The sequence below is a fragment of the Cervus elaphus genome, chromosome 13 (assembly GCF_910594005.1).
Source record: "Cervus elaphus chromosome 13, mCerEla1.1, whole genome shotgun sequence".
NCBI classification, from domain to species: domain Eukaryota; kingdom Metazoa; phylum Chordata; class Mammalia; order Artiodactyla; family Cervidae; genus Cervus; species Cervus elaphus.
Window position 1 is genome coordinate 24,688,927 of NC_057827.1, and position 50,463 is coordinate 24,739,389.

The following is a 50,463-nucleotide window of genomic DNA, read 5'->3' on the forward strand; positions in this document are numbered from 1 at the left end:
CAAAACTGAGATAAAGACGGTCCTTATCTCCCTGTTGGGAACCAAATGAGATAATGCGCATAAACGCTTAGCCGAGTGCCAGGCTCGGAGACTAGAGTCCCCGCTGACTCTTCTACCCGGGGGGCCAGCTCTCCCCCAGAGACCCTAGATGGTGGGTCTGGTCCCTTCCCCAGCAGGGACCCCAGAAGGTCAAGTGCCAGCCGAAGCCACTGAGCCCTGGGGACCGGAAGGGCTGGTCCAGAGGGGCTGGGCTGGGCTGGGGGGAGCCTCCTGGTTGGTGGAGGGACCCACAACCAAGGCTGGCCCCGCCCCTTGGCCCCACCCCACCCTTTGACGTGCGGAAGGCAATGGAGCGCAGAGGAGCCTTCCTGGACCCAGGCCCTCTGGCGCGAGCTTCTCACAAGAGGCTAGGAGGGAAAGGGCCAATGGGGCCTTGAGCAGGAGACAGCTCTCCTTGAGTGTCAGACTGTGCGCTAAGTACGTGACTCTCAGATCCACACACCAACCGTATGATATGCATCATGCAAGCTTAGTCTGTCAGTCATGTCTGACTCTTTGTGACCCCATGGACTGGAGCTCACCAGGATCCTCTGTCCATGGAATTCTCCAGGCAAGAATATTGGAGTGGGTTGCCATTTCCTTCTCCAGGGGAACCTCCCGACCCAGAGATCAAATCCACATCTCCTGCATTGGCAGGCGGATTCTTTACCACTGCGCCACCTGGGAAGCCAACCCTATGATATAAAATGTCTTTATACCGCAGATGAGGAAACCAAAGCCTAGAGGGTGGAGAAACACTGCCTGGAGCAGCTCACAGGTGATGTCAACTGAAGGTGACCCCTGAGGTGCCTGGACTGTCTTTTCCCACCCTCTGTCCCCCCCCCCCCCCCCCCCCCGCCTCCCCGCCCCCAACCCAAGCAGCCTTGGGCACTCAGCTGGGCCTCCTTTGCCAAGAAATTTCCACCAAGGCCAATGTGGGCCGAGGAGCCCTGTGGGTCCCAGACCTTCTCCTCAGAGTTGGCCCTGATCACTGGCTGCCCCAGGTGATGATCTGGAGGGCACCTGTCTTCTTCTGCAGGCTACTCTTGAAAACAACCAGTTTAAAAATGGAGGAATTTCCCTGATAGTCCAGTGGTTAAAAATCCACCTGCCAATGCAGGGAACACAGGTTTGATCTCTGCTTCGGGAACTAAGATCCTACATACCACAGAGCAACTAGAGAGCCTGTGTGCTACCACTAGAGAAAGCCCGTGTGCCACAACAAAGACCCAGCACAGCCAAAATTTTTAAAAAAATTAATTTTTAAAAAACTGATATGTCACCCTGGGATCCTGGCAATGTGGCAGGACATGCCCTTGGCCTATGTGCAGACCCATTCTGCTCAAGTTCAGTAATGAGTCTGGAAGCTCATCTAGAAATCTTTTATTTACATTTTATCTTAGAAAAAAATATACAGATCTGGTGCTCTGTAGACTTATCAGTTCCAGGGTCTTTAGGAGAGGATAGGAGATGGCACAAGGCAGCCCCCAAGGCCATCCATCATCCACTGAGGACTTCTCATCTGACCCTGGAGCTGGACTCCCTGAGATCAGACCCAGAGCCTTGGGCGACAGGAGCCATGCCAAGCCTGGGGTGCCATTGGCGTGAGGGGCAGGAGCTGGGAGGCACTTGGACAGTCTGAGCATCAGAAACTGGAGTGGTCCCCTGGGAGGAGTGGAGTGAACATGGGCCAGAGACTCTGTCCCCAAGGGGAGGACGCTGGTGCCTCAGGCTTCAGAAATAGGGGCCCTGCCGTGGGTCCCTGGGACAGAGGCGTGTGGGCATCTCACATAGGGACCAGGTGAATGTACGGACCAGAGACTGTTTAGCTGTGTGCTATGAACCAGTTTAACACCACCTCCTTGTTCTCCTTCACCCACTTGATATTGGCTTTGGTCTTCTCCAGGGCTTGCTCCAGAGCCCGTGTTCCTGAGCCGAAGCCGACATCCATGTTGTTCTCCTTGAACTCCTCCAGCTGCCAGGAAAAGGATACTTCTGAGCCTCAGGCTGGGTCTCTAACACAGCCCTGAGGAGAGGGCTACCAGGTCCTCTATCCCTCCCGGCCATGTTAGAGCCCCTGTGGATAGGGAATCCTTCCCTCTCTCTGCCAGATGTGAAAAACGACAGCCCCAAAGGTCAACCAGGCTCCTATGTGTATTTGGACTTCACTGTGAGGTTCTTCATTGAGCTGATGCTCTGTTTTTAATTGAAATACAATCTTAATCCAATCAAGGGAGGAAAGAAGGACAAACTAAACAGGCACCACAAGGGAGCAAGCAGCCAAATTCAAAATGTATAGAAATGGCCACTTCTATAGCACACATGACCTGGCTGCTTGAGCAAATAAGTGGGTTATTTTTTTTTTTTAAGATTAAAATATGTATTAGTACTGGAGGTTGTAGCAATGGCAATTAGGCAAGAAAATGAAATTAAAAGCATCCAGAAAGGAAGAAGTAAACTATTTCTATTTACAGATGACCCAATTTTATACACAGAAAACTCCAAGGAATTGAAATGGAAAAAAAGCACAACTATTAAAACTTGAGTTCAATAAGTTTTCAGGATACAAGATCAATATACAAAAATTAATTGTATTTCTATACACTAGCTATGAAAAATCTGAAAACAAAATTAAGAAAACAGTTCCATTAACAATAGCATCAAAAAGAATAAAATACTTAGGAATAAATTTGACAAAAGAAGTGCAAGACTGGTATGTGGAAAACTAAAAAATATTGTTGAGAAAAATTAAGAAGACCTAAATAAAAGGGGGAAAAAGACTTAAATAAATCTGTGTTAATGCATTGGTAGATTTAATATTACTAACATGGAAATGCTCCCCGAATTGATCCACAGATTCAGTGCAATCCCTATCTAAATTTCAACTGTCCTTTTTTTGCAGAAATTGGCAAGCTGATTCATAAAGAAATTCATAAAGAAATGCAAAGACTCAGAATAGCAAAATGACTTTGGAAAAGAACAAAGTTGGAGGGCTTACAATCCAAATTTAAAACTCACTACAAATCTATGATAAGACAACACTGCTAACCTAAATATAAACAGATAGATTAGTGAAATAGAATTGAGAGTCCAGAAATGGACCCTAACATTTATAGTCAATTGATTTTCAACAAAGGTGTCAAGATCATTCAATAGGTGAAAGAATAGTCATTTTATCAACAGAGGAATGGTTAAAGAAGATGTGGTACATGTATACAATGGAATATTACTCAGCCATTAAAAAGGACAAAATAATGCCATTTGCCACAACATGGATGGACCTAGAGATTGTCATACTAAGTGAAGTAAATCAGACAGAAAAAGACAAATATATGTTATCACTTACATGTGGAATCTAACTTTAAAAATGATATAAATGAACTTATTTATAAAACAGAAAAAGACTTACAGATATGGGAAACAAATTTATGGTTACAAAAGGGGAAACATGGGGGGTGAGGAGGGATAAATCAGGAACTTAGAATTTAGCACTATAAGCTAGATAACCAATATTCTATGATAACCTGTATGAGAAAAGAATCTGAAAAAGAATGAATGTATATGTATATGTATGTATATGTATATGTATATGTGTATGTATATGTATATGTATATGAATGTATATGTATAACTGATTCACTATGCTGCAACCGGAAACTATCACAACATTGTAAATCAACTATACTCCAATGACTTTTTTTAAAAAAATTAATAATATTACAAAAAAGAATAGTCCTTTAAATAAATGGGACTGGGACAACTGGATAACCACATGCAAAAGAATGAAGTTGGACCTCTGCCTTACACCATACACAGAAATCAAGTCAAACTGATCACTCCTAAATGTAAGAGCTAAGATGATAAGAATCTTAGTAAGAAGCATAGATACTACTTCAGATTGGTAATTGTTTCTTATATATGACACATAAAGCACAAGCAGCAGAAGAAAAATAGTAAGTTAGACTTCATCAAAATAAAAAAACTTCTGTGTATCAAAGACATTGTAAAGAGATTGAAAGGACAATTCACAAAATCAGAGAAAATACTTGCAAATCATGTGTCTAATAAGGGCCTGATATCTAGGATATATAAAGAACTCTTAAAACTCACAATAAAAAGACAAATACACTAATGAAAAACTGAATGAAGGATTTAAATACATTCCTCCAAAGAAGATATATGAATGACCAAAAAGCACGTGAAAAGATGCTCAACATCATGAGTCATCAGAGACATGAAACTCATAACCATGAGATACACTTTAACTTTAAAAAAAAGATGTACTTTGAAAAAAAAAGGAAAATAACAATTTTCCCCTAAACATAAAGAAATTGGAACCTTCATACATTGCTGATGGGAATGTAAATTGATGCAGTTGCTTTAAAAAACATTTTGGTGGTTTCTCAAAAAATATAGTTATCAAATGACCTAGCAATTCCACTCCTAGGAATACATTCAAAGGAAGTGAAAACAGAGATTCACTTAAAAATGTGTAAAAGGGACTTCCCTGACAGTCCAATGGTTAAGACTCTGCACTCTTAATTAAAGCAGGGGCCTTGGGTTCAATCCCTGGTTGGGGAACTAAGATCTCGCCAGCTGCCGTGGCATGCCAAAAAACAAAAGAGAGAGAGAGCGAATTTGAAAATGTCCTGGATATAGGATGATAGTAAGGAATTGTTCATTTTCTTGGGTTTGCTAATGATACATTATGTTTTAAAATTTTCTTTACTTTAGGTATGACCAAAGTGTTTACAAATGAAATTATATAATATCAGAGATTCGCTTGAAGACTATCTGCCCCTAAAAAAAAGTGTCGGCAAATGTTGCTAATCATTCAATCTGAATAATGGGTACATGGACGGTCATTATATTATTCTCTGTACCTTTTGCCAATACAAAAATTCCAAGATGAATAACTGCGATTGAACTGTGACATTTAAGAAGTCTGGATACCCAGCTTCCTCTGCACATGGAGAAAGCCTGACCACATGGAGCCCCACTGCCTTATGAACACCCCCTGCCTTTCGGTGGGAGCTGAGTGGCGGCTGTCCCCCGAGACTGGGGATGGGCCTCCGGGGCATGAGCCCCACGGTCCCAGGCTTCTTACCTGCTGGAGCTCAAAGTCAGTGGAGAATCTTCGGGTCACACCCTGGATGAGGTTGGAGAAGGAGAAGGAACCACCGCCATAACTGCAGGACGGGAGGAGAGAGAGGAGCCATGAGTGGGGTGGGGAAGCAATGTTCAGTGACTGGCGGGCAACACACTGTCCCTATCTCAAAGATGCAAGGCAGTGACACACCCAAGGAGACACCACTAGGGACCTAAAGCCAGGCTTGACCACATGTCCTTGTTCCCATCTCTTCAGCGAACACTCCCACCAGGCAGACTTTCTTCCCCCAAGTGGGAAAGGGAGGGCCAGACCCCACTGCCTTGTCTTTCAATTCCTGCCCCTACAGACCTCAAGCTGGATTCACCTGGTTTTTTGTTTTGTCTGTTTTTTGTGGCATTTTTTTTTTTGGCTGCACTGCGAGGCATGTGGAAACTTAGTTCCCTGACCAGGGATTGAACCTGAGCCCCCTTCATTGGAAGCACAGAGTCTGAACCCCTGGACCACCGGGGAAGCCCCTGGATTCTCTTTGGACCACGCCGATGCTGTGTCTGGTCTCTACTCCTGACCTTGTGGGGTCTGGCGCACACAAGGGGACCCACCCCTACCCCCAGGGGACCCAGCCTTGGTGGGAGCTTCCCCTAACAAGCTCTTGGCAGACTCACTCCACAAAGAGTTTCTTCCAGTTGCTCCGGATGAAGTCCCAGGCCAGAGACTGCCCGATGACGTTGCTGGCAATGCTGGTAATGGTGGAGGTGGCGTCCTGCTTCCGGATGAGGTCGGGGTTCAGGGTGTAACTCAGGTACCTGTGAGGTCAGCATGCTGTGCAGTGAGTTAAAGGAGCCTGCTTGCCCCAGCCCCCCACACTCATCCTGCGTCCTTTCCTGCATTCCTCTCCTGCATCTTCTCAACATCCCTTCAGAATGCTGCGGGTTGAAGCCCACTTGGTCCTACCTCCCTCTCAGATGGGAGCCTAAGCAGTCCCCTAAGCAGGGTCACTGGTTATGCCAGGTGTCATACTTGGCATAGACCAGGTGTCTGATAAATATCTAGTGATGAATGAAGGAAGGAAGGGGTGATTCCTACATCAGGTAGAGTGGCCACTCCTGTCTTTGACATTGAGGGTGGCTCTTCTTTACTGATGTCCAGGAGATGGCAATATGAGGCACACAATGGGAGCCAGGAGCCCTCATCTAAGGGTTAGGGGGTGCCCACCTGGATGTCCAGAAGGACTCAGGTCCATCTGCAGCAGGACTATCTTGTTGTTGTTGTTTAGTCGCTAAGTCGTGTCCGACTCTTTTGCGACCCCATGGTCTGTAGCCCACCAGGCTCCTCTGTCCATGGGATTTCCCAGGCAAGAATACTGGAGTGGGTTGCCATTTCCTCCTCCAGGGGATCTTCCTGACCCAGGGATCAAACCCAGGTGTCCTGCATCACAGGTGGATTCTTTACCACTGAGCCACCTGGGAAGCCCGTGCCAAGACCCTTGAGAGAGAGGTAAAGGCCAGGAGAAATGCAGCAGTTAGAAGCACAGGATGTGGGCCAAGATTCAGACTCAAATCTTGGTTGTTGTTTTTTTTTTTTTAACTTAGTAAAGCTTCTGGACTTTGGGAGAGTTGTTTTGCTTCTCTGAGCCTCTGTGTCTTCATCTGTAAAATGGGAAACACACTGCCCCACTGCACGGGCTAGGAAGGATCCCACAAAGGAGAGTGTGGACGCCTGGCTGTTCTTTCTCCCCCACATTGGGACCCTGGTCTCCGGTGGGAGGGGAACTCATCCAGTCCTGTCCAGCTCTGGTCCTCACCTGTTCAGGAGCCAGATGTGGTTGGTGCAGGCCAGCGCTGAGCGGAGTTTGTCAGCTTCATTAACCAGCTGTGCCTGTTTTAACTGACTCCAGGCAAAGTCCCACTCTTCCTGGCCGCCCTGGGCAATGGCATTGCAGTAGATGGTGGACCGCAGGTTGGGGTCGATCCTGGCATGGAGTTGGGGGTGTCAGGGGTGGAGAAGCAGCAAGGGGGCAGGGGATGAGGGTCTGATGAGGACAGGGCTGTGAGCTTGAGGGACAGATAAAGATCAGGGGACAAGCAGGGGACACACTCACGGATTAACTTGAGAGTTGTTCATCCACTGTTTGAAAAGTGTTTTGGCCAGCTCTTCACACTTAGACAACCCATTGGAGCAGGCAGTGCTGACGGCGTTAATCTCGCTGTATCTGCACAGGGGGTGATGACACTGTCAGCGTGCCTGGTCCTGACTCCAGCAAAGACTCCCCTTGTCCTTATGCCCAGTCACTTCAGTTGTGTCTGACCCTTTGCGACCCTGTGGACTGTAGCCCGTCTGCTGGCATATAACTCCAGGCAGGGCAGCAGGCCCGGGGCTCTAAGGCCACAGCCCACTCACCCTTTGGCGGCTTTGCTTCTTGCCTCGTACAGCCCAGGGAGGGCTGGCACAGACCCCAGCCCCACCTTTAACACCTAGAGTCTGCATGACCATGCCAGTGAGGGGACCAGGGAGGTTCAGTTTGGTCCTTCGCACAAAGAGGCCAGACGGGTTCACAGGCCGCACAGAGCTTCGGGGCAGGGCTCCCCACTCCTGGGTGGGGCCGGGGAGTGGGCGGTTTCCTCCCTGACTGGTTGCCCCGGTCTAGCCAGGAATTGTGAAATTTGGAGGAGGATGCTGTGGGAACTTGCTCTGGGCTTCCCAGGTCAGGGTGTCGGGGCCACCTGTGGTCTCCAGGCCCGAGACAGGTCATACTCACTGGTCCATCAGGTTTTCTGGGATCTCAGTCCAGTTATTGGTGAGTTGTTCAAAATATAGGAAGATGGGTTCAATCTGCTTCCTGAGGTATTTCTAGGGAAAAGAAAACATGAATTGCTTCAAAGAGGAGACTCATGCTTGGGGCTTCCCTGGTGATCCAGTGATTAAGAATTTGCCTTGCAATGCAGGGGGCTCGGGTTGGATCCCTGGCCAGGGAATTAAGATCCCACATGCCTTAGGGCAACTAAGCCCACTGCAGCAACTAGAGAGTCTGTGCGCCGCAATGGAAGATCCCCCGTGATGCAGTGAAGACATCCGTGTGCTGCAGCTAAGAGCCGACACAGCCAAATAAGTAAGTAAATATTAAAAACTAAGACCCAACACAGCCAAATAAGTAAGTAAATAAATATTTAAAAAAAAAAACAAAGAGGAGACTCAAGCCTGACCCACCTGGAGTCCCATGGAGCCTCTGACGTGAGTGACCACGCGTCGCAAGGGTTAATGGTTACAGAAGCAAGAGGCCAGAGGCCAAGGGAGTAACCCAAGGCCAGACAGTTCTCCAAGGGGCCAGGTTTCAGATGACTGATCTGAGATTCTTTCTCCTCAAAGCCTCCACCAGTTCTGACACTCCATGTCTAAATGTCACTATTTCCTAATATCGTTTTAGGGCCTACCATTCCCCCACCGCCCGATGGTAAGTATTCTGCCTTTATTGTGGGGAACTTAGAAAACTCCGTAAAGCATAAGCAGAAAATACTAACCATCCCAAAGTGCTAAGAAAGTGTTAGTTGCTCAGTCTTGTCCTACTCTTTGAGACCCCATAGACTGTAGCCCACCAGGCTCCTCTGTCCACGGAATTATCCAAGCAAGAATACTGGAGAATCATTTGGTGTATGCCTAAGGCCGACTCATATTGATGTATGGCAAAAACCATCACAATATTGTAAAGAAATTATCCTCCAATTAAAATAAATAAATGAAAAAAAACAAAACAAAGAATACAGGAGTGGATTGCCATTCCCCTTGCCGAGGGATCTTCCTGACCCAGGGAGGGAACCTGCGTCTCTCGCATTATAGGATTCTTTATCACTGAGCCACCAGGGAAGTCCAGTGACTACATAATATTCCATCAAATGGATATTCTAGCTTACTTAACCAATCCCCAACTGTTGGGCATTTAAGGGTTTTTGGTTTTCTTGTCTTTATAAACCACACTGCAGTGAACATCCCTCTGCATTCAGTTATGGATACAGAGCAAGCAGTTTGCCTCTGTCTCTGATCTCACCTCCCCAACCCCCCATCCCCTCCCTCTACCTTCCCCTCAAGCTTCCAAACTGTTAACATCTGCTAGGCAAGCAGAGGCCCGTTCTTTTCACAGAGGATTCTTTGGGGCTGAAGAGGATTGCTGGAGGCCACACAACAGGTTGAAGGCTTCGCCCCCACTCCCATCCCCTTCCTGTACTGTGGCTTTTTCTGTTGCCTTCTGATAGTGCTAATGTCCAGATTTAGCAAACTTTGCTAGAAGTCTTTCCATTTCTTGCCGTGCCCAACTTGCTCACCTTCTCAATCCCTGCTCCCTTCACCCCTCCATCCCTCCTGATCTCTCACCACTACCAAGGACCTGGTGTGGTATCACCACTCCAGGCAATATTTCTATTCACTGCCTCGTGGCGTCATTTCAGGCACTGGGGAACTGACCCTGGTGTGCCCCTCAGCACGTACCTGCATGGGGCCGTAGACCTCCGTGCGGTCGAACATGAGCTTGAAGTAGTTCAGACTGCTGATGGCGGCCTGCCAGGGCATGTACTCTCTCTCATTGTTCAGGAAGAGGGTGTTGTTCAGCGCCAGGGTGACAGGGATCGTATGGGCACTGGGAATAGATAGAGGGGCTCAAGCCCAGCCCAGGCTCTCTGTGGGAACCCCAGCCCCCTCCTAGAGCCCAAGGTCGCAGAGGCCCAAATGATCAGCTCCAGCCTTCACCTGGTGGGGCTGGGGGGAGGGGTAGTGGACGCTCACCCACTGCCAGTCACATTCCCTTGCTCAGTATCCCCATTTTACAGATGAGGAAACTGAGGCTCAGAGAGGTGACGTGCCTTGCCAAAGGCCACACAGACCTTAAGAGACAGATCTGAGATTCAAAAAGACAAGAGGCCTTTGCTCTCTGCTCTGCCCACTTCTCTGATTTGCTTGGCCCCCTGAGATTTCCTCCCTTCATCTTCTCAGGCCATCTATTCATAAATGTCCATGGTCCATGTCTATGGGTGACATCACTTACATCAAAGAACTTAGCACCTGCCGGCGCTTACACACACAGCAGCTGCTCAATAAATCTCTGTTTATCTGTGCCTGCCTCTCTCCTGTCGTGTCCTTCCCAGGTTTTTCAGCCTGACCTCCCTCGTAGCTCAGTCGGTAAAGGGTAAAGAATCTGCCTGCAGTGCAGGAGACATTGGTTCGATCCCTGGGTTGGGGAGATCCCCTAGAGAAGTAAACGGCAACCCACTCCAGTATTCTTGCCTGGAGAATTCCATGGACAGAGGAGCCTGGCGGGCTATAGACCATGAGGTCACAAGAGTCGGACATGACTGAGCGACTAAAGAGAGAGACAGAAGCATGCATGCGTGCTTAGTCGCTTCAGTTGTGTTCGACTCTGTGCAATCCTATGGACTGTAGCCCGCCAGGCTCCTCTGTCCATGGGAATCCTAGGCAGTGCCCTTCTCCGGGGGATATTCCTGAGCCAGGGATCGAACCCGAGTCTCTTAAGTTTCCTGCATTGGCAGCTGGGTTCTTTACCACTAGCGCCACCTCGGAAGCCTGACCCACAGGTAGCACTCAGGAAAACCTGGGTGTTGTGGAGCACACTGGAGTTCCAGAGTTGGACAGATCTGTATCTGGCTGTCATGAGTTACTGTGTGACCTCAGGCAAGATGCTCAGACTCTGAGACTCTGATTCCTTCTCTGGGAACTCTGGGCTGAATGGTGATACTGTCTGGGGCTGTGGGGCCAAGGGAGGGGTGTCCCGAAGCACAGGGAGCCAGCACCCCATTCCTGGCACACGATGAGGACCACGGGAGGGAGAACATGGGCTCTCACTATGGGGTCACACTTGCCAAGTCGCCGGGCTTCCACCGCTGAGCCGGTGGGGCCCGAGGGAGAAGGGGCGGGCACTCACCTGGCCAGGTTGAAGCTGTCATAGATGACCTGCGCCCGGTTGATGACAGGGATGACCTAGAAGGGGCAATAGAGCATGTGACCTTGGGCGGGCCATGGGGCAGGCCCTGCAGTCTGGGCTGCCACCTTGGGACTGGGCCTTGGGCAGTGGACGGCATGGCCCGGCAGGCACCCACCTCCGGCCTTGACATCAGCTGATTCTGAATCTTCTTCCAGTTGTTCTCGTCGTAGTTCACCTGGTAATAGCCCGTTACGTTGATGTTCAGCAGGACCCATTCATCCGCTGTGGTTTTGAAGAGGTTACTCTGGCCTGTGGGGAGAGACGAGAGCTGGGCAAGGCTGCTCAGAAGGCCCCGGGCCCTCCCCCCTCCAGGCCTTGGCGGAACCGCCTCCCGGGCAGCCTGGCAGCAGCTGGCCCTCAGGCCACTGGGCCCACACCAAGGCGAGGGGCAGAGAAGAAGGGTGGGACCGGGTGCCCGGACAAACTCTGGCGGGTGACCTTGGACAGACCAACTGCCATCTGTGAACCTCAGTGGCCAGGCCAGTGACACCAGCTGGGACAACTCCATCGGCAACCCCCCTCCAGCTCAGACTCAACGCCCCAGGCCGCTGCTCCGTCTGCCATCTTTCCATCACACCCAGGAAGCGCCTCCCATCCAGTTAGCCCTCCAGCACTGCTCATCTCTTCCTGGGGGTTCCACGCCCCCTCCTCTCAGGTCTACCTCCAGCCTTCCTCCTGTCAGCTGGAGGGGCTCCTTGCATACCTGCAGATCAGACTCAATCCCTTTGGCTCCTCCTGGCCTGAGGACATTGTCTCCTGCAGCCGACAGGGACCCGGTTCACCTCAAGGCTGCTCCTCTGTCTCAGCCAAGCTCAGTCCCCACGTTCTCTCCTACCTCAAGCCTCACACTTGCTATTGACTCTGCCTGGACAGCTTCTCTCTGCCACTGTTAGCCCAGTGAACTCCTGCTCGTCCTCTGACTCAATTCACCTCTTCCAGGAAGCCTTTCCTCACCTCTCCATAAAGTGAAAGCCTCCTTATTCTCTGATCTCTGCCTGCCTGCCCCAGAGGCTATAAACGCCTCTGATAAAGTACTCTGCACAGCTCCAGAAAGTATGAATGGCTTGTCTTCCTTCCCTTCATCTGCAGCCTTGGCTTAGGCAGGGGATGACCTGCCCTGACCTTGGTTTCCTCGGTGCCTGGCTGAGCAGGACCGCTCATGCTACGTGCCAGGCACTGTTGTGAACATTTCATGGAAATCCTCTCCCTTAATCTTCACACAACTCAATGGGTGTAGATGTTGTCCCCAGCCCCATGTTACAGGTGGGGAAATGGAGACCAGCGACAGATGGTAACTTGACTGGGGTCACACAGCTGGGCAGCAACAGAGTAGAAATTAGAACCAAAGAAGCTGGCTCCACTTGTTGAATGAAAGGATGAAGGACACCCCCAAGGATGAGGCCTGCCAGAACCCCAGAACACGGGCCAGGAGCTGGGAGGATGGCCTGGGGATTACTGTCCCCTAGGGGAGGGCCGGATTACTTGTCTTTTCGCCCCGAAGCCAGTAGTGTTCTTGCGGCTGGCCATTTCTGATGGATGAGATGGGAACAATCCACAGATAGCTGCAACAAGAAATTCCAGAGGCCAGGGGTGAGAAACGGCAGCTCTTGGCCACTGCCAGCGAAAAACAGTCCTGCCCAGGCTCCCAGTTTCTGCCTGACTCTGGCACTGAACGCCCTCCTCCTCCTGGCCCAGGAGCGAGACTGACACCAACCACTAGGGCAGAGGCCACAGCGGGCCAGCCCTGCTACGGCCAGAGGGTCTCACGGCAGCCGCTCCTGAGAACCTCCCCGGGACGCCTGTCTCAGTGACCCCATGTGCTCACTTGAATTCTGAAGGGCGGGTGACGGTGGAGTTGGGGTCAAGGAGGAAGTGGTTCTGGGAGATGGTCCCTGTGTTAGTATCCACGGTGATGACAGGGAAGCCCATCTGTAGGGTCCAGCGGTCCATGATGGCACTCACGGTGTCTGGCAGCACGATGGACGACTGATCGTTCACAGCCTTGGGCAGGGGCGATGGTGCAGCCATGAGCGGACGGCCATCCTCTCCCCCACCATTCTCCCCTGGGCACCCCTGCCCTCTCCTTAGGGTGCCACCTTGCTGGGAGGTACTGGAGGAGCTCCGGGCCGCGAGGTTGTAGCTGGGCTCCCAGCCTGCCTCGCCCTCCTCTCAGCTGCCCAGTGCTGGACGAGCCAAGAGCTTTCCAGCCTCTGGTTCATTCTGTGTTGATTAAGGAAATCTGCATGCCGCCCCCCCAAACCCAACACTCTGTGATCAAGCCTGAGGCGGGTGTGTGTTAGGGAGGGGCACCCAGGATGCCCCATGGTTCAGCCTGAACAAATCTGGGAAGACAGGCAAGGGGAGGAGACAGAGATAAAGGAAAACCAGTGTCCCCAAGTCACAGGCAGGGCGAAGGAGAGGGCTGTGGGCGATGTGAAGGAAACACACGCCGATGGGGGTCTGGGGATGGACTTAGGATGGTTGTTATTGTCTTAAATCTTTTCTCACGTGTGCCTATTGCTTTCATAATAACAAAAAACCAACCACGCTTGTTAATAACGGAGAAAATTAAAAACTAAGAAGAGCATAGACGAGGGCAGAAGCTACTATCAGAAGGTGCAAGCTGAGAGGGAGAGGATCTCTGGGGGGCTGCAGAGAGAGGGGGTTAGGGGAGAGGGAGGGGGAGATGCAGCTTGGAGGGGTGTCAGTGTGGAGGAGGGTTCGGCTTTGGAGGAAAGGAACTGGAAACTGAGGTTGGGCAAGGCAGACAGTGGAAGCAGAGAGGCACTGAGCCTGGGGGAGGCTGGGGCGGGGAACCAGGCTCACGACAGAGGGATGCTGGGCTGGAGAATGGCCAGGAGGGCCCAGGAGCCCACCTGTGACTCTGTGACAAGGCCCGGTATCTCCCCTCCCGGGTCAGGCTGGTCATGGCGTGCGGGCACATGGAGGGGTCAGCTGGGCTGACCAGGGCCACAGAGAAGGGGTGGGAGATGATGGAGGGTGATGGAGAGGGTGCAGACGCCAGGCTCAGGAGAGGGGGGGAGGGCCAGGCGGGAGGGTGGGGGTGGTCAGAGGGTCTGCCCCAGACCCCTCGGGGTCTGAGTGGACAGGAATGTGAGGTGGGGCTGGACGGGAGGGTCAGAGGGCTTGCTGAGGGTGCTGGTGCGTGCAAAGTAGTGCCTGGGAGGAGCTGGGTGGGGCACAGGGCAGCCAGGAGTGCTGAGCTGGTGAATGACTGGCTCCAAATTCCAGGGAGATGATGGCTTGGGCTTGGGAAACCTGAGAGCCCGTTTCCTCAACCCTCAGAGGAGGGTGTTCCCCAGCTCCCCTCAGAGACTTCACTATTGTGCAAGGTGGCTGGGGGGGCACCTGCCAGGCTCTTGACCCAGGCTCTGGCTGCACCTCCTTCAAAGAGCCATCACTGCACCCACTTTACAGAGGAGCAGCCAATGAGCAGGCCAGGCTCCAGATGTCCTGCCTGGGGGGTGGGGTAAGCAGGGAGCTGGGCACCTTCTCGCCCATGGGGGTGCTGCCGGCCCTTGGGCTTTCAGCATCTCAGGACCCCCCACAGAACGTCTTCAGGAGGGCTGGTTGGTACTGACCATCTGCAGGTGTTCCCACAGGTTCAGGTAGGTGGTGTTCTGATATTCAAAGGTCTGCAAGTAGGACTGTGGAAAGAGAGCTAGGTAAGGGTGGAGTTGTGGCCCCAGGCTCGGCCACAGCCTCTGTGAGGCCAGGGCTCAGAGGAAACACCCCCCACCCTGTGACTGGCTGAGGATCCTCACCGCCAGGCCCTTCTTGAACAGATCCTCAGTCAGGAAATTCGAGAGCATCCGGATGACCGAGGCTCCCTGTGGAGGGGAGGGAGCTCAGGAGGCTGCCTCGAGCCAGCCGGGGGACCCTGTGTCCCCATCACCGCCCTCCCCACCCACCCCCCGACTGTCTGAGGACCAGCGTGGGGGCTGGGCAGCACCTTGCTGTAGGAGATGGTATCAAACATCTCGCTGATCTGGGCAGGGGTGTTGACCTCGTCGGCAGGGGTGGTCAGTGGGTGAGAGGTGACCAGCGCGTCCACGGCCATCACACGGTACACATCATTTGGCACAGTGAGGTCTTTCTGCAAACCCCCAACAGCCAATCAGGGGACTGGCCTCGGAGGGGGTGATCCAGGCCATCCCCCATCCCAGACCCCAGCGGTCTCCAGGCAGGGGGCTCACCAGATTCCAGGTGGGCTCTGCATAGTCAGCTCCCAGGTACTCCACATAGGAGGCAAAGCCCTCGTTCAGCCACAGGTCATTCCACCAGGCCAGGGTCACCAGGTTCCCAAACCACTGTAGGGGGGAGGGGTCAGTCCAGCAAACCACGCAGACCTCCCAGTCACTAACGGTGTTGGGGCTACCCTTTGCCGAGTGCTCCCCACACTCCAGTCTTGAGCTGGAGGCTTTACCGACTTCATCCTGACTCCTCCCCGAACCCCCTGGCCAGGTGGAATCCCCCCTCCCTTCTCAGCTTCCAAGGACAGAGACACGACTTGTGCCATCTCCGCCTGGACCCCCCACGTTCTTGGTCTGCGCTCCCCATGATGGGGGGATACCTGGTGGGCCAGCTCATGAGCAATCACAGTGACTACTCGCTCTTTGTTGCTGCTGGAGGAAGACTGAGGGTCATAGAGCAGCGCGTTCTCCCGGTAGGTCACCAGCCCCCAATTCTCCATGGCACCGGCATTGAAGTCGGGCAGGGCAATCTGGTCTGAGGAGGCCAGGCAGTTGGCAAGATGTCCTCCAGGAATGAGGGGGGAGACCCATTCACTTCCCCCCAGCTCGAGGCCCCTCACTCACCGGATTTGGGGAGTGGGTAGGCTGTGTTGTAATGACTGGCAAAGAAGCTCAGGATGGGACCTGTCACATTCAGGGCATAAAGGCCATGGTTGTCTGCAGTTGCTTTTGGCCGAGCCCAGATCCGGATCTGCAAAGATAGGAGAGATCAGGGGCCCTTCCTGGGTCCCCGTGCAGGTGGGCCAAGTCCCAGAGTCTGGCAGGCTGGTGACCAACCAGGTTAAACTGGGAGGCTTGGTCAGCGGGGAGTGTGTGGAGGCGGGGGTGTCTCTCTTGGAGTTGTAGGGAGGGGCCTGCGGGGAATGAGCCATGGCCACTCTCTGTCTGGCACCCAGGAATCGGGAACTCCCTTCATGAGGGGTGCGTGCATACTAATTTGCTTCCGTCGTGTCTGACTCTCTGCAACCCCATGGACTGTAGCCCGCCAGGCTCTTCTGTCCATGGGGATTCTCCATGACAATTCTCCAGGCAAGAATCCTGGAGCAGGTTGCCATTTCCTTCTCCAGGGGATTTTCCCCACCCAGGGATTGAACCTGTGCCTCCTGCGGCTCCGGCACTGCAGGCGGATTCTTTACCACTGAGCCACTGGGGAAGACCCCGTTAATGAGGAAGGTCCTACTTTTCAGATGCAGAGACTGAGGCTCAGAGAACTAAAGACACCTGCCCAAGATGACTCACAGCTGGGGTTCACACACTGCCTAGGGGCTGGGACCAGGATGAGGATAAACAGGAAAGTCTCCCAGGCCAGGACCAACCCTGGGGAAGGCGAGGTGAGCTTGGGCCTCATACCTGGACGCCACTGGGCTCCACTGACTCCACACTCGTGAACTCGCTCACAATGTAGGCCAGGAGATACGTGGACATTACAGGCGTGGTTTGGAATTCAGTGACGTTCCAGTCGGGCTCTCCCTCAAGCGGGACACTAGGACCTGGGCAGGGAGCATGCAGGCCTATGGAGGTGCGCCCCCTCCCCTGCCCCTACGCCCCAGCCCTGGGGGGAGGGTCTGCTTTCCCAGGTCCAGGCCGTGAGGCCCCAGCCAGACCTGCTCACCTTTGGGTGGCATGTTGGACAGGGCTGTGAGTTCCTTGGGGTGGATGATGGTGATGTTAAATGTGGCCTTCATGGCAGGCTCATCAAAGCAGGGGAAAGACTTCCGGGCATCTGTGGACTGCATCTGTGTGGTGGCCAGCACCCTGCCCAGAGCAGGGGGTTAGAGGGTGCACCCACAGAGTGTCTGTGCCCATGGGGTGTGCAGGGTGGGGGCTGCAGGGTGTGGCTGGGTGTGCAGCGGGGCGGGCTCACAGATGCTGCCTGGCCTCATCCCTGTCCCCATACCCCCCACCCCCGCTTTCCTCTCTCCCAGGCCGCCTCGAGGCTGACAGGCCAGCTGATGTGGGCGATCAGAGCTCCTTCCAGACTCAGGGTCAAAGTCCTGACTGCCCCCATCCTGTATTAGCCGGAAGACACTGGCACATTTCTCTCCTCAGAGCCTGTTCTCTTATCTATCCAAGGTGGCTTTCAGTGTTCATCCCTGACTCCCGATTGAGTGGGGTGGCGGGGGGTGGAGGGGGGCTTGGGGAAACGGCTGAATGTCTTGGGAACTTTGGATGGGGCGATGGACCAGCCAAGGGCTTTGGAACGTTCAAAGGCCTGGAATCCAAGCCCTTCCTTGGCCCCCAGGATCCTGCTCTGTTCCGGCGTCTAGGATCCGCCCCCACCCGGCAGACCCACCTCGGACTTACTTTTTGACATTGTCGTCCATGTACTCGCTGCGGTAGAAGCCCGCCAGGTCATCAGCCAGCTCCCCCTGAAAGGTGGTCTCCATCTCGTACATCTTGCCCGCCTCCAGCGAGCTCTTGAGGTGCACCACCAGGTACTCAGTGATCAACACCAGCTCAGTCCTGTCGATTTCGGGGGCCTGGGCACCCCCCACACCCCTCAGGACCACCAAGTGCCCATCCTGGGAGGTGTAGTTGAGCTTCTTGCTGTGGATGATAATGACGTCCGTGGACTCCTTGCAGATGAAGCGGACGGCGCTTGAGCCCGTGAAGATATACAGGCCATTCTCGTTGGGAGTGAGGTAGGGCCTCAGCGTCACCCTGTAGGAGTCGGGCAAGAGGGTTGTGGGAAGGCGGTATCGGTTCCACGGCTTGCTCTGGTCCAAAGTGGTGGCCGAGGTGGTTGTTGGGCTCGTGGGGCTCGTGGGGGCCGCGGTGCCACGCTCGGCATTCTTGTTCTTCTCCTGGGCGTACACCACAGACAGAGCGATGATGGTGGCCACAGCCGCCACACCCAGGAGAATGGCCAGGATGCCCAGGGCCTTGGAAATGAAGAATCCTTTGGCCATGGTGAGGACGGGGAGGGAGCTTGGGGAGGCTCAGGAACGGGCAGGGAACAGGGCAGCCTCAGACCAGGCTTATATCCCTGAAGGGGAGGGGCCCCAGAGCCTGCAAAGACTGGGCAAAAATTAACCAGGGCTCAGACAGGCGAAGGTCACTGGGCTGAGTGGAAACACGCTCTATCCAGGTTTCCAAGAGCAGATCCAGAAACAGGGTGCGTGGAGTGCGGCTCGGGGCGGCGGGGGGGGGGGGGTGCCTGAAGGGAGCAATCTGTGTCCGGTATCCAGTTACAGGCCTCCTGGGAGCCCCACCAAGGGCTGAAGGGCAGGCAGGCGGCCAGCGGGGAGAGGTAGCAGCCAGGTGGCTTGGATGTGCCTGCGAGCTGAGACATGGGCAGAGAAACAAGAGGATGGAGGTTAGATCCAGGAGGTTAGGAGGACTTCCCGGGGGCAGCAGGTGGGAGGTGGAGAGAAAGAGAGAGTCGGCTTCCGGCTCGGATCAAGAGCAAGTTAGTCACCCCTGTGGTTGGATGGGGGCCCGGGGTGCCCCAGAGCCATGGCCCCAGCCTCCCTTGCATTCTTCCAGAGCAAGGAGTTCTTCCAGGTCCCCTCCCTTTCCCTTCTTGCCAAAAACTTTCCCCTCAATTATCAGCACACTGAGTAGAATGAAATGAAGTTGTTTTGCCTTTTTTTTTTTTAAAAGAGAGGAGGCTGGTGGAGCCTTAACCTCTTCCCAGCCATGACCTTGAGCAGGTAATTTTACCTTTCTGAGACCCCTTTCTTCAAACACACATGTTAGAATTCATTTCTCAGGTTTGTTGAACAGATTTAATGAGAAAACATATTAAGCACCATCTACTATAGTAGAGGGCTTCCCAGGTGGCTCAGTGGTAAAGAATCCTCCTGCCAATGCAGGAGATGCAAGAGATGTGAGTTCAAACCCTGGGTCAGGAAGACCCCTTGGAGGAAATGGCAACCCACTCCAGTATTCCTGCCTGGGAAATCCCATGGACAGAGGAGCCTGGTGGGCTACAGTCTGAGGAGTCGCCAAGAGTCAGACATAACTGAGTGACTGAGCACACACATTATAGTAGGACCTGAAAGTCCTTTGTTCTTTTTTCCTAGAAGTCAACCATCTACCCCTGGGGAAAATGAAGATATTACTTATCATACTCAACACAGTATGTTCTTACAGGAATATGATGTTCATTGTTACCCCTCCCCTCCACCAGCCCAGTTTCTCAGACTTCAACACTGCCTGATTCTCATCCCAACATTCAACTCACCCTGCCCCCCAGTCTCACCGTGCCCTAGGTCAAAGCCATCTTCATTGTTTATATGGGCACTGCTAGACCCTCATGGACTCCTCGCTAACATTTGGGCCCCTCAAACCCTGAATATTCATTGGAAGGACTGATGCTGAAGCTGAAGCTCCAATACTTTGGCCACCTGATGCAAAGAGCCAACTTGTTGGAAAAGACCCTAATGCCAGGAAAGACTGAAAGCAGAAGAAGGGAATGACAGAGCATGAGATGGTTGGATGGCATCACTGACTCAATAGACATGAGTGTGAGTCAGCTCTGGGAGATAGTGAAGGACAGGGAAGCCTTGTGTGCTGCAGTTCATGGGGTTGCAAAGAGTCAGACAGGACTTGTTGACTGAACAAAAGCAACAACAAAACCAGTTTGCTACATAAATTGAATCACTTTGCACCACTGCTTAAAAGTGTCCTTTTGCTCTCTGAATTCAGACCAAATCTTCTAAGGATACCCACAAGTCAAGTGCTGTCAGCTGGCTCACTGCCTCACCTCATTCTCACCACAGTCCCCTCTGCTGTGGAAACTCTAGCCAATCTGGCCTTCGTCCAGTCCATCTACCACAGGACCTTTGCACATGCAATGCTCTCTGCTTGGAGCATCTTCCCCCCACTCTTGCCCTGGTGACTCCCTACTTATTCTTCAAGTCTTTCTCAGAGAAGATACCCTGGCCTCCCTGACCAGGTCAAGCTCCTGAGAACCGCAAACCTCTCTTCAAAGCCCTATAAGTTGGCATAGTTTTCCATTTGATTTGTGTGGTGATGACCTGAGTCCTTCCCCTTCCCCCACAACCAGCAGACCCCCATGAGAGCAGTCCATGGCTGCTTCTGCTCACTGATGGTGTCAGGCACGTAGTAGTCACTCAATACATATTTGGGTTTTTTAATGTATAGTTTTAAAATTTTATTTATTTACTTTTGGCTGCCCTGGGTCTTCACTGAGCAGGCAGGCTTTTCTCTAGCTGCAGGGGGCGGGGGCTGCTCTCCAGTTGGCTTTTCTCATCGTGGAGCACGGGCTCTAGAGCGTGGGCTAAGTAGTCATGGCACATGGGCTTAGATGCTCCATGGCATATGGGATCTTCCCAGACCAGGGATCAAACCCATGTACCCTGCATTGGCAGGTGGATTCTTCACCACTGGACCACCAGGAAAGTCCTCAATACATATTTGTTATGTGAATGCCTCGAGAACCCCATGAACAGTATGAAAAGGCAAAAAGATAGGACACTGAAAGATGAACCATCCCCCTCAGGTTGGTAGGTGCCCAGTATGCTACTGGAGATCAGTGGAGGAATAACTCCAGAAAGAATGAAGGGATGGAGCCAAAACAAAAACAATACCCAGTTGTGGATGTGACTGGTGACAGAAGCAAAGTCTGATGTTGCAAAGAGCAATATTGCATAGGAATCTGGAATGTTAGGGCCATGAATCAAGGCAAATTGGAAGTGGTCAAACAGGAGATGGCAAGAGTGAATGTCGACATTTTAGGAATCAGCAAACTAAAATGGACTGAAATGGACAAATTTAACTCAGATAACCCTCTACTACTGCTGCTAAGTCACTTCAGTTGTGTCTGATTCTGTGCGACCCCATCCCTGGGATTCTCCAAGCAAGAACACTGGATTGGGTTGCCATTTCCTTCTCCAATGCATAAAAGTGAAAAGTGAAAGTGAAGTTGCTCAGTCATGTCTGACTCTTCACAACCCCATGGACTGCAACCTACCAGGCTCCTCCATCCATGGGATTTTCCAGGCAAGAGTACTGGATCTACTACTAGATGACCATTTAACTCAGATGATATCTACTACTGTGGGCAAGAATCCCTTACAAGAAATAGAGTAGCCATCATAGTCAACAAAAGAGCCCAAATTGCAGTACTTGGATGCAATCTCAAAAACGACAGAATGATCTCTGTTCATTTCCAAGGCAAACCATTCAATATCACGGTAATCCAAACTTATGTCCTGACCAGGAACGCTGAAGAAGCTGGAGTTGAACGGTTCTAGGAAAGCCTACAAGACCTTCTAGAACTAACACCCAAAAAAGATGTCCTTTTCATTATAGGGGACTGGAATGCAAAAGTAGGAAGTCAGGAAATACCTGGAGTAACAGGCAAATTTGGCCTTGGAGTATGGAATGAAGCAGGGCAAAGGATAACAGAGTTTTGCCAAGAGAATGCACTTGGCATTTGGTTTGGTCATAGCAAACACCCTCTTCCAACAACACAAGAGAAGACTCTGCACATGGACATCACCAGATGGTCAATACCAAAGTCAGATTGATTACATTATTTGCATCCAAAGATGGAGAAGCTCTACTTAGTCAGGAAAAACAAGACCGGGAGCTAACTGTGGCTCCGATCATGAACTCCTTATTGCCAAATTCAGACTTAAATTGAAGAAAGTAGTGAAAACCACTAGACCATTCAGGTATACCTAAATCAAATCCCTTATGATTATACAGTAGAAGTGAGAAATAGATTCAAGGGATTAGATCTGATGGACACAGTGCCTGATGAACTATGGACAGAGGTTCGTGACATTGTACAGGAGACAGGGATCAAGACCATTCCCATGGAAAAGAAATGCAAAAAAGCAAAATGGCTGTCTGAAAAGGCCTTACACATAGCTGTGAAATGAAGAGAAGTGAAAAGCAAAGGAGAAAAGGAAAGATAAACCCATTTGAATGCAGAGTTCCAAAGAATAGCAAGGAGAGATAAGAAAGCCTTCTTCAGTGATCAGTGCAAAGAAATAGAGGAAAACAATAAAATGGGAAAGACTAGAGATTTCTTCAAGAAAATTAGAGATACAAAGGGAACATTTCATGCAAAGATGGGCTCAATAAAGGACAGAAATGGTCCTAATAATAATGGACCTAACAGAAGCAGAAGATACTAAGAAGAGGTGGCAAGAATACACAGAAGAACTGTACAAAAAAGATCTTCACAACCCCGATAATCACAATGGTGTGATCACTCACCTAGAGCCAAACGTCCTGGAATGTGAAGTCAAGCAGGCCTTAGAAAGCTACGAACAAAGCTAGTGGAGGTGATGGAATTCCAGTTGAGCTATTTCAAATCCTGAAAGATGATGCTGTGAAAGTGCTGCACTCAATATGCCGGCAACTTGGAAAAACTCAGCAGTGGCCACAGGACTGGAAAAGGTCAGTTTTCATTCCAATCCCAAAGAAAGGCAATCCCAAAGAATGCTCAAACTACTGCACAATTGCACTCATCTCACATGCTAGTAAAGTAATGCTCAAAATTCTCCAAGTCAGGCTTCAACAGTACATGAACCATGAACTTCCAAATGTTCAAGCTGGATTTAGAAAAGGCAAAGGAACCAGAGATCAAATTGCCAACATCTACTGGATCATCAAAAAAGCAAGAGAGTTCCAGAAAAACATCTATTTCTGCTTTATTGACTATGCCAAAGCCTTTGACTGTGTGGATCACCACAAACTATGGAAAATTCTGAAAGAGATGGGAATATCAGACCACCTGAACTGCCTCTTGAGAAACTTATATGCAGGTCAGGAAGCAACAGTTAGAACTGAACATGGAACAGACTGGTCCCAAATCAAGAAAGGAGTACGTCAAGGCTACATATTGTCACCCTACTTATTTAACTTTTATGCAGAGAACATCATGAGAAACGCTGGGCGGGATGAAGCACAAGCTGGAATCAAGATTGCCAGGAGAAATATCAATAACCTCAGATATGTAGATGACACCACCCTTATGGCAGAAAGCGAAGAAGAACTCAAGAACCTCTTAATGAAAGTGAAAGAGGAGAGTGAAAAAGTTGGCTTAAAGCTCAAGAGTCAGATAACTAAGATAATGGTATCCGGTCCCATCACTTCATGGCATAGATGGGGAAACAGTGGAAACTGTGACAGACTTTATTTTTGGAGGCTCCAAAATCACTGCAGATTGTGACTGCAGCCATGAACTTAAAAGACGCTTACTCCTTGGAAGAAAAGTTATGACCAACCTAGACAGTATATTAAAAAGCAGAGACATTACTTTGCCAACAAAGGTCCGTCTAGTCAAGGCTATGGTTTTTCCAGTAGTCATGTATGGATGTGTGAGTTGGACTATAAAGAAAGCTGAGCACCAAGGAATCGATGCTTTCAAATTGTGGTCCTGGAGAAGACTCTTGAGAGTCCCTTGGACTGCAAGGAGATTCAACCAGTCCATCCTAAAGGAGATCAGGCCTGAGTGTTCATTGGAAGGACTGATGCTGAAGCTGAAACTCCATTACTTTAGCCACATGATATTAAGAACTGACTCATTGGAAAAGACCCTGATGCTGGGAAAGATTGAAGGAGGGAGAAGGGGACTGCAAAGGATGAGATGGTTGGATGTCATCACCGACTCAATGGACATGAGTTTGAGTAAACTCTGGGAGCTGGTGATGGACAAAGAGGCCTGGCGTGCTGCGATCCATGGGGTTGCAAAGAGTCGGATATGACTGAGCGACTGAACTGAACTGAAGTGAATGCACATAGTCAGGGACTGCTGCATGGATGAATGAGTGAGTCTACTCAGGAGTCACTCTTTATTGGAGTCTCTGTAGCCCATCTCCACCCCTGTCTCCACTCCCACTTTGCCCTGGGAGAATGGTCTGCTCCTTCTCTGAGCCCTCCTCCAACCATGGCAGACAGGCAGGACTCTTGCTCGGGCCAGATGCATCTCAGGGCTTGAGTCTGCCTCCTTCATCAGCTCCTTGAGGACCTCGTTCCTCTGCTACTCCCTGCCCTGGCTTGGGCTGGCCATCCCCTGAGGTTGCCTGGAGGCTTGGTAAACAAATGCGTGAGTGGATTGAATATATTCATAGGTTAATTCATCCAGGCAACGCTGGGAGACTGAATGACTGCCACCTGTCATCTGGCCAGGGTCTGAGTACAGGATAGAGTCTTCAGTGGAATCCCGGGTGCCCATGTTTGGACTCGAGGGTGCTCTGAGCAGTCAGCACTTCCCTCCTTCTCTCTGGAGGCCTGCCCCCGGGGCCCTGGTCTGGGCAGTGTGGACTTTCCATTGCAGTGACCCACAGCCACCCCTATTAGGCCTGGGCTGATGACCAAGGGGCAAGAGTGGGAAGCCAAGTCCCCGGGGGAGGGCTCCAGCTTGGGCACCGTGACCGAGGGAACAGAGGCCCCTGAGGATGATCGAGAGAGAGAAGTATGTGCTCCCCGTTTCACTCCATCAGGGCTAGAATTTGCCAAGGAAAGCCATCTTTCTTGTGCCCTTGAAGGCTGGCACTCAGGGGCCGTGTATCACCCCCGCAACAAGTTTCACTCTGTAGGACCTGCAGCCTGCTCCCACCTTTGCAGCAGGGAGACACACAAGCCTGCTTGGCCTGTTCCCGACTGCAAACAAAGAAAGAGGCCCTGCCTGGCCCACCATGGCCTTTTCCTGTTTGCTTTGGACACAGCCCATGGGCCCAGCTGGCTGGAATCCTTACTGTTTTGGAAAGGGCCTCTGGTCTTCAAAGTTGGCGCAGCAGGCAGCCCATTGCCCTGGAATGAGAGGTCCCTTTTCTGGGCATTGTGCCAGCCCAGTCTGGGGGCACAGAGAGGGGCAAGCTCACAGCCCCCACTTTCTTTGATAATAAAAAGAGATCTCTCTCCCAGCCCCCGCCACAGCCTGCGCATGGCCATGGCCACACCCCACTGAGTAGCAATAAACTTGCTCTCCTTTCCTGTCACCCAACCTGCCCACACAACCTGGCAGAGAGATCTTCCTCTCCTGCTTGCACCTGGTGTCCCTCTCCTCACTGCTCGGAGGACGAAAGCTCACCTCTGGCTCAAGCCTGAAAACCTTCTGTGGACTTGACCTTCTGGCCTCTCCGCTTTCCGGTGCCCAATGTGACTGCAGTTGTTGACATTTCTCCCAAACTCCCGGACTTTTTCATACCTCTGTGCCGGCTTTCACTGCTGGGAATGCCTTTCCTCTCTTTCCTGTCAAACTCCTATTCATCCTGCAAAACCCAGGTCAAATGTCACTGCCTTCTCAAGCAGAGGCAGCTCCTCTCCCCCGGTGTTTCCCTGGCCTCTGGCTCACACTTCTATCACAGGACTTAAGAAAAGGCCATCTATGTTGTTCAAAAGCTTCTCACTAGACCTAGGCACCTCAAGGGTGCCATGACTTTGTAAACTGTGCCATGCCTAGCACAGGGGAGAAGCCCAGTGTTAGCTGAATGAATGACAAGGTCCACACTCCTTGCCACGGCCTATAGGTCCAGTATGATCTAGCCTCCGGTGAGTCTCTGGTCTCATCTCAAGCCTTTGCCCCCTGCTGTCCTGCCTCTCTGGCCTCTTTAGGTTTCTTGAGCCCACCGTCTCTTTTCTCCTTCACCCTTCATTCCCACTACAAGCTGCTCTTTGGGTCTGGAAAGCTTGTGTCTTTCCCTCACCTGCCACCCACTCATCCAGGAAGCTCACTTCAGTGATGCCACCCCAGGCGAGCCCCCCAGCACCCCCAAGACTCAGTGCCATGAGGGTAGAGTCCTCCACCCCAGGCAAGCACATGGTACACGGCAGGCAGGTAACACATGCTCATGGAACAGATGCAGCAATAAGACAACTTGGGACTTCCCTGCAGGTCTAGTGGCTAAGGCTCCATGCTCCCAATGTAGGGGGTCTGGGTTGCGTTCCTGGTCGGGGAACTAGAGCCCATATGCTGCAGCTAAGAGCTCGCAGGCCGTAACTGAAGATCTCACATGGCGCAACAAAGACTGAACATCCTGTGTGCCGCAGCTGGGACTTGGCAAAGCCAAATAAATACCAACATAAATAAATAAAAATAAAGTTGATGTACTGGTCAGCTCAGGCCATCATAACAAAGTACCACAGATGGGGTTGCTTTGAAAAAGGAAAATTAGTTATAAAATAAAAATTAAAAAATAAATAAAAGGGCTTTCCCGGTGGTTCAGTGGTAAAGAATCCACTTGCCAAATGCAGGAGATGCCTGCATTGGTTTGATCCCTGATCTGGGAAGACTCCCACATGCCACAGAGCAACTAAGCCCCCACGCCAAAACTACTGACCTGTGCTCTAGGGCCCAGGCGCTGCAGCTCCTGAAGCCCTTGTGTCCTAGAGCCGGTTCTCCACAAGAGAAGCCACCGCAATGAGAAGCTCACAAACCACAACTAGAGAGTAGCCCCCACTCGCTGCAACTAGAGAAAAGTCCACGCCGCAACGAAGACCCAGCACAGCCAAAGATAAATAGAATTATTAAAAATGAATAAATAAATAAAAATTGTTCATCTTGTTCAGCTGCGCTCACTTTGGGAATCACTGCTCCAACCCCTACAATTCTGGGGAGGCTTCCTGTGCAGAGGGTCTTTGGAATGGAAGCTTTCTGCCAATGAGCAGATGTGTGCATTCCTTTTACTATTTATCTCTGGATGGGGAAGAAGCTGAGTCCCCAGCCCCTGTCTCAACCAAAGCTGCCTTTCTACCTGTGGGTTTATATATTTCTAACCTGATTATGCTTTGGTCCAGAGAACAAAAGTTTTAAATTAAAAAAAAAAAGGCTAACAATGCTCATGTCAGAGAATATTTGAGGCATAGGCACTCATATAGAAAACAAAGCTTTATCTCAGATATGGGAGTGCAAGTTACTTTCTATTCAAACATGAAAACACCAGGAGCCTGGGAGGGACTGTGGTGGGGAAACCCAGGACCAGAAGTCAGGCAAACAACTCCCTCCCAGACCACTGGGTCCCAGGGTAAGCTGCTGCTCCGGCTCACTCAGCACCTCCCCCGCCGTCCCCTTTAGCTGCAGGGCTGGGCAGGCTGGGAGCGATGGAAAAACCTGAAGGCCAGCTGTCTGCTCTGAAGGAGCAGACAGTGAAGAGCAGGAATGAGGCTGGGGCCCCAGTGCAGGCACTTTCTGGCCCCTGAGGCTCCTGGCTTTCTCCCAGGCTTCTGAGGTCTCCACCCACAGCTGCAGGAGCCTGGGCCCAGGCCAGCCCCCCAGGGTGCTTCCTCTGGGAGCCTTGGACCTGTCCATCCTGTGAGAACCACAGAAGGCCCCCATAGGAAGTCAGCTCCTGTTTTGACCTCTGGAAGGCAATGCAGGGCACTCAGGAGCAAAGGAGAGACAGGGACCGCGTGGAGTGAGTGGAAGTACACCAGCCTTGGAAGGGCCTTTCTGGGCTGCGGATCCTGCCCGGAAAACTCCCTTCTGTGTGACCGAACTCAGACAACCACCACCAGGATAATCACCACCACTGGCTCTTGAGGAAACCACAGCACAAAGTTAAGTGACTTGCCCAAGGTCACACAGCCAGTTGTGGCAGGTTCTATTGCTGGATTATACACGCCTCCCGAAAGCATCCTCTCACACAGCCCCTACATTACCCAGTGCCCCGGAGGGTTACAGACCTCAGGGGGAGACATACATCTTTCAGGAGACCTCAGGAGGTGACAACACAGGACAGCAATTTAAAGAAGGCCAGGCAGGAAGGAAGATCTGATCATCTTTTAGGGGGACTGTGTGTCCCTTCTGAATTTTATAGGCACGCTAAGGGACATGGGGCGGGAGTGGCTGCTGCAAGGACAGACTGGGAATCTGGGGAAGTCAGCTCGGGGGCTCTACAAAGGGGCCAGGACCGGGAGCTGCAGGGGCCCTAGGAAATGGAACTTCTTATCAGAAGGGGAGGGTGGTGCTCCCAGACTCAGGCCGCTGTGGGGGACCCTGGTCTGCCTTCAGGGTGCAGCCGAGAAACACTGCAGCGTGTCTGATGGCAGACACCCAGGCCTGGGCCCAGGCTGCAGGTGATGGCTGGTGGCCTGTGTGAAGGAAGGCACTCAGGGGGCTCCATGTGAGCAGCTGGCCTGCTCACCGTCCTCCCCAGATTCTGGAAGAGTCCCCAGTGTGGGGTCCTGGTCTTCCACCAAAGGCAGAGGCCCAGGAACTAGGCCCAACTCCAATACTGGGGAGACTGCTGCCTTCCCACGTGGGGACCCCAACCTTTCCCAGAATGCTTAGTAAATAAAACTCCCGAAGCAAAGGGGCTGGAAAACTTGGCCTAAGGGTGGTGGAAGTGGGGAGGAGCTGATGCCCCACTCCCTAGCAGACTCTGGGGGGAAATCACAGGGCGGGGGCTGGGCTGCCTCACACAGCTGAGCCTGTTTCTGCATCTGTGAAGTGGCAGCAGCTCTCTGGGCTAAGCTTCCTTCCACTCACAGTCTAGCCTTACACTCTAGGGCTCTTTAGGGAGGTGGGCTAGGGGAGGATGCCAGCCTACTGCCAGAGTTGGGCAAATCACCCTGCTTTCCCCACCTCCCCTGCCCCCAGTGTGTGGGGAGGGGGTCTTTGGCAGATCCGAGGTCCATTCCCACTTCCTCTTGGCCGTGCCCCCATTGTTCCCCTCCCCCACCTCACATGTCTACAGCCAACTCTTCAATCACAGTCACCTGGAGGGCCCGTCTGCTCCAAGACTCCTTTTTCAGACACACACTGTGTGTGTTTGTATGTGTGTGTGCGTGTCTGTGCTGCGTCATTCAGTAGTGTCCGAGTCTTTGCAACTCCATGTTCTGTAGCCCGCCAGGCTCCTTTGTCCATGCAATTCTCCAGGCAAGAATACTGGAGTGGGTTACCATTACCTACTCCACGGGATCTTCCTGACCCAGGGATCAAACTCTTGTCTTGCTGTCTCCTGCACTGGCAGGCAGATTCTTGACCACTAGCTCCACCTGGGAAGGCCCACACTCCTCTTCTACAGGTGAATAAAGCAGGGCCCAGAGATGTCCAGGTCATTGAGAGACTCAGGGACTAAGCCAGCTTCAGACCTCAGATCTGACTGAGAACTGCACTCTGACCAGTCAGCCACACTGCCTGACTGTCCCACCAACTCCAGTAACTAGCACCTTGCCCTGGGCTGGAATGAAGGGAAGAGGAGGAGGATTCAAGTCACAAAACCCAAGGCATGACCCACCTGGGCTCCCCCACCCACCGCACTGCTGGGGGGTGGGGAGGTGCAGGGTTAGGACCCCACTGGCTCTACTTGGAAGCCCCTCCCCAGAACAAATGCCAATAGCAGTAGGAACACTGATCATCTAGACTGCGGATGTGGGGGAGGGCTGGAGCAAGCACTCTGTCCCCTTATCAGGAAAACCCTCATCCCAGCGGTGGTGTTGTAAGGAGCGGGGAGTGGCTTAGCTGGTAAAAAATCTGCCTGCAATTGCAGGAGACCTGGATTCGATCCCTGAGTTGGGAAGACCCCCGTGGAGAAGGCAAAGGCTACCTGTTCCAGTATATTCTGGCCTGGAGAATTCCACAGACTGTATAGTCCATGAGGTCGCAAAGAATCGGACACGACTGAGCAACTTTCACTAAAAATAGGAATTCCCTTTAAAACAGTAGTCGGATGGAGAGCTCTGGACGAAGGCAAGACGTCCAAGGTTAGCTAAGGGGATCTCCTGTTCCAGTCTTGACCCCGGCCCCCATCCCCCTCTGGGGGCTGTGTATAGACAGACCCCCAAGCCTTGGCCAGGACCCCGCGCATCTTTGGCTCCGCCCCACCCATTGCGAGTCCGAGAGGCTGAGCCTCACGGTCACCACGCTCTGTCCCCACCCCACCCGGCCCGGGACCCCAGCAGGGCTGAGTCCACTGCACCAGTGGTGTCTCTCCGTCGGTCCACCCCGAGAGGCGCCAGCAGCCGCGCTTGCCACCCTGGGGGCCACCTCTCCAGGGGGGAGACCCCCCGACCGGTTGACAGGCCCGCTGCGGGACCATCCTGGCGGCGCGATCTTAGAGGGGTCTCCTTCGCTCGCCTTGGGCCTCAGTGTACCTGTCTGGGAAGGGGGCGTCGGCAGGGACGTCGGAGTCCCGCGCGCTTGCACAGAGGTCCTGCCTCAGGCCGGCTGCGCCCCGCGGCCCCTCCTCGCACCCGGGCCCCTCTGCACCGCGCTCGACCGTTTGACTTGCCTGCAGCCGCCAGGCGCCCGACCCTGGCCGGCTCCGAGCCTGCTCCCCTGATGGACGAGCCGGACCAGCCACGGACACTGCCCACCAGGGCCTGACTCCTCCTTTCCCCTTCTTTTTAAAGGGAAGTAACCTGACCCGACCACTACTCCCGGGTTAACCCCTGCCGGGCCGCAGCTCCGCCGGGACTCCTCCCCTGCCTGCCCGCAGCCTCCCCGGAGACCCCCTAGGGCAGCTGCTCCAGCGACGGCCGGCCCGCCGGCCCTGGAACTGCTCTTTGGTTCCCCAGGTCTCCCCACTGCGCTCCCCCCCCGCCCCCAAACAGTCCCGCCTTGGCCGCAGCCCCAGGGCCCCGCCCCCGCCCACATCTGGACAGCATCTGCCCCTGGGGGAAGGGTACAGAGGCCCACCCTTCGAATTGGGGAGAGGAGAGGGGGAGCCCCACTCATTGAAAAAACAAACCGGGCATCCCCATGGAGATGGCCGTTCCAGATAACTGAATCTCTGCAGCACACAATTTAACTTTCCTGATAACTGAGGCTCATCATTAGGAAGGAAGAGAAGTTGCAGGATCTAGCAAAAAAGAAAAAAGCCAGACCAGAGTCAGGGTATGCTGCTTCCTTAGAGGCTGAGCGTCCAGGGACAAGGCACTCCTCTTTCCTGGGCATCTTTTTACTGGGCAGTATCAGATGATATTTGTACTTTTGCCTTATGGCTGTTGTAACAATTTAACACAAATTTAAAATAACGCACTTATTATTTTAGTTTTGTAAGTGAAGTCCAAAATGGATCTCATCAGGCTATGTATATTCAAGGGTGTCCACAGGGCTTCCTTCTGGATGTTCTACAGAACCTCTTCTGGGTACCCGCATTCCTTGGCTTGTGGCCCCCTACCATTTTCAAAATCAGCAGTGGCCCATCCAATCTTTCTGTCATTGTATCACTCTGACATCAGTTCTTTTTTTCCCCTCCTGCATCTGCTTTAGAGGCTCCTTGTGATTACATTTTGTCCACTCGAATAATCCAAAATTTCTCCCTATTTTAAGGTTAGTTGATCACCCCCACTTTAATTTCATCTGTGGTTTTAATTCCTCTTTGCCACATAGCAAAGCATATTCAGAGAATACAGGAATTAGGACAAGGGCGTCTTTGTGGAGGGGGCAACCACAACATTCTGCCGTCCACAACGTTCAAGACACCTTCCAGAATCTCAGATTTAGAAGCAAATTTAGAGACCACCCAATCCAATTGACTTCCTCATCCATTACTGGAATCTGTGGGACAGTTTAGCCCTGCACCACATGGCCCAAAGTGGTTGCTTTTTTACTCACTTGCACTTGCTCTTCCTTTAGAAATGGCACAGTGGGCTAGGGCAGCCTTGCTTCCCCTTTCTAATTTGTTTCTGTAGTCTTAAAACTGAATCACAGGTTTATTGGAGAATAGAATTTTATGTAAAATAAGAATAAGTCTACTCTGAGTAAGACTCTAGCAGCTATTTTTTTTTTTTTTGGCTGTACCACATCTTAGTTGCAGCATACGGGATCAGATCTTTTGTGTATATATGTATATATATATAATTATATATATATATTTATATATAAATACACATTTATATGTATTTACTTTTATTTATTTATCTTTAGTTTTGGCTGTGCTGGGTCTTCATTGCTGCCTGGGCTTTTCTCCTGTTGCAGCAAGCGGGGGCTACTCTATAGTTGTGTTGCTTGGGCTTCTCACTGATGTGGCTTCTCTTTGTTGCAGAGCAAAGGCTCTAGGGCATGCATGCTTCAGTAGTTGCAGTGCATGGGTTCAGTAGCTGTGGCTCCCAGGCTCTAGAGCACAGGCTCAGTAGTTGTGGTTACATGGGCTTAGTTGCTCCAAGGCTTGTGGGATCTTCCTGGACCAGGGATTGAACCCATGTCTCGCAGGCGGAATCTTTACCATTGAGCCACGAGGGAAGCCAGAGAGATCAGATCTTTATAGTTGCAGCATGTGGGATCTAATTACCTGACCAGGGATGGAACTGTGGGCCCCCTACATTGGAAGCGTGGCGTCTTAGCCCCTGGATCACCAGGGAAGTCCTTCTCGCCCCTACTTTGGGGTTCCCTCCCCTCCCTCCAGTCTCTCGCTGCCTGAGCTCCTCCTCTGGCATATTTGACATAATCTTCTCTATGGCTGAGAAGCCAAAGAAAGGCTCACTGAGGCCATTTGGAGCGCATCTTCCATCCTGGGTCCTTGCCTCTCTGACCGAAGGCTGTGAGAGCATTTTGAGAGTAGTACACAAGCCACGGTGGCGGAAGGGCAGCCTGACTTTCTGGAGGGCAGTTTGGGGATGGGAATGAAGGTCACTTTCAGGAATTTAGCCTAGTGTAATAGAATGTTTATGGGAAGGTATTTTACTGCAGTTTTATTTGTAGTTCAGAAAAAATCAGAAATAGCCCAAATATTCAGCTATCGGTGATTGGTTGAGTAAATTATGGTCTTCCCATATAATGAAATACTATCCCATCATGAAAAATAAATCATATTTTATAACTACTGAATGAAACCATGGGAGAATTTATTTTTAATCCCGGAGTAGGGAAGTCCTTTATATTATACAAAACCTGAAGCCTCAAAAGAAAAGATTGATAAATTTGACTACCAAAAAAAAATTTTTTTTTCTGCAAAAAACCACCACAAGCAAAGTCCAAGGAAAACTTTAAACCTGAGGGGAAAACTACAACTCATAATATAGGCAAAGGGCAGATTTCTCTAATATGTGAAGAGCCCCCACAAATAATTTTTTTAATGGTTAAAAAAATTTATTTAATGGATTTATCTGGCTGTGCTGGATCTTATGTGACACGTGGGATCTCTTAGTTGCTACATACAAGATCTAATTCCCTGACCAGGGATGGAACCCGAGCCCCCTACATTTGGAGCAAGGAGTCTTTAGCCACTGGACCACCACAAACCCACAAATCTTTTTAAAATGAACCACTAATGACTCAAATGGAGGAAAATAGGCAAAGAATATGAAGAAACAATTAATGGTAATGGAAAGGGGGAAATTTCAATGGGCCTTTAAAGATGTAAAGAGATGCTCAATAACTCATTAAAAAGAGTATCTCCAGGGGAATTCCCTGGTGGTCCAGTGGTTAGGGCTCCAGGGCTTCCACTGCAGGGAGCAAGGGTTCGATCCCTGGTCAGGGAACTAAGATCCCACACGCCTTGTGGCATGGTTAAAAAAAATAAATAACTAAATAAAAAGTAAAGACTGTCTCCAAAGATACTATTCTTCACTTATCAGACTGGCAGGGATAAAGCTTGGAAACACCAGATATTGGCAAGAGTGGGAAGAGAACAAGCACCCACACACATACACAGCCACGTCTCTGCACTGCCGGCTGGTGTGTAAACTGACTCAACTTGATAGAGGCAATTTGGTAATATTTATTCAACATCTAAACACAGGTCCCCGTTGACTCAGCACTTCCACTCCTGGAAACGAATCCTATGGATATACTCACACAGAAGCAACATGGGGACTGTATAAGGCTTTTCACTGCAACAGAGACTGTAGCTGGGAAGGACCTCAACTCCACCAGTAGAGGTGGGCTAATTGAATTCTTCTTGTATGTCCATGCAATGGAATGTACTATATAGCTATATGTAATGGAATGTAATACCTACCTATAAGAAAGAACTAGGATGCTATCTACAGAACCAAATTCAAGGCATGTTGTTCAGAGCAACAGAGGTTTACTGTATAGCACAGGGAACTGTAGTCAATATCTTGTAATCACCTATAATGGAAAATAATCTCAAAAATAGTCTATGTGTGTATGTATAACTGAACTACCTTGCCGTGCACCTGAAACACTGTAAGTCAACTCTGAGTGTGTGAGTATTAGTGTGGAATCGTGTGCGGCTCTTTGTGACCCCGTTAACCGTAGTCTGCTGGGCTCCTCTGTCCATGGCATTCTCTAGGCAAGAATACTAGAGTGTGTTGCCATTCCTTTCTCCGGGGGATCTTCCTGACCCAGGGATTGAACCTGAGTCTCCTTCAAGGCAGGCAGCTTTTTTACTGTCTGAGCCATCAGGGAAGCAACTCAATAAAATATACATATATATAAAGAAAAATAAATAAAAGGGAAGAAGGGAAGAAATATGCTATATAATTGATTCTAAGATAGTCTAGATTGTAAGACACATAGTTATTTTATGTAACATTATTTTATGTCTCTCTTTTATGAAAGTAACAATGCTACCAATTAAATATGACATGCCATCTCTAAAAAGAAAACAAAAAGACATGTTGTTAACTAATAGAAGCTGGGTGCAAACTATTGTTCAAGTAGTCTATCAATTGTATCTTAAAAGGGGAAAAGCACATAACTCACTTTTACATAATGTATATAATGGCTCTTTAGATACATAAGAAACTGCAAACTGATTTTTTTGTAGGTGGGCACTGAGCACCTAGAGAACAGGGTGGGAAACAAATTTTTCAATATATCCTTTTGTCCTTTTCAATTTGAACCAAATGAATAAGCTGACTACTCAAAATATAAATAAAATTAGAAGTATAAGACAGGAAGATCAGAGGATTAATAGATTTTATGATATAAAAATGTTTCAACTTTTATGTTTATGAATGAAATGATTTGATGTTTGGGGTTTGTTTTGAAATAATCCAGGTGAGGTGAGGCAAGTCAGGGCTGGTGGCTCAGTATAACATGATTTAAAACAGGGGTGGGACTTCCCTAGTGGTCTAGTGATTAAGAATCCACCTTCCAATGCAGGGTACTCTGGTTCCATCCCTGGTCTGGGAACTAGATTCCACATGCCTTGGGGCAGCTAAGCCTTCATGCCACAACTTGAGAGCCTGTGCTCAGCAACTTAAGACCTGAGGCAGCCAAAAATAAGCAAGTACAAATATATATTTTTTTAAATAGGGGAGGACTTCCCTGGCGGTCCAGGGAGTTAAAACTCCACACTTCCACCACAGGGGGCGCAGGTTTAATTCTGGTTTGGGAAAGATTCCCCACCCCACCAACCCAGGAGAGGGGAGGCCAGAAAAAAAGACGAGGGGGAAGACAGAAATAAATTAATGTGTTCAGTAATTGAGGATTGGTTAAATAAATTATGGTTCTCCATGTGAAAAAAAATACTATGCCATCTTTTACAAAATAATAAATCATGTTTTAGAAGGACTAGAAGAATCTGTTTTATTAATAATTGTGGAGTAGGAAGACTTTTCTAAGTATATATTATATAAAGCTTAGAAACCACAAAAGGAAAGACAGAAATTTGACTCCACAGAAGCAAAAAATTCTGCAATGCAAAAACCACCACAAGCAATGTCAACAGGAAAACTTCATACTGGGGGAAAATGTATTACCCTTATCCAAATGGCAACCCACTCCAGTACTCTTGCCTGGAGAATCCCATGGACGGAGGAGCCAGGTAGGTTACAGTCCACCAGGTCGCAAAGAGTGGACACGACTGAGCGACTTCACTTTCACTTTCACTTAATCACTCAGTTCAGTTCAGTTGCTCAGTTGTGTCCTACTCTTTGCGACCCCATGAATCGCAGCACGCCAGGCCTCCCTGTCCATCACCAACTCCCGGAGTTTACTCAAACCCATGCCCATCGAGTTGGTGATGCCATCCAACCATCTCATCTTCTGTCGTCCCCTTCTCCTCCTGCCCCCAATCCCTCCCAGCATCAGGGTCTTTTCCAATGAGTCAACTCTTCAAATGAGGTTAAAAGGAGCTACACTGAGAGTTCATTATATCATCATTATATCTTGTAATAGAGTTAAAAATCATTCAAGTATATACAAACTTGTATGGCAAAAGACAATTGTTACACTGGACTATAATACTTGCAACATATACAACAACAAAGAATTCATGTCAATAATGTTCAAAAAAGTTTCTACAAGTTGATCTTTAAAAACAAAGACATCACAATTGAAAACTGGCAAAACTCACAGAAGAGAAAATTAAAAAGGCCAACCGTCACATGAAAAGATGATCTTCCTTAGTTGCATCCAGGAAAAACTATTTCAAAACAATGAGATGTCATTTTTTGCCCATGATACTGGCAAAGGTTTAGACTATTGATAGCATCTAGAGTTGGCCAGGGTGTGGGGAACTCACATTTTCATACGCTTCTGGAGCTCTTGGGAAATGCTCTAACCATCTGAGAAAGCAAATTGGCAAGACCTATTCACAATTTGACCACCTAATGCAAAGAACCAACTCATTGGAAAAGACCCTGATGCTGGGGAAGATTGACAGCAAAAGGAGAAATGGGTAGTAAAAGATGCTGCTGCTGCTGCTAAGTCCTTCAGTCATGTCCGATTCTGTGCGACCCCATAGACGGTAGAAGATGAGATGGTTAGATAGCATCACTGACTCAACGGACATGAATTTGAGCAACCTCTGGGAGATAGTGAAGGACAGAGGAGCCTGGTGTGCTTCAGTCCATGGGGGTGACAAAGAATCAGACATAACTTAGGGACTGAACAGCAACAAATTAACAATTCACAGGCATGTCCCCTTTGACCCAGTGACTCTGCTTTGGCAGAATTTATCCCAAACCCAGGGGAAACACAACCAGAACTCAAAAGATGTGGAGGAGGAGGTTTATTGCAGAATTCGTTGTTACAGAAAGAAAAAAAGAAAGAAAAAAAAAAAAGGCCAGAGTGTCCATAGAGTGCCATTTAAACAAAGTATTGGGTTGGCCAAAAAGTTCCTTTGGGTTTTTCCAACTATGGATAGGTTGGAGGCTGGGGTTGGGGGAGGTTGGGTTTTGGGGGTGAGAGGGGAGGGAATCAGAGTGTAGTTTGGGCTGGGGAGAATGGTGCTGGAGTCAGCACTTTCTGGAGCTGAGAATTTTTTTTTTCTTTTATTATTTCTTGTTGCTGTTGTTTGCAAGAATTCAGTTTGGGTTTTATTATAAAATTGATCAAAAACACATTTTTTAGGAAAAAAAAAAGACAAAGAGCAGCTTTTAGAGCCGACGGTCTGGGCGAGACCGGAAGTGGGAAAGAGCCTGTTGTTGTTGTGGAGCCCAGCGGGGTCCCAGGCGTGGAAGGGACAGGATGGACTGGGAACCCGGGGGAGGACAGAGGGCCCTGAGAGGGGGGTGAGAGGGAGGGACAGGCCAGGGAGGGCAGGGAGGCAGGCTCCCAGCCCAGGCTCCCTCTGCACCCCTGCCCTCCTCGCCCTGGCCACAGGCTGGCCCCAGAAGCCCCCAAGTGGCAGCGCAGAGTGCTCGCAAGGAGGTCAGCTCTACAAGAAGGTACATGGCTTCCAGTCGGGGTCTGACATAAGCTGGGCAACTATCTTGTGTGTTTACTTAACCCTGGCCTTTACCTTCCTTGTCTGTAAAATGGGAAAAGCCTCTCGTAGAGCTGTTGTGAGAGCTACTCAAGAAAAGCTGTGCGTGGTGTTTACAGATGTCCGGCCCGCAGGAGGCCTCAGTAATGATTTCCCCCATGGTGATGTCTGTGCAGGGCTTGTCTTTGGCCCACTTGGCGTGGCCCATGCCTCCCCTGGCCATGCCTCTCCTTTGGGCGCGTCAGCCTCCTCCTCTAGAAACGCTCAGCTCCAGGGGGGTTTCCCCTTCCGCCTTCTCGGCCAGCCCCCCCGCATCTCTTCCCAGGCCCTTCCGTCTCCTGGCAGTGCCCTTTTCCTGAGTTCCCTCCTGGACCCTGGCTCTCCCATCCACTCTGAGAGCGCCAAGCTTCTGCCCACATCCCACCCACAGTCTTTTCCATCCGTCCCCTTCTTCAGGCCTTCCTTCTGCGCCCCCGGCCTGCACCCACCGCCTTCTACCTGCCGATCTGAGAGTCTCCTTTTCCCATGCAGTGGGTGTAACTGCCCGTTTTCACCCCCAACTGATGGTTTCCTAGGGCTTCTGTAACAAATCTCCACAAACTGGGTGGCTGAAAACAACAGTAATGTATTACTCACAGATCCGGAGAGTAACCAGTCTGAAATCGCAGTGTCAGCAATGCTCCCTCTGAAGGCTCGAGAAGGGTGCTTCAGTGGCTTGTCCGGCTTCTGGTGCCTCCAGGTGGTCTTTGGCCTATGGTCGCCTCACTCCAGTTTCTGCCTGGGCTCACAAGGCCCTCAACTCTGTGTTTCTCCTATAAGTACACTTGTCATTGGATTTAGGGCTCATCTGAATAATCCAAGATAATCTCATTTAGATAACTAATTTAATTACGTTATGTGTACTAAGTCGCTTCAGTCAAGTTCTCCTCTTTTTGACCCTATGGAACGTAGCCCACCAGGCTCCTCTGTCCTCGGAATTCTCCAGGCAGGAATACTGAAGTGGGTTGCCATTTCCTACTCCAGGGGATCTTCCTGACCCAGGGATTAAACCTGTACTGCAGACAGATTCTTTACCATCTGAGCCATGAGGGAAGCACATATAATTATATCACATTCCCTTTTTGCCAAATAAGGTCACATTAGCAGGTTCCAGAGATTACAGCTTGGACATATCTCTTGCAGGGACATCTTTGAACCCAGTACACTCAGCAGTGTCCTGAGGCCTTCCTCAGCCCCACTCCCCAGTCTCTTCCAGGCCAGCCCCCATCCACTCCCCATGTGGCTCACCCACCTCTCACCCCCAGCCCTGCACCACAGCCTCCCCTCGCCCCTCCCACACACACCCAGCACCAGAGGGAAAGTCGCAGGCCTCCTCCCCACCCACAACCTTCATGGCCCCTGGGAGACCTGCTCCAACGTGTCTGGCCACCCAGGGCTTCCTCCTCTTGCTCTGGCAGCCTGAGACGGTCTCTTGAACTTCCTTCTCTGAAGCCCCAGACCCTGGACAGTCCATCCCTCCTCAGCCCCAGGGACCTTTCCAATCCCAAGCTTTCACTTTCCTCACACATGAAGAGGAGGATCTGAGAGGACCCTCAGGCTTCAACATTCTGCAATTTATCCTCTTCAGAGCCCTCAGGAGGCTGTGGGGCCTCCGCCACAACACCCCTTCCCACCCATCCGCGCCTCGAGGCCCAAGCTGTTTCAGAAAGAAGTCAACCTGACCTTGGCCTTAGTCATGGGAAACGGGTCTGTCCTCTCCCTGGTACTTCAGTTCAGTCGGTTCAGTCGCTCAGTCATGTCCCACTCTTTGCGACCCCATGAATCGCAGCACGCCAGGCCTCCCTGTCCATCACCAACTCCCGGAGTCTACTCAACCTCATGTCCATTGAGTCAGTGATGCCATCCAGCCATCTCATCCTCTGTCGTCCCCTTCTCCTCCTGCCCCCAATCCCTCCCAGCATCAGGGTCTTTTCCAATGAGTCAACTCTTTGCATGAGGTGGCCAAAGTATTGGAGTTTCAGCTTCAGCATCAGTCCTTCCAATGAACACCCAGGACTGATGTCCTTTAGGATGGACTGGTTGAATCTCCTTGCAGTCCAAGGGACTCTCAAGAGTCTTCTCCAACACTACAGTTCAAAAGCATCAATTTTTCGGCGCTCAGCTTTCTTCACAGCCCAACTCTCACATCCATACATGACCACTGGAAAAACCATAGCCTTGACTAGACGGACCTTTATTGGCAGAGTAATGTCTCTGCTTTTTAATATGCTATCTAGGTTGGTCATCACTTTCCTTCGAAGGAGTAAACCTCTTTTAATTTCATGGCTGCAATCACCATCTGCAGTGATTTTGGAGCCCAGAAATATAAAGTCAGCTACTGTGTCCACTGTTTCCCCATCTATTTGCCATGAAGTGATGGGACCAGATGCCATGATCTTAGTTTTCTGAATGTTGAGTTTTAAGCCAACTTTTTCACTCTCCTCTTTCACTTTCATTTCTCCTGGCAATCTTGATTCCAGCTTGTGCTTCTTCCAGCCCAGTGTTTCTCATGATGTACTCTGCATATAAGTTAAATAAGCAGGGTGACAACATACAGCCTTGACGTACTCCTTTTCCTATTTGGAACCAGTCTGTTGTTCCATGTACAGTTCTAACTGTTGCTTCCTGACCTGCACATAGGTTTCTCAAGAGGCAGGTCAGGTGGTCTGGTATTCCCATCTCTTGAAGAATTTTCCACAGTTTATTGTGATCCACACAGTCAAAGGCTTTGGCGTAGTCAATAAAGCAGAAATAGATGTTTTTCTGGAACTCTCTTGTTTTTTTTTATGATCCAGAGGATGTTGGCAATTTGATCTCTGGTTCCTCTGCTTTTTCTAAATCCAGCTTGAACATTTGGAAGTTCATGGTTCACGTATTGCTGAAGCCTGGCTTGGAGAATTTTGAGCATTACTTTACTAGCATGTGAGATGAGTGCAATTGTGCGGTAGTTTGAGCATTCTTTGGCATTGCCTTTCTTTGGGATTGGAATGAAAACTGACCTTTTCCAGTCCTGTGGCCACTGCTGAGTTCTCCAAATTTGCTGACATATTGAGTGCAGCACTTTCACAGCATCATCTTTCAGGATTTGAAATAGCTCAACTGGAATTCCATCATCTCCACTAGCTTTGTTCGTAGTGATGCTTTCTAAGGCCCACTTGACTTCACATTCCAGGATGTCTGGCTCTAGGTGAGTGATCACACCATTGTGATTATCTGGGTTGTGAAGATCTTTTTTGTACAGTCCTTCTGTATATTCTTGCCACCTCTTCTTAATATATTCTGCTTCTGTTAGGTCCGTACCATTTCTGTCCTTTATCGAACCCATCTTTGCATGAAATGTTCCCTTGGTATCTCTAATTTTCTTGAAGAGATCTCTAGTCTTTCCCATTCTGTTGTTTTCCTCTATTTCTTTGCATTGATCGCTGAGGAAGGCTTTCTTATCTCTCCTGGCTATTCTTTGGAACTCTGCATTCAAATGGGTTTATCTTTCCTTTTCTCCTTTGCTTTTTGCTTCTCTTCTTTTCACAGCTATTTGTAAGGCCTCCTCAGACAACCATTTTGCCTTTTTGCATTTCTTTTCCATGGGGATGGTCTTGATCCCTGTCTCCTGTATAATGTCACAAACCTCCGTCCATAGTTCATCAGGCACTCTGTCTATCAGATCTAGTCCCTTAAATCTATTTCTCACTTCCACTGTATAGTCATAAGGGATTTGATTTAGGTCATACCTGAATGGTCTAGTGGTTTTCACTACTTTCTTCAATTTAAGTCTGAATTTGGCAATAAGGAGTTCATGATCTGAGCCACAGTCAGCTCCCAGTCTTGTTTTTGCTTGTAGAGCGTCTCCATCTTTGGCTGCAAAGAATATAATCAATCTGATTTCAGTGTTGACCAACTGGTGATGTCCATGTGCAGAGTCTTCTCTTGTGTTGTTGGAAGAGGGTGTTTGCTGTGACAAGTGCGTTCTCTTGGCAAAACTCTGTTAGCCTTTGCCCTGCTTCATTCCATACTCCAAGGCCAAATTTGCCTGTTACTCCAGGTGTTTCTTGACTTCTGCCTTTTGCATTCCAGTCCCCTATAATGAAAAGGACATCTTTTTTGGGTGTTAGTTCTAAAAGATCTTGTAGGTCTTCATAGAACAGTTCAACTTCAGCTTCTTGAGCGTTACTGGCTGGGGCATAGGCTTGGATTACCGTGATATTGAATGGTGTGCCTTGGAAACAAACAGAGATCATTCTGTCGTTTTTGAGATTGCATCCAAGTACTGCATTTCGGACTCTTTTGTTGACCATGATGGCTACTCCATTTCTTCTAAGGGATTCCTGCCCAGAGTAGTAGATATAAAGGTCATATGAGTTAAATTCACCCATTCCAGTCCATTTTAGTTTGCTGATTCCTAGAATGTCGACACTCACTCTTGCCATCTCCTGTTTGACCACTTTCAATTTGCCTTGATTCATGGACCTAACATTCCAGGTTCCTATGTAATATTGCTCTTTACAGCATTAGACCTTGCTTCTATCACCAGTCACATCCACAACTAGGTATTGTTTTGCTTTGGCTCCATCCCTTCATTCTTTCTGGAGTTATTTCTCCACTGATCTCCAGTAGCATATTGAGCACCTACTGACCTGGGGAGTTCCTCTTTCGGTACACTATCATTTTGCCCTTTCATACTGTTCATGGGGTTCGCAAGGCAAGAATACTGAAGTGGTTTGCCATTCTCTTCTCCAGTGGACCACATTCTGTCAGACCTCTCCACCATGACCCGTCCGTCTTGGGTGGCCCCACACAACATGGCTTAGTTTCAAGCCTGAGGTCAGGGGCAGCGGCCGAGACCAGCTACCCCACGCCCAAGGTCAGGGGCGGTGGCGGAGATACCCCTCGTCCAAGGTAAGGAGCAGCGGCTGTGCTTTGCTGGAGCAGCCGTGAAGAGATACCCCACGTCCAAGGTAAGAGAAACCCAAGTAAGACAGTAGGTGTTGTGAGAGGGCATCAGAGGGCAGACACTCTGAAACCATAATCACAGAAAACTAGCCAATCTGATCACAGGACCACAGCCTTGTCTAACTCGATGAAACTAAGCCGTGCCGTGTGGGGCCCTGGTACTTAGACTTGCACAAAACGTGGCCCCCAAGACAGGCTATCCACAGGAGAAGTGGGGCTATGGGCCTACAGGTCACTGGAGACTACGCCAGGCTCCTGCCTGCAACTGGCTGGAGATTTCAGGAAAGGGTCAGCCCAGACCCTGCGTCCAACACTGATACTTGCAGGGGGTGCACTGTGTGGACAGTGGCAGCTGAGGATCAGGCTTTGTAACTGGGCTGTGACACTTATTGTTGTTCTTTCACTCAATCATTTCTGACTCTTTGCCACCCCACGGACTGCAGCACGCCAGGCTTCCCTGTCCTTTACTATCTCTCAGAGTTTGCTTAAACTCATGTCCGTTGAGTTTATGATGCCATCCAACCATCTCATCCTCTGTTGTCCCCTTCTCCTCCTGCTCTCAATCTTTCCCAGCATCAGGGTCTTTTCCAATGACTCTGCTCTTCGCATCAGGTGGCCAAAGTATTGGAGTTTCAGCTTCAGCATCAGTCCTTCCAATGAATATTCAGGACTACTTTCCTTTAGGATTGACTGGTTGGATCTCCTTGCAGTCCATGGGACTCTCAAGAGTTTTCTTCAGCACCATAGTTTGAAAGCATCAATTCTTCAGCGTTCAACTCTCTTTATGGTCCAACTCTCACATCCATACATGACTACCGGAAAAACCATAGTTTTGACTAAACATGACACTTATTAGCCGGGCAAGAAACTTCTCTGCAGGTAGTAATAGCACTTTACCTCTTGGGGTTTTGGTGAGGATTAAGTGAGGAAATACATGAAAGGTCAGGCGGCTGGGCTCTAGGCACAATAATCATTTTATCACTGTCCTTACAGGCAGCCTGGGGCTTCCAGTCTCTGTCTCGGCTTGCCTCTCCCTTCAACCCCAGACCTGAGCCTCCTGCCCAAGACCCTAGGGCTCAGTGATGTGATGAATGTTTAACAATCCACAGGTGAGGGGGATGTGGGGAGCTTGAGGGGTTTGTGTTGATTTAGCTTCTTCCCATCTCTACAGAGTCTGTGGAATTCTCCAGGCCAGAATACTGGAGTGGGTAGCCTTTTCCTTCTCCAGGGGATCTTCCTAACCTAGGGACTGAACCCAGGTCTCACTCATTGCAGGCAGATTCTTTACCAGCTGAGCCACCAGGTAAGCCCCTTCCCATCTCTAGGGTGTAAATAACCCCTCTGATCTGAATTCAAGCTACCAAAGGAAGAGGACTTGGGAAGAGACAGTGTCTACCTAATAGACATGATGGTGCGCAGAACTGAAGGACCATGAATACTGGTCAGAAGTGGGAACATAACGGAGAAGTGCTGAATAAAATGTAGCAAATCACACACGTGTGTGCTAAGTTGCTTCAGTTGTGTCTGATTCTTTGCAACCGCATGGACTGTAGCCTGCCAGCCTCCTCTGTCCATGGAATTCTCCAGGCAAGAATGTTGGAGTGGGTTGCCATTCCCTTCTCCCTGGGATCTTCCTCACCCAGGGATCAAACCCGCGTGTCTTACATCTCCTGAGTTGGCAGGTGAGTTCTTTACCACTAGCTCTTAACACACTGACATGAAATGATCGCCAAGGTAGATTCAGTGTAGAACACCTCCATGCATGGTTTGCTACAATTTTGTGCCTTAAGGGAAAAAAGATTACAGATCTGTGTTTGCCCAATTATGCAGAGTATTTCTGGAAGGATTCACAAGGAACTCCTTCCCACGGGATATACTTCTCAATTCGAGCCATGCCAACTAATATAGTTTAAAAAGTCCAAGAAAGTACAGGCTGATGTCCAAGTGGGGCCTCATCAGAGAGGAATGAAGAGGATGCCATTGATGGTGTTCAGCTGATCCAAGACGCCGGGCATGCTGGGGGCTGTGAACCGGGGTCACAGGCAGGGTGAGCCACCGCGTAGCCAATCACTCACAAAAGAAGTGGGAACACAGGCGGCGGGGGCAGCTAATACTGGCTTCCCATCACTGGGGCTGTCAGGTCTAGGGACTCCAACCTGGGCAAGTATTCCATCTAGTCACTCCCTCTACAGCCATTTTTATCATTTGTTACAAACCCAGACCCTTCCATCTTTACTACAGGTTTCCAAACTTTAGGGGGAAAAGAAAGAAGCGGGAACATAATTAGGAGTATTATGACCTTTGTATTTTACATATTTGAGTTAATCGTAAACATATATAATTTAATTTTTTATCATGGCTATGTTTTCCTGCTATTTGGAAATACTGACTCTGAAGGATTCCTTTGGCTGTTTGGTTGCACAAACACTTCTTTGCTTTCCTTTAATTTAACTTTGTAGCAAACTTCCAATATTCCGTCTCTCTTCAGACCGTGGGAATTCTATGGCAGAATTCACATGTTGAATGGACTGAGGACCGTTAGGTCACCAAAGTATCAAGTGGTCACTGGGAGCTGACATTTCTGCTGAAGCAGCCCTAACTTACTCTGGTTGTCCCGATGATAACCAGAGGGCATCAAAGTGGAAATGATACAGGCCTATCTGAAGATACTCTTCTCTACTAGCCTTTCTTCTTCTTCTTCTTTTTTTTTTTTGGTCCAGTAAGTAAGTCAAAAATTACTCAAATTCAGAGTTTTAAATTTTCTCTATTTTTCAATTCAACAAATACTTATTGAATACCTCCTGGGTGATAACTTTTAGCAGGAGAAAATTAAAACTTGTTTGGGGCTAGGCGGATTGTTCTGTATGTCTGGTTTATATTCTGATTTATGGGGAAAAAATAATGGCCATGCTTAGCAACTGGTTTGTGAAATTCCTGGAATTTTAAGTCAGCTCTCCCAAGTGGGTACCAGTCGGCTCCAGAAGCCGGCCGCTGCCACGTTGTATGCCCACTCTCCCAGGAGACGTGGGGCCCGGCCTCTGCCTACCTCCCTGACGAGGGGGCGCTTGGGGAACACTGTGTTTATGCAGGGGCCATCTCTGGGGTTCCATAGGCGGGCTGTATTCGGACCCAGGGCTCTCACTCTTGGCCCCTTGGCCTGCCACTCAGACTCCTTCGGGATTAAAAGGCACAGGCTTTGAAATCGGGCACACCTGGTTCATTCAGACTCTGGATCCAGCCTTTAAGAGCTGAGTGACCCTCAGCAAGTTATTTAATCCCAAAGAAGCTCATTTTCCTCATCTGTAAAATAAGTATAAGAAATTTTATTACAATTCTAGTCTAGCAGAGTTGGATTTTCCTTAAAAACTGTTTATTGAGTTATACCTGACATGCAACAAACTATATATAAAGTCTGTAAGTTCTGGACTTCCCTGATGGTCCGGTGGTTAAGAGTCCAGTCTTCCAGTGCAGAGTATGGATTTGATCCCTGGTCAGGGAACTAAGATCCCACACGCCACATGGCCCAGTCAATAGTAATAATAACAACAGAAGTCCATAAGTTCCGACACATGTATGTTCATGTAACCATCTCCACAATTAATATAATAAACATATCTGTCACCTCAAAAGTTTTCTCATGCCCTTTCATAATCCCTCCCTCTTGCCCCGCTCTTTCCAATCAGGTCTCCTTTTTCATTCATTCATTCTCCTCTCTGAAGCCAGAGCAAAACGGGACACATACACCTCCCCCATGCCCAACACACACACACACACACACCTCTCCCTCCCAGGTTTCCTGCTGTACACACACACACACACACACACACACACACACCCCTCTCCCTCCCAGGTTTCCTGCTGTACACACACACACACACCTCTCCCTCCCAGGTTTCCTGCTGTACACACACACACACACACACACACACACACCTCTCCCTCCCAGGTTTCCTGCTGTACACACACACACACACACACACACACACCTCTCCCTCCCAGGTTTCCTGCTGTACACACACACACACACACACACACACACACACACACACACACCTCTCCCTCCCAGGTTTCCTGCTGTACACACACACACACACACACACACACACACCTCTCCCTCCCAGGTTTCCTGCTGTACACACACACACACACACACACACACACCTCTCCCTCCCAGGTTTCCTGCTGTACACACACACACACACACACACACACCTCTCCCTCCCAGGTTTCCTGCTGTACACACACACACACACACACACACACACACACACACCTCTCCCTCCCAGGTTTCCTGCTGTACACACACACACACACACACACACACACACACACACCTCTCCCTCCCAGGTTTCCTGCTGTACACACACACACACACACACACACACACACACCTCTCCCTCCCAGGTTTCCTGCTGTACACACACACACACACACACACACACACCTCTCCCTCCCAGGTTTCCTGCTGTACACACACACACACACACACACACACACACCTCTCCCTCCCAGGTTTCCTGCTGTCCTCAGGATGGCCTCCAACCTTTCCCTGCCTCTGAGGCCCTAGCTGTCCGCCAGTTCCCAGATCTCAGCCTCCACTCCTGTCCTCAGCTACCTGCAGGCCCTTGGTGTGCCCAGTTCTGACTCTCACTGGCCTCCCAGCCTCTGCACGAAGTGGCTGATTCCTTGATGAGTGACTGGGTGGCACCGATTCAGGAGCTCTTTCCCCACCACCTACAAACAAGCTCAAAACCCCTAAACTTGCAGCACCAGCTCTGCCTACAGATGGATTTGAGAGTTGAAAACAGAAGGGTCTCTTCTAGTCTAAGAGGATGGTGTGGTAGGTGGGAGAAAGACCAACTGGACTAGGACGATGCTAACAACAATGACCTAACATTTATTCAGCTCACACCATGGGCACTATCCTCAGTGCTTCCTGTTCCTGGGGACAAATTCTTTTTTTTTTTTTTAAACCTGTATGCTACTATTTTTTACTAATTTTATTTTTTGGTTGTGTTGGGTCTTTGTTGCAGTGTGGATTTTTTTTTTTCTCTAGTTTCAGGGGTTGAGGTCTACTTTAATTTCAGTGCACTGATTTCTCATTGTGGTGGCTTCTCTTCAAACCATGGGCTCTAGGGCGCTTGAGTTCAGTAGTTACAGACCCCAGGCTCTAGAGCACTGCCTCGGTAGTTTCACATGGGTTTAGTTGCTCTTCAGCATGTGGAATCCTCCTGCATTGGGAACTTAAGCCATGTCTCCTGCTTTGGCACGTGGACTCTACCACTGAGCCAACAGGGAAGCCCTGTATGTTTGTTTTTTTTAAATAGAAGTATATCAAGCCTAGAGAAAAATACAAAAAAAAAAAAACAAATCATAAATGAGGAACTTCAGTGAAGCTTCACAAAGAACACACTGTGAAACCAGCACCCAGTTGAAGAAAACAAGCATTCTCAGCACCGGGAACCCCACCCAGGCCCCTTCTTCTCTGTCTTTCTAGGCCGACACCCACTGTCCCAGCTTCTAAAACCATACATCCATTTTGCCTGTGTTTGAAGTGGCAATAAATGAACCCATACAACCTACATGGTTTTCAGCCTGGCTTTCTATGCCTGGCGTTGTGTTTCTTAGAGATCTCCACATTGTTATATGTAGTTGTAGTTCTTTCTTATGGCTTTGTAGTATTCCAGGGTACTTGTTTATTTGTGTATTCCCTTTTTTAAAGTGGTTTTTTTTTTTTTTTAATGTGGACCACTTTTTAAATCTCTATTGAATTTGTTGCAATATTGCTTCTGTTTTTTTTTATGTTTTGGTTTTTTGGCCACGAGGCACGTGGGATCTTAGTTCCTCGACCAGGGATGGAACTTGCGCTCCCTGCGTTGAAGTGTGGAATCTTAACCACTGAACCGCCAGGAAGGGCCCATGTATTCCCTTCTTGATGGGCATCTGGCTATACCCAGTTTTGGGTGATTACGCATAGCGCTGCTGTTAACGTTTTTTGTCCCCGCCTTCCAGAGGACGTGTACACTCCTTGGCATCAGTGAGTCACAGGATAAGCGTGCACTAACCCCAGTGGACTCCACAGCTTCCCACCAGCTGTGTACAGGGCTCTAGATTAACTGCTAATCCCGAGGACAGCCCTCTGCATGCAACGTGCTGGGTGGCGGCGCCTCTTCCCCGCTAGCTCAGCGAGCTCCCCACCGTGCGATGCTGGGCCAGCCCCTCTACTTGCTGTCCTGGTCTCTGGACCTGAGCCCCACCAATCAGAGGCGCTGCTAGGAGCCTGTCTCTTCACGGAAGGCCAGCAGGGGCTGCGGCCCCAGGCCCAGTGCTGCCAGACTCCTGAGAACAGTCTTCCTTGTGACCCGGTCAGCTGTTTTAGGCTTTCCATCCTCCTGTGGAGCCTCCCCAGTAACCCTTTAGTAAGCGTCTGGGTCAGTTCTGTCGTTTGCAATCAAGAACTTTGACTGATTCAAGGAAGCTGTTTTAATCCTATTTCACAGAAGAGGAAACTGAAGCAGAGAGAGGTTAGGTATGTTGCCCAAGGCCACAGAGCTGGCAAGCGGTGAAGCCAGGATTCAAACCCAGTTTACCTCCCATTCAGGGCTCTCTTCACGTCTCTATGATAAGTGTGTTCCCATACACTATTCTTACAACTAGGAAGAAAGTGAAAGTCGCTCAAGTCGTGTCCGACTCTTTGGGACCCTGAATTCTCCAGGCCAGAATCCTGGAGTGGGTAGCCTTTCCCTTCTCCAGGGGATCTTCACAACCCAGGGATTGAACCCAGGTCTCCCGCATTGCAGGTGGATTCTTTACCAGTTGAGCCACAAGGGAAGTCCAAGAATACTGGAGTGGGTAGCCTATTCCTTTTCTGGTGGATCTTCCCGACTTAGGAATTGAACCGGGGTCTTCTGCATTGCAGGCAGATTCTTTACCAACTATCAGGGAAGAAGGAGGCACTAAATGGCACACTCAGGCTCACATGGGGAATCAAGAAGCCAGGCCCCACGACCCCCTCCCACAGAGCCCTCAAGCCTGGAGTGGGTGTGGAGCTCCGTGCACGTTGAGAAACAGCAGAGGTGTCCATTCATTCACTCATGAATAATCATTTAATTGGCAGGAAAAGTGGGTCAGGCGCTGTGGTAGGCACAGCAAAAACAGCAGCAAAAAATAGTTTAAAAAAAACAGAGTTTGATGTTACAAACATGATGACGTCAGTTTGACAAGCGCCATGAGAAACAGGGAAGGGCAGGGAAGGTCTGAGAGCAACATTTGTGCAGACTCTTCTGAAGTGAGGGAGTGAGGAAGGCCTGAAGACAGGCGGAGGGGATGGCCAGGGCCAAGGCCTGGCCCGGCCTGGAATCTGAGGCCTTTCTGGGACCACAGGAACCCAGAGCAGCTCAGCAGGGCGGGGCTGGGGCTGGAGTGGGTGGCTTGACAGGAGAGGACTGTCACCATGAGACTGTGGCTCAGGGCGGGGCCTGACAGGCAGAGTCCGCTGCCCTGGGCTGCCAACCTGTGCCAAGTCACTTGCAACACCAGGTGGTATTACCATATCACTTGCCAGTTTGGCACAGACCTTGGACC

At 50.0% G+C, this 50,463-nt stretch overlaps 1 protein-coding gene across 2 annotated transcripts; it reads right to left on the bottom strand.

Annotated features, from left to right (window-relative positions):
- Nucleotides 1-1,407: 1,407 nt before the first annotated feature.
- Nucleotides 1,408-30,563, bottom strand: LOC122706727 (alanyl aminopeptidase, membrane). 2 transcript variants are annotated; one of them, XM_043922136.1, is made up of 21 exons: nucleotides 30,425-30,563; nucleotides 17,711-18,689; nucleotides 17,019-17,161; nucleotides 16,757-16,896; nucleotides 15,971-16,097; nucleotides 15,727-15,881; nucleotides 15,350-15,463; nucleotides 15,106-15,249; nucleotides 14,918-14,983; nucleotides 14,735-14,800; nucleotides 12,958-13,133; nucleotides 12,615-12,694; nucleotides 11,248-11,381; nucleotides 11,073-11,128; nucleotides 9,626-9,773; nucleotides 7,905-7,996; nucleotides 7,248-7,358; nucleotides 6,951-7,118; nucleotides 5,812-5,952; nucleotides 5,147-5,228; nucleotides 1,408-2,014 (listed from the first exon to the last, which is right to left on the bottom strand). In XM_043922136.1, exons 2-21 carry the CDS (start codon nucleotides 18,313-18,315, stop codon nucleotides 1,865-1,867), a joined length of 2,898 nt encoding a protein of 965 aa, XP_043778071.1. In that variant the 5' UTR covers nucleotides 18,316-18,689; nucleotides 30,425-30,563; the 3' UTR covers nucleotides 1,408-1,864. The 2 variants fall into 2 exon arrangements, with proteins under 2 accessions (XP_043778071.1, XP_043778070.1); XM_043922135.1 differs by lacking the exon at nucleotides 30,425-30,563 and adding an exon at nucleotides 25,422-25,562.
- Between the last annotated feature and the right edge of the window lie 19,900 nt (nucleotides 30,564-50,463).

Coding starts and splice junctions, on each gene's coding strand:
- LOC122706727 (XM_043922136.1), bottom strand. CDS start 18,315: ATGGCCAAAGGATTCTTCATTTCCAAGGCCCTGGGCATCCTGGCCATT. Junction 15,882..15,970: donor CTACCCACTCCCCAAATCCG/GTGAGTGAGGGG, acceptor TGGCCTCCTCAG/ACCAGATTGCCCTGCCCGAC. Junction 7,997..9,625: donor AGGTCTACGGCCCCATGCAG/GTACGTGCTGAG, acceptor TCTTTTCCCTAG/AAATACCTCAGGAAGCAGAT.